This window comes from Amblyomma maculatum, chromosome 1, assembly GCF_055883805.1.
Source record: "Amblyomma maculatum isolate TAMU_Amacu chromosome 1, ASM5588380v1, whole genome shotgun sequence".
NCBI lineage: Eukaryota > Metazoa > Arthropoda > Arachnida > Ixodida > Ixodidae > Amblyomma > Amblyomma maculatum.
Genome location: NC_139344.1, coordinates 219345508 through 219417596, shown reverse-complemented (window position 1 = coordinate 219417596; position 72089 = coordinate 219345508). Strand labels below are relative to the sequence as shown.

Here is a 72089-nt window from a genome sequence, read left to right as displayed (position 1 = left end):
CAATACTAAAAAAATAGAGGCAAATTATTATGGCTACAATTTTTTGTCACCCCCCACCCCCCCTTCTCCCAATTTTCCTCTACTTGCACAATTTTCCTCTACTTCCACTAAAATGGACGCCATCTCGTTCAAAAACTTATTCAAATGGTCGCTTTTCGCCCTTCCCCTTTCAGTTCTGCCCATTCAAAGCCGTTCTCCTGGCTAAACTTCCTTATTCCTCCACTGAGAATCGATACGGCCCCCGCAACCTCTCGGTTTCGTTTTCGCACCTCTGGTACTGTGCCCAGCTGACGGTACTATTACCCGCATATCGTACAAGTCTCAAGCTAATCCTTAAACTGCGTCGGCTGCGTGATCGTTCAGAGTGTCGTTTTATCACATGCACTACTGCCATTACCATTCTACGCCCTACGTCTTCTCCGACAAGTATTAACTTTTTGTTTCTTTTAGTACGGCGTTCGTTGCCCTCTTGGTGAAAACTATTATTGTCAGCCGTCTGTCCCATTTTAACCGAATCCGTATAGTTATGGCGCATCATCTCACAGTATCTTGACATGGAGCTAGCAGCGATAAGCGCCCCCTTTTGACTTCCTCTGTCTGCATGTTGTCTTCTCTCACAGGGTTTTGTCCTATCCGTTGCTTCCGACAGTGAACTCCTCTGTAGACCTTACGTTCTCTCCTTCCTCATTACCGCTTCCAAAAATTTTGATACGACCAGCAAATAGCAGTCCTGCTCGAAGCGCCCTGATTAACATCCCTTTCTCACTGGCTGCGCCAGTGCACGCCCCATCTACGTGACCTGCGCTGTCACGCTCGGAATTATTGTTTTCAGTGGCGGTTCTGGCCATTTTTTCTGCATTCGAGCAAGCCATTGCAAGTGGTTTCTTCTTTATGAAGTCTGTCTGCTCGGTCAGAGGCGCAATTTAGCAAGTCTACGATGAAAGCTCACCGGAGCAGGCCCGACATGGCTTCATGAGTCGCATCCCGGGTGTCGTGATCGTCGACGCTCGTCAATGGATTGCTCCAAAGCGATCCCGATCACATTCAGGATAATTCCAAAGCGTATCAATATGGCTCTTATTGCCGCGAACTGTTTAACTGTTTATTTGTTCCTATTCGATAGCCGCTGGCATGCGGCCTTATCATTGCGATTCTGGCGCGTTTATCAATTCTGCACCCGTGTCTGTTCATGCTCATTGTAGCGACGACGCGTCATCCATTTCCTTGTCGCGAACGATGCGCCGAGATTTGTCTCGAAGATTCCGATCAGTCGCGTATGTTTCTACAATGTTCCAGGTTGTGCTAGTAGCAGTTTGCAACGTTATCTAGATTGTTCTGAGCAGCCTTTAAATTGAGCGTTGACGAGTGCGACAGGCATTCTTAGTTCAACGATCGACGAGCGCGTTTGTTGCTATCGCAACCACCAAGTTGCTTAGATATTTTGCGGGTGCAAGTCAGCCCAATAAAGAGTTTCTTCCCTGCACCCCAAGACTATTCATTTTTGCCATCGTCCTTGTCACCACCACGTGACATCTGGTGGAGGTGCTGCCCTTGATCTTTCAAGCGAGGATGCCAGCCTTATTCCTGTCGCCCTGGGGGACCAGCCAACAGGTCACTGAGCCAGCCGCCGACTTCAAGGGCTACAACCCGAACACGGTCTGCTGCCTAACACCGTTCGACACCGGAAGGCATCAACTTTGAAAATGATCCAGTCAACAGCAACGGTTGTCTTCGTGCAGCCCCGGGAGCCTGACATCTTTCAAGGACTTCCCACTGAAGATGCGGAGGGAGGACTGGATGCACCTATTCGACCGTGTGGAAGAATTCAACGGCTGGAACGACGGATCGAAGGTAAGGCAAGTCTATTTTGCTCTTCAAGGATCTGCCCGTATATGGTTCGAAAATCACGAGGCTGCTTTGAAGGATTGGGAGATGTTCAAGAAAGACTTTTTGACTGCCTTTGCAAGTGTCGATCGGAAGGAAAGAGCCAAGGCTATCCTTCAATCAAGATTTCAACTCCCAAATGAGCCGGTCCTGGTTTACGCTGAGGATATGAAGCGCCTGTTTCGCCGCGCGGACCCTAACATGACCGAAGGTGAGAGAGTGAAATTTTTAATTCGAGGCGTTAAGGAGTCGTTTTTTGAAGGACTTGTCCCGAACACGCCGAAAACTGTGGATGAATTTGAAAGTGAAGCGTCGACAATCGAGAGGACGATGGACAGCCGGATGCGCCACTATGATCGACCACAGCAACCGGTCAGCGCAAGCCACTACAGCAGCGCATCTACGAGCGGAGAAAGCCTTCGGGACCTCAAACGGGAGATCGTGCGAGAAGAGCTCCGCCGATTGCTGCCATCATCCCCACAACCCCATGTGGCGACGCTCCACAACGCCGTCCGTGAAGAAGTACAGAAGGCGCTGGGCGTTCCTCAAGCCACAGCTCCGACGGCTCCAGCGCAAGAAACGATACCGATGAACTACGCTGCTGCACTACGTCGTCCTGCGCTCAGACGTGACTTTCCAAGCCCTCGCAGCTACCGTTTTGTTCCTGAAAGCCGGCCCTTGGCCCCCGCCCGCCAAGCCTACCAACAATCCCCAAGCCCCAGGAAATGCGACGCCTGGAGGGCTGCGAACGACAGGCCATTATGCTTCCACTGCGGTGAGGCTGGGAACATTCTACGCCACTGCCCGTACCGACGAATCGGCCTCTGCGGATTTGCAGTCGACGCCCCACGACCCCACCCCGGTGAACGACCTCAAGAAATCGAAAACTACCTGCGTAGCGGTGAGTTGGCGCCTCCAACTCGTCGGTAAAGGTCCCCATCGCCGTACAGAGCCCGCGTTTCGTCGCCAGGCCTCAGCTACGATGACAGTGTGCGAGGAAGGTATCCAAGTCTCCGTAGGGGAAACCAAAGTAGCAACCTTTGGAGGTGAGGTTGCTATACGGACGGCGAACTAACGAATATCCTCCGCTGCCGCCGACGAGTAACAACGATGCCGCTATGACGCCAACATTACTTGCGAAGACGCCCTCGACACGCCCCGACTTCAAGGTGGCACCGCCACTACGCCCGACGTCAACATCGAAAACGACATGACCAAACTTCAAGCTACCACTGCCACCTAGCGAAGTGACGATGGTGTGCCCCGGCCGCGACCTCAGCACGAAACGAAGCAGAGATCGAACACCGAAGCCAACGTGCAATACAAGGACGCGAACAAGCGACCTTGAGGTTGCTGTCGACGGACGCATGGTTACCGTCCTAGTGGACACCGGAGCCGACTACTCTGTCATCAGCGGAGCTTTCGCCACCCAGGTCAAGAAAGTGACGACCACTTGGGAAGGCCCGCTAATGGTGGTAACCTTATTACGCCGTAGGGGCGATGCACAACAAGGGTTATGATAAATGGACGTACCTACCCTACCAGCTTCATCGACCTACAGCAGTGTTCCCGCGACGTGATTCTGGGCATGCACTTCCTAAATGATCATAGAGCAATCATCGACTTCCGATCCAAGCTCATCAAGATCTCGACGGAGAAAGCCATACCTGCTACGAGAATTTCGACGCATCACGTTGCTCTCAACGTCCTCGACGGTCAATTGACCACACCGCTCCGATCAAGCGTCATTGTCCCTGTGGGTACAAAAGAAGTAGAACACGCGGAAGGGGTTGTCGAAGGAAACACTTAGCTGTAACTGGATAGAGGACTTGGAGTCGCAAGAGGCGTCGCCCTTTTCACTCATGGGCATGCTGAAGTGCTCGTCATGAACTTCACCGAAGAATACCGGCACCTGAACAAGGGCATGAAGATTGCTTTCCGAGACGAGCTAGCGGACACCAGAAATATCTTCGCCCTCCCAAGCCAAACTGGAGACAATGCACCCAACCGAGCAAAGCAGCCCACGATCGACATCAACGCAGCTTTACCCCAAGACAGAAAAGACCGGATTCGAACTCTGCTTGAAAGCTACAGCGAGTGTTTTTCTTCAGCGTCGAAGTTACGGCAAACTCCGTTAGCAAAGCACCGCATCATCACAGAAGAACACGCTCGACCGCTACGTCAAAGCCCCTACCATGTATCGCCCCAAGATCACCAGGCCATACGTGATCAAGTTGAAGAAATGCTTCGTGATGACGTGATCCAGCCATCGATGAGCCCCTGGGTGCCACTAGTCGTTCTGGTGAAGAAGAAAGACGGAACACTCCGCTTCTGCGTCGATTACCGCAGTCTAAACAGCATAACGAAGAAAGATGTTTACCCTCTTCCACGCATCGACGACACTCTCGACCGGCTCTGCAATGCAAGGTACTTCTCATCGATGGACCTGAAGAGCGGATATTGGCAAATTCAGGTCGATGAAAAAGATCGCGAGAAGACCGCATTCATTACACCGGACGGCCTTTTCGAGTTCGAGGTGATGCCATTTGGCCTCTGCTCTGCACCAGCGATGTCTCAACGAGTAATGGACACTGTGCTGGCGGGCTTGAAGTGGCAGATTTGTCTGGTATACATACATGATTTGGTTGTCTTCTCCTCTAGCTTTGATGAGCACTTAAAAAGGCTTCGGACAGTGCTAGAAGCTATCAGGTCACCAGGGCTTCCTTTGAAAGCAGAGAAATGCCACTTTGCCTTTCCTGGGTCATATCGTTAGCAAGGATGGTATTCGCCCTGACCTTGAGAAAACGGCTGCGATTGCGCACTTTCCACCGCCCGCCGACAAGAAAGCCGTGCGCAGGTTCCTTGGGCTGTGCGCCTATTATCGACGATTTGTCAGGACTTTTAGCGCATCATCGAACCGTTGACGCAGCTCACAAAGGCTGACGTACCTTTTAAATGGGAAGCGCCACAAGAAGAAGCTTTCGACGAACTTAGGCGCCGCCTGCAGTGCCCTCCGGTACTTGGCCACTTTGATGAAAACGCCGAGACCGAAATTCATACTGACGCAAGCATTGTGGGCCTAGGGGCCGTTCTCGTCCAGAAGAGTACCGGGCAGGAGAAAATAATCGCCTACGCTAGCAGGTCCCTCACAAAAGCCGAAGTAAATTACTCAATGACCGAGAAGGAGTGCCTCGCGATCATCTGGGCCACTTCTAAGGCTCGTCCATACCTATACGGTCGACAATTCAAGGTGGTAAGCGACCACCACGCGCTCTGCTGGCCGGCTAATTTGGAAGACCCCTCCGGCCGCCTTGCCCGATGGAGCCTAAGACTTCAAGAATTTGACGTGAATGTAGTCTATATGTCGGGACGCAAGCATTCCGACGCAGACTGCTTATCCCGAGCTCCCATAGATGCTCCCCCGAAGGGCGATGACGACCACGTCTTTCTGGGGCCAGTAAGCGCCAGCAGTTTTGCACAACAACAGTGATCAGATCCTCAGCTTAAAGACCTAGCTGATTACTTGGAAGGCAAGACCGCTTCCCCTCCTGCTGTGTTTAGGCGTCAGTTGTCGTCGTTGTGCTAGGAGCAATTTGCAACGTTATCTAGATTGTTCTGAGCAGCCTTTAACTTGAGCGTTGACGAGTGCGACGGGCATTCGTAGTTCGACGATCAACGAGCATGTTTTTTGCTATCGCAGCCGCCGAGCTGCTTAGGTCGTTTGTGGGCTCATCATCATCATCATCATCATCATCATCATCATCATCATCATCATCATCATCATCATCATCATCATCAGCCTGATTATACCCGCTGCAGGGCGAAGGCCTCTCCCATATTTCTCCACTTAACCCGGTTCTGTGCTAGCTGCATCCACTTGACCCCTGCGAACTTCTTAATCTCATCCGCCCACCTAACTTTCTGCCGCCCCCTGCTACGCTTTCCTTCCCTTGGAATCCAGTTTGTTACCCTCAGCGACCATTGGTTATCCTCTCTTCGTACTACATGTCCTGCCCATGTCCATTTCTTCTTAATTTCTACTAGAATGTCGGTAACTTGAGTTATTTCTCTGACCCACTCTGCACGCTTTCTATCTCTTAATGTTACCCCTACCATTTTTCGTTCCATAGCCCTCTGGGTTGTCCTCAACTTAAGTAGAACTCTCTTGGTTAGCCTCCAAGTTTCAGCCCATAGGTGAGTACAGGCAAGATGCAACTGTTGTATACTTTCCTCTTGAGCGATACCGGTAAGCTGCTAGTCATAATCTGCGAGTGCTTGCCAAATGCGCTCCATCCCAATCGTATTCTTCTTGTTATTTCCTTTTCGTGGTCCGGATCTGCGGTTACTACCTGTCCTAAGTAGACATATTCGCCTACTACTTCCAGTATTTCGCTACCTAATGTAAACTGCTGTTCCTTCCCGAGGCTGTTGAACATTACCTTAGTCTTCTGCATATTGATTTTCAAGCCTACCTTTCTACTTTTCCTGTCTAGGTCATCAATCATTATTTGCAGTTCATCCCCCGAGTTGCTTAGCAAGGCAATGTCATCAGCAAATCACAGATTACTGAGGTATTCTCCGTCTACCTTTATCCCTAACTGCTCCCATTCCAAGTCTCTGAATACTTCCTCTAAACAAACTGTGAATAGTACTGGGGAGATTGTGTCTCCTTGCCTAACACCTTTCTTTATGGGAATTTTGTTACTTTCTTTATGCAGAACTATGGTTGCTGTGCAGCCGCTATATATATCTTCCAGCACTTTCACGTATGGCTCGTCTACCCCCTGATTTCGCAATGCCTGCATCACCGCCGAGGTTTCAACTGAGTCAAATGCTTTTTCGTAATCAATGAATGCTATGTATAAGGGCTGGTTATATTCCGAGCATTTTTCTATCACCTGATTGATGGTATGGATATGATCGATGGTAGAGTACCGTTTCCGAAACCCTGCTTGATCCTTTGCTTGATTGCAGTCTAAGGTTGTCCTGATTCTATTAGCGATTACCTTAGTAAATACCTTATACGTAACAGATAGTAAGCTGATTGGTCTGTAATTTTTAAGGTCCTTGTGGGCTCAAGTCAGGCCAATAAAGAGTTTCTTCAGGGCAATCACTGACCTTTCATTAGTGCCATCAACCTTGTCATCACCACGTGACATCTGGTAGAGGTGCTGCCTTTGATCTTTCAAACGAAGACCTCAGCCTTGTTCCTGTCGCCTTGGAAGACCAGCCTACAGGTCACCGAGCCAGCCGCCGACTCCGAGGCCTACAATCCGAACACGGTCTGCTGCCTGATCCCGTTCGACTCCAGAAGGCATGAATTTTGGAAATGGCCTAGTCAACAGCACCAGTCGTCTTCGTGCCCAGGGAGCCCCCCATCTTCCAAGGATTGCCCAGTGAAGATGCGGAAGACTGGATGGACCTTTTCGACCGTGTTGCATAATTCAACGGCTGGAACGACGCCGCGAAATTAAGGCAAGTCTACTTTGTTCTTCAAGGACATGCCCGAGTTTGGTTCGAAAATCATGAGGCAACTATGAAGGATTGGGAAACTTTCAAGAAAGCGTTTTTGACTGCCTTTTCTAGCGTCGTCCGAAAGGAAAGAGCGCAGGCCCTCCTTCAGTCAAGACTTCAACTCTCTAACGAGCCTCTCCTGGCGTTCGTTAAGGAGATGAAGCGCCTCTTTCGCCGCGCCGACTCTAACATGACCTTAGGTGAGAGAGTCAAATTTTTAATGCGAGGCGTTAAAGGATCGCTTTTTGCAGGTCTTGTCCGAAATCAGCCATAAACCATGGCAGACTTTGAAACGGAAGCGTCTACCATCGAGAAGACGTTGGACACCCGGATACGCCACTACGAGCGACCACTTCAACCGGACTACTCAAGCCACTACCCCTGCGCATCTGCAGGCGGAGGGAATCTGCGGGATCTCATCCGGGAGATCATGCGAGAGGAACTCTACCGATTGCTGCCATCATCACAACAACCCCAGTTGGCGACGCTCGCGGACGTCGTACGTCAAGAAGTTCAACAGGCACTGGGCGTTCCTCAAGCGACGACTCCAACGGCTTCAATGCATGAATCAGCAGCGATGAACTATGCTGCTGCATTACGTCGTCCTGCATCCCGACGCGACCTCCCAAGCCCTCGTCGCTACCATCCTGCCCTCGAAAGCCACCCCTTGGCCCCCGCCCGCCAAGTCTATCAACGATCTCCAAGCCCCAGGAAATGCGACGCCTGGAGGACATCTAACAGCCGACCGCTCTGCTTCCATTGTGGTGAGGCAGGACACATCCTCCGTCCCTGCCCGTACATGCGGATTGGTCTCCGTGGGTTCGCTGTCGACACCCCACGACCCCGTCCTGGCGAACGACCACAGGAAATCAACTACTTCCTTCGCAGCGGAGAGCACTCATCGCCAAGGCGTCTGCCCGATCCCTATCGCCGTACAGTGCCCGATTTGCGTCGCCGGGCCGTGCACGGTTACGTGCAAAGACGGTCTACTAGCCCCCGTAGGGGAAACTAAAGGCAGCAACCTTTGGAGGTGAGGTTGCTCAAGGGTGAAAAGACGAACATCCTTCGCCGCTGACGACCACTAACAACGACGCAGCCATTTCACCGCCGCTCCACACGAAGACATCGACAACACGACCAGAGTGCAAGCCGACACCGCCGCCCAGCGAAGTAACAACGGTATGCCCCGGCCATGACCTGAAGAAACGACGGAGCCGAGATCGGACATCAAAGCCCAAGTGCAATGCGAGGACGCGAACAAGTGACCTTGAAGTTGATATCGACGGTCGCAGAGTCACTGCCCTAGTAGACACCGGAGCTGACTATTCATTGATCAGTGGACCGCTAGCCTCCCAGCACTGGAAAGTTACGACCGCTTGGGATGGCCCGCTGATTCGCACAGCAGGTGGCAACCTGATTACTTAATCAGGACGATGTACTGCAAGAATAACCGTAAATGGGCGTACTTACACCACCAGCTTAGTGCTCCCGCGACGTGATTTTAGGCATGGACTTCTTAAATGAACATATATATATATAGGGCTATTATCGACCTGCGATCCAAGCTCATCAAGCTCTCTGCAGACAAAGCCATGCCTACTACGACGACTTCGACGCAGCACGCCGCTCTAAGCGTCCTCGATGGAGAATGGACCGTGCCGCCCCGATCAAGCGTCGCAGTCTGCGTAGGTAGCACAAACATCGAAATCGCTGAAGGCATCGTCGAAGGAAATATCCAATTGCTCTTGGAACGAGGTGTCGGCATCGCAAGAGGCATTGCTAAATTCCGGACAGGTCAAGCTCAGGTGCTGGTAACAAACTTCACCGAGGAATACCGGCATATCAACAAGGGCACGACGATCGCTTTTAGCGGACCTCAAAGATGTATTCGCCCTCCACGACGAACCCCTAGAAGACTCGCCGGACCGATTCCGTCAGCACACAGTTGACATCAACCCGGCATTGACCCACAGCAAGAAAGACCAGATTCTGTCTTCTTCGAAGCTACAGGGAGTGCTTCTCGTCCTCATCGAAGGTACGGCAAACACCACTGGCCAAGCACCGCATTATAACGAACGAACACGCCCGACCTCTGCGCCAAAGCCCCTATCGTGTATCGCTGCTAGAACGCCAGGCAATACGCGATCAAGTTGAGGAAATGCTGCGTGATGACGTAATCCAACCATCGAAGAGCCCCTGGGCGGCACCAGTCGTTTTGGTGAAGAAGAAAGACGACACACTTCGCTTCTGCGTTGATTATCGCCTCTTGAATAGCATAACTAAGAAGGATGTCTACCCGCTTCCTCGCATCGACGACACTCTCGACCGGCTCTGCAATGCAAGGTACTTCTCATCGATGGACCTGAAGAGCGGATATTGGCAAATTGAAGTCGACGAAAGAGATCGCGAGAAGACCGCATTCATCACACCGGACTGCCTTTTTGAGTTCCGAGAAGTTGACAGCAAGATTTCAACGCTTCTCGGTGCCTTTCTCTGAGAGGGCCTACATTCTAAGTCCAAATCCCTCGCGCTAGTCACTGAAAACAATGTACTAACCGTTGCGACATCACTACAGGTTGCACATCTCACAAAGGATAGAAACATTATTGGTCGAGCCACTCTATTGAATATCTATTGGTCGGGATGCGTACAAACTGGTCGATAGATGCTCTTCTGAAGAAACGAATCTCGGTTCTGTAGCTTCTCGACACATCATTGATCACTACTTCATTTAGACGGCCCACATCTCGGATCTAGACTACCTCTAAGCTGCCTAGTCACCTGAAAGCTGCTTACCAATGACATTGCCTAAACAGTGCGCCTATTAACGATCCAAGGTGCCGTTAAAGATACGCCAACAGTCAGCACTGAAGCAACTGTAGTAGCTCCATCGAAATAGTGTCGCATATTGTTGGCTTGCCTGGCATACACCTACGAAAGTGCGTACCGTGAATATTGTATGGAGTTGTCAACCCAAATTTTGGACGATAGACTGTGTATTAGGCCTAGTAGCCTACATTACACAGCAGAGACGTGGAATGGCCTTTTAGGTGATGTCGGCTCATTACGCACTTTAGACTTCTTGTCTCCCATTACACATTCCTGTTGCAGTGACTTTTGTCAACCCAATTAAATAACGTAGCACTTCATTATCTTCTAGCGTTAGTCGTACACAACAGGGTATACAGCGCTACATAAACAAACACAACAAAGAGGACACCACGGGCGCTTACTCCATCCAGCTGTTTAATCACGTAAAAGCAGCTCACATACATAGCCTTCTCGGCTGGTGCTTGCGCGTACAAGACATCAGGAGAACAGCACCACTCTATCAAAGCAGGCGTGAGAAAGGTTTGTTCAGCCCCATAAAGAAAGACTGACATGTCACTGACGCGTGATTCCGTTCTCTCAACTGTAGGGTCCTCTGAGCAGCGTCACCTGGCGACAGATAGCAGAAATATTGTAAAAATGAATAAGAGCGCATTTCAAAACCAGTTGCACTCGTGGCCTCAGTGGCGCAAAGGAGACAGTCTGTTGTCCAGGGAACGAATAAGCCTCTTTCATGTAACCAGGTTTTAACAGGTAATGTGTTGGAATGTAGCTTAAAGAAGAACGTTTTAACTGAAGGCCTAACTGGAATCTTTTTCACACGCTTTAAGACATCCTGTCCGGGGCCTCCACGGTGTGGTGCACGGTAAATCGGCAACGGTATCATCACATCCAGAAGATCTTTGTACAGCTTCTTCCTACAAACTTTGCTCAAGTATTCCATTGAAAAACGCGCATGCAACATTCTGAAAGACAAGACAACTTCGCGCATGTACCCTTTTAAAGCGCCAATCATATTCTCACCAGAACAGACAACGTATTCTGGAAGCATTTTACACAGTCGTACTTGCATGACCGTCCTCAAGAATTTGTCGTTTTGATCACGAAGGAAAAAAAAAAAAAAACGCGAGACAACCTGTCGCAAAAAGAGATGCACAAGGCCCAAGCCCCCCGCCTTAACAGGAAGAAAGAAATTGGTTCTGCTGCACTTTTCCCATGTTGATGCCCACATGAAAACGGCAAAGACACGATGAATTTTTTGAATGCTAACACGCGTCGCCGAAAGCACATTCATTACGTACCATATATTTGCCACAAGGAAAACATTGCACACATAAGCGCGTGAGAATATTGACAACGGCTTACCCTGCCATGAATCAGCTTTCTCTCTCGCCCTCTCTGCTTGGCCAGCCCAGAAAGGGGTGGCATCTTGGTACGATTCAAGCGGAACGCCTAAATACTGGGTCGGCAATTTTGACCATTGCAAACAAGAAAAGTATTCAGGCGTAACATCCCAGTCTCCATGCCAGAAACCGGCACTTTTTTCCCAATTTACTTAGCATCCTGTCTGTCGGCAGACTTTTTCAACAAGGACAGTAACTTCTTGAATGCTTTCTCTGCTTGAACAGAATACAGCGATGTCATCTGCATATGCCAGCATTTTGACCTGTGTTGACTGTAGCATAAAACCAGTTATACGTTCATTGTTTATGATAGACGGGCAGAGAGGCTCGAGGTAGGCCGCAAACAGCAGGGGTGACAGGGGGCAGCCTTGCCTCACTGACGACAGCACACGAATGCTGTCAGTGAGCTCTCCATTCACAATTATCCGTGTCGTGCAGTTTGCATACACCATTCGAATACCTTCCTCAATCACTCGCCCTATGTTTGAGTGTGCCAATACTTCGAACAAGGCATCGTGGGAAACGCGATCGAATGCTTTGGCGAGATCCAGCTGTATCATTGCCACTCGAGATCCAATCGCGTCACAACACTCCAAAACAGTTCGTACCACGTGCACATTAGTTGCGATGCTTCGACCTTTAATGCCGCACGTCTGGTGTGGCCCAACAAGACTCGGTACTACACTTTGAAGCCTTTTCGCCAGCACTTTCATGTATATTTTGTAATCCACGTTGGCGTGGCTTATCGGCCGATAAGAACCCACCAACAGGCGTTTTCCTGGCTCATCATACTTCGGAATCAAAACAATGTGCGAGGTAGAAAACGAAGGTGGAACCTGCTTACGCTCGTATGACTCGTCTAGCACTTTAAGCAAAAGCTGGGCTTTGTAATCTTTAAATGCTTTGTAGAAAGCAGCGCCAAGCCCGTCAGGCCCTGGCGACTTTCCCATTGGAAGCTCGTCTATCGCACTTTCTATTTCTGTCAAACTTATGGGTCGTTCTAGACGCGTTTTAACATCATCATCGAGTTTTGGTATTTGGCGCAAAAATTCTGCCTGAAAGCCATTTTTGACTTCGCGTTTACGGTCAAGCAATTCATTGTAGTGTTCTATAAAGGCATTTTTGATTGTAGCAGGGTAACTAGTTACCGCACCTCGGTTTTCAATTTGCCGTATTTCCTTTTGATACGCGTGCCGTTTCTCATCTGACAGCGCTCGTTTAGTTGGCGTCTCCCCCGCCCAAAATTTTTCAGACCTTGCTCTTATCACTGCTGCCTTATACTTTTCAGTGTCAATGTTTTCAAGTTGTCGTTTCAAGGCTTTTATTTTTTTTAAGTCGATATTTATTGCCTCAGGGCATCAGTAGGTTATGAGATGAAGGATGAATAAATGATTAAATGAATGGAAAAAGGTTGGCTGATTTTATGAAGCCCAGAAGTGAGCGATGATGAGGTCCCTGCGTCTAAGTGACGTATGAGGCAGGATTGGTTGCTGAAAGGCCAGCTATGCTCAGGTGCCGGATTCGTGTTGGCTTGAGTGCTGGGCAGTCCCACAGCAAGTGGTGGATGTCGGCCTCGACATCTTCGTTGTTACAGATCGGGCATCCTGGGCGAGGATATAAGTGTTGGAAGTATGACCACGTCCTAGTTACAGCTGGTGTAAGGGCAACACCGACCCGGATCCTCCTAAGCGCAACCTCCTCTGCACGGGTGAGACCGCGGGGAAGGGATATCGCACACGGAGGGATAAGTGCACGTGTGCGGCGCCGGAGGTGCTCCTTTCTTGACAAAAGGAGGGTAGCGTCGTCGACTTCGAGAAGCCGGGGGATTGATGCGTCTTGGTTGACGAGGCGGGTTGCAAAATCAGCTTGACTTTGGGAAGGCAGCAGATCCCGTGGGACCCACTCAATGCGTATTGATTGTGGGATGCGCGCCGCAAGCTGGTGGATGTCCTGGCAAATTTTAGGGCAGCGGCTGACACGTCGGAGCAGACGTACTGCTTGAAGTGCGTCAGTGCGGATGACAATGTGGGCTGTAGGGAGCATGGTTATAGAAGTCACGGAGCAGAGTGCCTCCTGAACTGCCACAAGCTCAGCGCAGAAAGATGTAAGTGGTTCCGAAAGCTGAAACGTAGTTGTCTGATTCAGGCTAGGTCTCCGTGGACAGTAGATTGCCGTTTTGGCTTCACAGCCTTGCAGGCTTCCATCTACGTACACTACTATGGAATCTTGAGGCAGGTTAGTATCTTGCTCTTCAAATCTTTGGCGTAGCAACGATGCAGAGTTGGCAGACGTCGATCTGCGGATGTCGGTTGGCTTGTTGTCTCCTAACTGTATAAATTTCCAGGGAGGGAGAACTGGCGCAGGTGGCTGAAGAATAATGTGGGACGTTGCATACGCCCTCAGTGCTTGCGTGGAATGTGACAAAGTGGCCTTGAGTCTGCGAGCATCACGGCGCTGCTGCACCTATTCATCGATGGTGTTGAGCTGCGCATTCTCCTGTAACGCTACGACCGGTGTGATTCGTGGAAGGCATGTTATGGTCCTCATAGCCTCTCGATTTACGGCTTCAAGGCGATCCCATTGTGCACTTGTAAGATGCTGGAACTGTGCCTGGTAAACAATACGGGGCTGCAGAACCGCCCTCACTAACTGGCGTGCAACAGACGAGCCAGCGCCACCCGTTTTAGGTGCAATTCTTCTTATTAAACTTATAGTTTGAAGTGCTTGCTTTTTTGCATGAGAGAGCCAAGCAGTCGCTGATCCTGATTGGTGAATTGTTAAACCCAGAATTTTCAGGCTCGAACTTTCTTGTATTGGCGTGCCTGATAGAGAGAGACGAATTGGATTTGAGGCAAGTTTACGGCGTCCCCAGCGGTTGGCGACTGACGTGTATGAAGTTTTACACACAGAAAGTTGAAGGCCAATGGAGGATGCATAATCAGAGGTTACGTCTAATGCTGACTGAAGGGCGGCCTCTTGAGTGAGAAGATCATGGTGAGTGCTCCATACCGTGATATCATCTGCGTACTGCAAAAACTTGATTTCAGGGATATCATGTAAGCGCCACGCCAATGGGATGAAAGTAATATTGAATAACGTCGGAGACAATACTGATCCCTGGGGCACGCCACGTAGTGAAACGAATGAACCAACAGTGTCACCGCTGAGGCGTATTGCAAATTTTCTTCCGTCCAAAAATGATGCGACAAAAGTGCGTACTCTCGGAGGGAGATGAAGCATGTCAATGGCATTCAGTATTGCAGCATGACTGATGTTGTCATATGCCTTTGCAACATCCATTGCTAATATGGTACGTACATTGCGACTGTGGGTAGATGACAGAACTGCTGATGCCAAGACAGCCAACCCGTCCTCTGTACCTATGTATGGACGAAATCCAATTTGAGCAGGGTGATAAAAACCGTGCTGTTCAAGCCACCAAGAAAGTCGTGTGGCTAGAATTTTCTCTGCGAGCTTGCAAAGCGTTGATGTTAAGGAGATTGGTCGTAAGTTGGCGAGGTCCGTTGGAGGCTTCCCAGGTTTGGGAATAGGGATCACGACAGCGGTTTTGCAGCTCTCGGGTACGACACCATCAAGCCACACTTTGTTTATGGTGTCTAGTAGTTGAGGAAGTGCAGCAATACTGAGGTTCTTGTAAACCTCATACTGAATTTTGTCCAGGCCGGGCGCTGTTTTCCGTTTCGCATCGTCAATTGCAGCCAGCAGCTCGCACATCGAAAAGGGGCTCGCAATTCCATCTGCGTCGGCAGCAGATGGTAGTTTCCATGCGTCTGCAGGGATACCTGCCAAATTAAGGTTTACAGCTGAAGGAGGCAGTATATCGTATTTTGGGAAAAATTTTCGAGCAGCTTCTTTGGCCAAATCACCCGGCGACAGATTAGCCGCAAAGCATGCTGTTGCTGCTGCGTCAGTAGAACGACGACCATGCTCCATTGCACGAAACGTTCGCCATAGTGAGGCATTCGATGATTTATCAGAAAATTGCTCACACCATGCATGCCACTGGCGTCGCGAGAGATCGCGTTCATATCTCCGAGCCTTCGCGGTAAGATAATTCAGTTGTGTACGTGCCTGCCCCGAAGTAGGGTCTCGCGTAGCAGCCAGCTCAGCTTGACGGCGGGCTGCCCACAAGTTAAGCAGGCCGAGATCTGGTGCCGGTCGACCTACATCAATCCAGGTAGTAGTCGTAGCGCTGTTTAGTGCTGTCTGTATACGGTCAACAAGGAGTGACGGCGAATCTGAAGACATACTGTCGAGAGATGAGCGAAAGCTGTCCCAGTTTATCACAGAACATTTGCGGCGTAAAGGGCGGAGACGGGAGGGATGGAGACCGATGAGGATAGGGTGGTGATCACTTCCTCAGCAGTCCGGCTCCATGTGCCATGAGGGAGTTCCTGCGCCCAACCACCACGTCAAGTCTGGAGCATAGGCAGCACTACGTATGTGACGCACAGGCCGTGTTGCTGTCCCAGGGTGATTAAGCAAAACAGGGCATCAGTGAAGGCGTCCCGCACACGCCTACCACGAGGGCTTGCAGTCGGATAACCCCAATCTGGGTGAGGGGCGTTAAAGTCGCCTCCGACTAAAATTGGACACCCGGGATATTGCCGACGAACACTTAATAACCAGCCAAGATTAATACGGGAAGAGGCGCCTCCAGCTGGTCGAACGTATTAAGAAACAAGAACAACGGTTCCTTTCAGAAATTTCGCAGCAACTGCTACTACCTCTTGGTATGATGTGCACCAGTTTTCGAGAGAAAGGCGTACATGAGGAATACGCGTTTCAACATATATCGCCGCCTTTCCCGGGGGAGAAGCAGTCTGCACGCGACGGTCGGTCATTGAAGGAGACACGTAGCCGCTGAAGCCAGGAATAGATGGTAAGGCGTTCGTTTCCTGAAGTAACATAGCCCACACCCGAAGCTTGTTAAATCGCAGTCGGGTCTTGAGCTCGGCCACCTTCGTGGAAATACCTCTACAGTTACACTGTAGTACACCAGGACGACCGGATTTCGCCATTTTTGTGCTAGTCCAAGCGCTGTAGTATCACAGATGTCAGGTTGGACAACTGGTTGACCATATAGCGGAGCAGCGATGTTGCAGAGTTATCATTGGGCGTTGTGGTACTCTGGGAAGAGGCAGCAAATGGCCCTGTTGCGCGGGATGAAGGCGGCGGTGCTGGGCAATTACTAGATTTGGCGGTTACTTCTGCAGCTCGCCGACGTCGAGCAAGCATTTCGCGGTGTTGTCGGAGCTTAGAGACCTCTGCTAAGAGACGATTGATTTGCTCATCCACTACAGCCATATCGCCGTCTGGTAGATCAGTACGCTGCTGTATTGGCTGTTGTCGACGGCGTTTCTTGAGCCCCGTATCATTAGACTTTGTCTTAGCTGGAGGTGCATTCGAAGCGGGCTCAGGAAGCTCTGGCCACTCGTCATCATCCCACTGAAGAGCTGCAAAGCGATTGGATGTCTGCACCGGTGTCATGGCCTCTATTGGCCAACGCTTAGTGTTCCGAAGACGAGCCTTCTGCGCTGCCTTTTGCTTTGTCGGACAACTTGGAGATGTTATCTCGTGGTCATCCGATTTGCAGAGGCCGCATCGGTACGTAACTTTTCCTTCAGACGCACCTTCATCGGCAGTAGCAAAGGGGCAAGATTTGCGCATGTGCCCTGCCCGAAAACAGTTATAACAGTAAACGACACTCGGTTTATACGGCCGTGGCCTTAATATGCAGCCGTAGTAGTACAGACAGGCTGGGAGTGTCGGAGGGCCTTGCAAGGTGATCATGCGGGAACGCCCCTTTCCTATGTGTCGGGCCTGTATGACTCGGTGCGTTGGGCAGTACAGCTCACGTTGAAGGGTGGTTTGATCTTCGTTTATGTCGACGTTGTAAACGACACAACGCTGCAAGTCGGAGCCTTCAACTAGATACACTTGCACAGGCACTGAGATCTCACTTGTGACTGAAATATAACTAAGCGTTTGGACACGTTCCACCGCAGTAAGTGTCGGGAGCCACACAGCTATAGTGTTTGACTTCTTCCTTGCCGTGAAGCCCCGAAAACCTCTGGTTCCGAGACACGCGTCCAAGTTGGCCTGGATGATCCTGTTTGGTATATCGGTCAGGCTTTTGTTGGCTAGAGATTTAATCGCCACTTTATAAGATGCCGATCCCGGTGTAGATGCAACCTGGTTTTCGATAGTTAAACAGGAGCGCTTTCCTTGATAGCCACCACTTGCCGAGGACGAATTCGGTTGATTATCTTCCGAAGGACGCTTGTGAGGGGCACGGGTACTCGTTGATACGGATGGTGGAGCCGATAGGTTCATTGGAGAGCTTGTCTCCTCAGGTCGCACTGTTGGATGTGCATCTCGTCGTGTTAGCTGAGTGGCCATAGCCGTGCTCTGCCCAGAGAACAGTTCACTTACGGGCTGTTGTCCATTTTGGGAAGGCTGAATGGGCGCTGGTGCTGAAGAACCGGGCGCACCAAGCTGGACCTGAGGCCGATGGTCAGGTCGAGGTGTCGACGGCAGGGCAGGAGTTGCAGCGAGCAACACCGGCGAAGCTACCTCTGCCAGCGTGGCAGCGGCAGCACTAGGCCTAGCCTCCGTGCCGACCTGAGCTGCAATCACGCATGAGTAGCATGCGCCGGAGGTCTCGCAACCTGACGCGTAGAGGACGTCTGGAGCTTCCTCGGAAATAGAAGGTCCACTTCTCTGGAGACAGGGCAGGTGCTTACAAGGACGGCAAGAATTTTCAGAGGAGCGATGGAGCCACCTTAGCATTATTTCTTGTGCATATCTTCCCGGCTGGATGCTATCCATGCTAAGCAAAAACTCAAGCTCCTCGTGCATTTCTTTCTCTTTTCTTTTTTCGTCATATCGAATTGCGCTTGCAGTTTTGATAGCTAAAAGCTTTACTCTCTGCTTTAGCTCCTCCCACTCAACTATATAGCTTTCGGCCTGCGTCGAAAGTAATTTATTGAGTTATTTCGTTGTCTCTCTTACAAAACTGTCGTCCTCTAAAAGCTTCACGTTAAATTTCCACAGGTGCCAGTTAAACCGTGACCTCCGCTGTTTCCTGCCAAATATTCCAATTACTAAGCAATGGTCACTGAAGTTTACGGGCTTAACGTCATACTCTGTGCACAATGAAGCCAGTTCAACAGAGACATAAATTCGATCTAGTCTGGCGTGGCTATCCCTTTGAAAATGCGTGTATTTAGGGTGTGCGTCGTAAGAGAACAAATAGCCAACATCTTCGAGATTACATTCATTAATTAAAGAGTGAAGCAGCTGAGCACTCTTATCCCTCATTGGCAAATTTTTTGCGCGGTCGTGAGCGAAACAAACACCGTTGAAGTCTCCTATCAATATTACTACCTTGTCGCACCTAACATGCATTTCGAGACTTTCGAAAAATGTTTTGCGCTCGCTCACCGCGTTCGGAGCATAAACACAGACAACACGATAACTATAATTCGAAAACGAAAAGTCAACAACAAGAAGGCGACCGCATTAGGAAGCCACAACGGAAGCAGACTGTCTCCTTTGCAAAAAACCAGAGACAATCGAGCACGTCTTTCTGGATTGCTGGAACCCAGTCTTTCACTGGGATGTTCTCCAAAGAACACTAAAGAAAGACCTTCCGTTAGATCCGTATGGCATACGGTTCCTTCCAGTCGAGAGTGAGGGTATTCCTTTGGATTTAGTCATGGTCTTGGGCCTCCACAGCCTGTGGAAAACAAGGATGCAAGTGCAACATGCAGATATCAACACGCGTTCTGTACGCGAGAACTTTATCGAGAGTGTGCTGCTCTTTAGAGAAACGTACCGGGTGCTTTCTGATCCACCTGACTGGATCAGTGTGCTCGATGAACTGGCTGTCCTCAAGAAATTTTAAACCTTTCGTGACAGCCGAAGTCTGGTTGTTGCGAGTTTTACCATTATTGTGGATCCTTTTTGAATGGATGTGAACTCAAAACAGGCAAAAAAGAAAAAAAAAGCCTCAGTGGCGCAATGGATTAACATTACTTACCTGAGCATTTAGCGAATGAAATATATGTTCGAATCCTGTGGTTGTAACTTTTTTCTGAATTTGTTTTTTGAATTGCAACATTAAAATAAGCTACCAATATCTTTCCTAAGGAGTGTTCCCCTATAGGTTGCGTCATGTCATGTTTGTAATTCTTAATAGCCACAAAACCAGCCGCGAACTCAGCCACTAAACAACACCATGACAACGCTAACACAGTTTAATTATTTTCAACCTAACCATTTCCTGCCTTTAGTGCGTGTATGTTACCTTTAGGTTGCGTTCAGACACACCTCTCGGTAAATATCGCCGTTTAACCCGCTGAGAGGCAACTAGTGACGAGATAGAAGTTGCGGGACACTACCGTTGAGGAGACGGAATTACGCGTCACTGACACAGTTCGAACCTGTTTTGATATATAATGCTTCTAGAGTTTCATGAGCCGTCCGATGTCTGCCGCGGAACCGTGGTGCACAGCTGGTGCAAGCCCTAGAGTGCAAAACAAGTCGCTCGCCCTTACTGTATTTTTCACTGTATTTTGCATCATCATCATCGTCAGCCTTAGTATACCCACTGCAGGGCGAAGGCCTCTCCCACATTTCTCCACTTAACCCGGTTCTGTGCTAGCTGCATCCACTTGACCCCTGCGAACTTCTTAATCTCATCCGCCCACCTAACTTTCTGCCGTCCCCTGCTACGCTTTCCTTCCCTTGGAATCCAGTTTGTTACCCTCAGCGACCATCGGTTATCCTCTCTTCGCACATGTCCTGCCCATGTCCATTTCTTCTTAATTTCTACCAGTTATCTGACCAACTCTGCACGCTTTCTATCTCTTAGTGTTACCCCTACCATTTTTCGTTCCATTTTTCGTATTTTGCATATTACCTAATTAAGTCATTCACGCAACGTCCCGACTGTCCAGCATATATGATTTTCATCGAGACAATGGAATTTCATAGACGACGCTGGTGGCGCACTTAGCGAACCGCTGTCAATGCCGCTTGTGACAGCCGACCTTTTGGTTTTGCACGTTATCCGAAGGCTTAGCTGGACCAGCTTGCAGGGAAGGGGAGAGGGGGGGGGGAGACAGAAAATACCAGCGGTACATTAATCCGGTTTGCCACGTTTCTCAGGCCGGGAGTAACGTTGGCGTATGAAACTCCAAAAGGCCTTTCTTTTTTCGCCATTTCATTCCTGCTCATTTCATCTTCAGAAGTGCTACCGCCACTGGCATTAAGACCGACTCACGGAAGCCAGCTTCAGTTAGCCGCACGTTAGTCGTATATGCATATCTGCCTGGATTGGTTGGCTTTTCGCTTTATACGTCTATTTTACCACTCCGTGCACGTCTGTATGATCTCTGCAAATGTTTTTCTCCACGCAGAGCAGCACAACAATATTGTTAAATTCCGCTTAAGTTCTCTGGTTTTCATTAAATGCTCCATGCGCTGGGAGTGCGCATACTGCAACCTGTACCCGCGCCACACTTCTTTATGTTGTGTACTGCATAATGTGGCCCTTATAGGATGGTCCCTGCAGAAAGTACAGTAGCATGAAAGCTCCACATAGGTCCCATGTAAAAAAAAAATTGCTCTTGTGATTGGTCAAAATTCGAGTGCTCACGGATAGTGGCGGCACCCGCAATCATTCAACTAAACTATTTCTAAGTTGCAGACGCAGTTTGTTGACAAATCCAAACCTACATGACGAATAAGACTAGTTAAAAAGCAGTAGCAATATATATATATATATATATATATATATATATATATATATATATATATATATATATATATATATATATATATATATATATATATATATATTAGCCTTTACAGCCATAAGATCAGAGGGAAAAGAAAGCTTGGAAGCGATTTTCTGAATTCAATTACGGCAATACTAGATAGCTTTTCCTGCCCGCTTCTAGTAGTGCCACAACCCATAAGCACCCGAAAAATGCTTCCGAGGTTTCGAACTGCTGTGATCGAAAAACTCTGGGTATGCCATCACTCGCACCCATATCCACTCTGGAGGGCATTGTGGATAAGCGCAAAAGCACAATAGAAACACTATAGACCAGTTTGGAGAGAAGAGCGCTGTTTTCGTAGTAAGCTACAGCTCTTCGTTGAACAGCGCATCAACGTCGGGCCCCCAGAGCTCGACTAGCTCCTTCCGCAGTGCGGCGGCGCGCTCCCGGGTGCGTGTCGCGAGGTCCGGCAGGCTGTCCAGGATCTCCAAGCGGAGCACCGCGGCCAGGACACGAAACCGGTCTCCCTGGTGCAGCGATGTGCAGGACGTCTGCAGTGGCGGGTGCAGTGACAGCCTACAACAGATAAAAGTCGGTGGCAGGCTAGTCCCTGCCGCAAGCGGCGGTAACCTACGTGTTCTAGCCCCACCAGGGCCAGGATCAACCACCCTTCACCCCATCCTCCCCACAGACGGTTCTTCCATCGTGTGAACTGGCCTAACGCGCTTCTAATTGAAATTTAAAATTAGTTGACAGAAAAGGAAAGGCGTTGTATCTGTCGCACCTCCGTGCACTCCGGTACCGTGCCGTAGGAAAAAGGAGGAAAGTGAGAGTAAAAGTGGGACGAGAGCAAAAGGTGCCATAGCGGCAGGCTACGGAGTAATTTCGACCACCAGGGGGATTTTTGACGTCCATCGCAGGCCACAGGGGCGCCTTTCCTTTTCGCCTACATGGAAACGCAGCAGCCGCCGTGGCGGGTTAAAAATGGGCCCTTCGGTTCGGTAGCCGGGCAGCTCAGCCGTTGAGCCACTGCGGCAAGGTCGCTGCTTCTGATATAGGCTCTTCTCAGCAAGCGTCTCTTTGTTGCCGCGTATGCATCTGCGACGATCTGCATTTCACTGCTGACCTCGTCAGAGCTGCTTAAACCCAGCAGTGCGCCTGATGAGAGGAGAGGTAGGAAGCATCTTGCGGAAAGCGATCACAATTCTGCAAAAGACTGCTCACCCCTGAAGACAACGTCATGACATGACTGATGAAGGTGACAAGAGAGTCACGGACCGAAACTGCCTTCCCAAGGCCACACAATTGGATGCGATGGCTTCAAGAAAAACTTACGATAACGACTGAGAGCGCTGCCTTGTTGGCAGAGTCGAGGTTTATTTTGCCAGTTTGGTTTAGACGAAATCTATTACGCGATGGATCCGCTCTAGCTTATACTACTGCATCATATTACGGGGCAGCACATGCAAGGGTAATGTAGAAAAAATGCCGGTATAATCGTGGTACACCTAGATTATTCACCTGGAGGAACGCATGCGTGCTGGCCCATGTTCTGTTCGCATGAACAAGGTACCGATTGTGAGGAAGCTTAGTTTTGCTCAAGCAAAAGTCATGCGAAAAAGACGTAACACGCATAGTTTATACTGGTTACTTCGACTTGTTGTGCAAAGTTTTAATCAATAATATATACACTAACGATTGCGGTTGAGGTGGGTTATTAATAATAACCATAGCTCATAGCGTCTTAGCAACACACGTGTCAGTTGACAAGCGGGATATGCAAAAGAGAGAAAAAAAAAATGGTCGTTCAAACATGAGGGCTTGATTGGCGCAGTATACGGCTACATTCTGGACATAAGGCGCATAGTGGTACTTGGTTTGGTTTGTGGGGTTTAACGTCCCAAAGCAACTTAAGCTATGAGAGACGCCGTAGTGGAGGACTCCGGAAATTTCGACCACCTGGGGTTCTTTACGAGCACTGACACCGCACAGCAGACGGGCGCCTTGCTTTTCGCCTCCATCGAAAAGCGGCCGCCGATGCCGGAGTTCGATCCTGCGCCCTTGGGAACAGTAGTCGAGCGCCGTAACTACTGCGCCACCCCGGCGGGATCCTGGTGGTAATATTAAGACAATTCAAACAAAATGACGGACGCATTGGCTGCGCCAGATGGCGCTACTATTCCCATAGGTCATTAAGACTTCTTTTTGGGCGAGTTGGTACATTTTTGTAAAACTTTGAAAGAGCGCAAACACACACGACCACTAAAGACAAGAGACGAGACACAAGCGCCATAGGTGACCGCTTGTAGCAATTCATGGCGCCGGGCTGGAAGGTTTCCTAGACTAACAATCTTGTACCTTCGCAATGTCGTTATTGGAAGGAGTTAATTAAAAAGCTTATTCAAGGATAAGCACTTTTTCAACACGGATTATTCTGAAGTACTGCTTCCTACAACACACGAAAATTGCTTAAATCCCCTGATAGCAACTGTGCGTGACCTCGGGAGGGCCAACTGAGGTGCACGAATCCGTGATGGTTAGTAGGAGGTGAAATGTAGCCGTTTAAGGTATTCTTGCAATAAAACTACATGTTCTGCAAAATAAATGTATTCGACTGATAGCAAGCGAGTCTAAATATAAATATGGACTCCCTTTTTACAAACTTTAAAGGTGTTGCCAACTACGAACATATTTCAGCAGGCCTGAAGAATCACCTGCATTTAAAAATAAAATGGCATGGCACAAACGTTGTTACCAGATAGAGACGACCAGACAGCCGGTATGCGTTATGACATAAAAATATGTGGAACAGTAGGCTAGAACACCGTACGCGTAGAAGTAATTTGTTCATTATCAACTATGGTTGGTCGTAAACATCACTCTAGAAAGTTTTAATTCTAGTATAATCTGAAATATGTAACTCCTTTAAAAGGCAAATGACGGGATATACTTTGAAAGGCAGCAAATTGGTATCAAAATGTCTTCTAAACTATGCCGCGACAGCGTTGTGCATTTTGTCGACACTTGGAAGGAAACCTGAAAGAAAGAAAGAAAGAAAGAAAGAAAGAAAGAAAGAAAGAAAGAAAGAAAGAAAGAAAGAAAGAAAGAAAGAAAGAAAGGAAGAAAGAAAGAAAGAAAGGAAGAAAGAAAGAAAGAAAGAAAGAAAGAAAGAAAGAAAGAAAGAAAGAAAGAAAGAAAGAAAGAAAGAAAGAAAGAAAGAAAGAAAGAAAGAAAGAAAGAAAGAGGAAAGGCCACAAAAATGGCTGAGGTTTATCCCAGTTAAACCCATAGTTAGATGAAGCGAACGCGTCATCTTGCTTGGTTTTGCTTTGTTAGGCTTAGTTTACGCATGGGTAGACTTGACATTGCAACGATTAAATTGCCAAGGCTATGGACTCGAGGACACCTCAACTACAGGAGGGAACACGTGATGCTCTACTTGCCGTAAAAGGTGAAGGCGAAGTGGTGTTACGCCAGAGGTGGTACGCCAGAGGTGGCAACAGGTTCAAGCTACTTTGCCACACTGCGACCTCAGACTTGAAGGTCAAGCAGCCTGCCAGGATAACATTGGCTGGTACACGAGGTAGCGAAGATTTTGCTTCAAAACGAGTTGGCTGAGATTGCATATAACTGGCGTTCATTTGCAGTTGTGTTGCAGAGTCATAACATGATTACTTGTAGAGCTCCCTGATGTTCCCGCGGGCGTTTTGCAATATGTAAGAACGTGCGTAATTGCATCCTTGATTGTAGATGATTTGTTGTAGATGTCCCGATTTGCTTATATTACTTCTGTTTCTTTGGTATTATTCGAGATTGCCCCGTGTTTGGCTTTCCATTGTTATGGTGTAATTCTCTGACAAAAGTATATCAAAACATTTTCATCCTAATTCTAACTTCCTAAATTTTGGGTGGTTTTTCCAAAGTTCTCTGAAACACCAAGTATAAAAAAATTAAGAGGACGCCTAAGCTTCGCTTTAACAGTAGATCCAAAAGATCTTTTATCAACTGCTCTATCGTTCTGCAAATTTAGACTTGCTTTAATTCTTGTTTAATGTATTTACAATCTTAAAATTATTACTGGAACATAAGTACATATTCTAAACGTATGTCAGTAAGTCATATACACTCGAACGCCTTTATAGGCGCCCCTCTATCATACTTAGTACCAATGACCGTATGTGTAATATCTGTTGCATGCCCGGGTGACATGCTGAGCGCTTCGATTCGAGAAAATGGCGGCAAGTTTATAATAATATATTTCTTATATTTTATGTAATTAAACATTATAGGAATCTCCTCGTACATTTCAGCTAATTCGTTTCGGCCCTCCCTAATTCGTTGACTTCATTTTAGTGTCGCGGATGAGCAAAGAGGAAAAATAAACACAAAGGAAGAACACCTGAATACAACGAAAGACGAACGCGGCTACAGTCAATCATAGCTAACTATGGAGATAAAGGAATTATTAAATTATATGAGAACCGTAGAAGGATGCAATGATCGTGGCGCCAATTTATGAGAGCCAGGTGGTGTGCTTAAAATCCGGTACGCAACAGGGACTTGAAATTAACCATGGAACGATGAGAAGATTAGGTCACACATCAAGTGAAACAGTGTAGGGGTATCCGCTAGTCGCCGTTTGAGGCATGAGGAGCACACAGGAGGATAACTTGTGAGGAAGGACTGAAAAAGTGATGCGGCAGGCAGCCATAGTCTTCAGGCATTTAGCGCAGAAATGCAGACACACGATAGAAGAAAATCGCTACAAACCTGTCTACGGCAGGTAACGCAAGCAGCAACCGGGAAAGAGCTCTCGCAAACATAAAGTACAGCCCGCAAAAAAAAAAACAAACAACAACAACAACAACAACAACAACAAAACGGCTAAGTTCAGGCAAAAGATGGGAACGAATCGCTGCATGACTACATTGCTCGAAAGAACGATAGCCGCTCGGAAACTGTTGATTCATGTGGCTGAAATAGGCAATATGGAAGCCGGTGGAAGTTCATATTTGCTTAGCATAAACCAACGCTGTAAAAACATCAAATATATTCTGGTAGACTGTACGACTACATATCAAAGAATATATAGCTATTGTTCCAGTACCTTGGGTCTTTGGAATAGTGAAAGAAAAATTACCACACAAGCAGTAGCACGAAACAGAGGACTTCTGTGAGTGTAAAAGAGGAGGAAAGTGCAGGAAGGGTCACGAAATAAAAGTAACCTAGATTGAAAAAAAAAAAAAAAAAATCTCGAACGAGAAAAAGCCAACCGGCTTCAGATGAAAATATTAAATATAGATAAAACGGTCTAGTCAATTTACGAGTATATAGCGCTGGTGACCTTAATTCGAAGGGTGTTCCGATGTTTATCTAACCGGTTCTCGAACTATCTGAACAAGTGTGACCAGAAAATGACACATTAGGCGCGTCTTCACCGCACAAGTTCGCGTACCCGGCTGAATGAGGGGTGTGGCTGGGCCGTCGGTGGTGGCGGAGATGGCGAGGTAGGCACGCTGGGAAACACGGTTTCGAATATGCCGGTCCTGGACGTGGCAGCCATGGCTCGCGGCGTGTCTCGGAGCGCCTCGAACAGCGTGTCCCTCACGCGGGCTAGCGCCTCATGAACTCTGCGCTTCCTCTCGGCTCGCGACAACCGCGGGTTTTCGTAGGAACTGGTTACGAGTTGCGATGGGCTCCTCTGAGACCTGCGCACAGTACGATAAGTGTTGCAGGATGATGGCGCTACATTACGTACGTACGTACGTACGTACGTACGTGCGTACGTGCGTGCGTACATACATACATACATACATACATACATACATACATACATACATACATACATACATACATACATACATACATACATACATACATACACACACACACACACACACACACACACACACACACACACACACACACACACACACACACACACACACACATACATACATACATACATACATACATACATACATACATACATACATACATACATACATACATACATACATACATACATACATACATACATACATACATACATACATACATACATACATACATACATACATACATACATACATACATACATACATACATACACAGATGAATGGACATACAGCCGCTGCAATTTTTGCGTTTCTAACCCGGCATCGAGTTATGAAACGTCGACAGCAGCAAGCGCCGAAAATAGAAAAATACCGCTAGCGACCATAGGGTTACAATGTTACAATGCGTGCCCTTGACGGATCTATGCATATCAGACATTACAAACGAACATAGTACCTCATGACCCTAGCTGCCTGTATGGCCAACTATTGATGGGGACCATCGGTCGTACGATATCTGTAGGATTAAATGTTTATAAGGCGACAACATTAGAAGCCTCTCAGCCACACAAACTAAGCGTCCATTGTATGCGGTGGGTGGGTGTGTAATGTTGTGGCTCTGCATTCATGACCTAAACAAATAACGTCATGCTTATAGCAACGGCCACGCAGACGGCAGGAATTTTTAGTTGCGCTGTGGAACTATTTCAGTGCCTGCAGAAACAGGTTGCATGTTGTCGTGACGCTGGGGCTACGTCGACCCGGCCTTCACTTGGTAGCGTGCAGAGACTCGGGTTGAAGAAGGACTGAATCTTCGAAGTTGGTAAAATATATACAAGCAGGTTTAATGGCACTTTGAGAAAACTTATTTACAATATTATTTACACGAAAAAGAAGGGTACATCAGCAAAATGACAAGCGTTAAGAGTTCATAGCGAGAAGCGACTGGATGAGCCGTTTACCCAGGGCCCAGAGCGACATTTCGTGCTCTGCAGCGTCCTTAAAACCCCCCTATGTCCAGCCCCTCTCTGAAGATGTTGACCAACCAAATCCAGGGCACGCCCCTCAGGTATCGGCATCCAATCGAACACATCACTGCACTGATGGTCTGAAGCACTGACTGGTCCGGCATTCATTCGTTGGGCGTGATCACTTGTTGGCGGGAAAAGCTTGGGAACGGCGAGGAGAGGAGGTACATTTCTATTCTTCAGCAAAGAAACCACAGGCTGGTTCTGACAAGGGGTTTTACTTCTCAGAAACCCGAGTGCACGTGGCGCCGCATAGGGCTCCCAACATGGTCCCTTTTCGACAATTGCAAATCTTTCCTGCATTCCCGGGAAATCACTTAATGGCCGTATGAGTCATGCTCCTTTCTTGTCCTGCACGTCAGCGGACATGTCACTCTGTCGTCTCCTTTGGATAGGAGGCATTCATCACTGGAGGATAGCACTTCTCGACTGGAAGGGTGAACAAAAGAAAGAAAGCACTTCCTGCTATTTCCCGCAGGGGGACGTTTCTTTGTGTTTTTCCAGACGTTCTCTTGACAGGGTCAATTTGGCATTTGCAGGTTGTCCACAAAGCAAAACATGCTTACAAAACAGGATTCCTGGAACAGGCTCACTTAGAGCCATTGGACCATCACCACATATTCACAAAACTTATCCATGCCCACAGGCGAACAATAGAGCGCGCAAATGCGGATGCTTGGTCGTAACAGCCTCCTCCCCCGCCAGAAGAGACTCGGAGGGCAGCAGTCCCAGCTGCTGCATGAAGAGACGACTTAATGGCCTGCACGTGAACGCTTGAAGCTCGCTGTTGCTTGTCGCGTTGTCTTGATTGTTGTAGGCCAAATTGCTCGAGCTGTCTGAAACTCAACCACATGTCGAAGCAAGCACTCGGCTCCCGTCTGAAGAGACCAGGTTAAAAGAAAACTGCCATTGTTGTTCGAGAAAAGCCCACTCTCAAGACGTTCAGGACCCACGTATTCCTAGAAAACCAAACGTGCTGCTTTACATAGTCACACATATACAAGCGCACGAAAAAAAAAAAAACCTGATTATCAATTTGGATACATGGTGAGGAACATCTCGGACCGCTTAGAAAGAGCGGCTAAGCGCGTCCGCATTCCCATTTAACTTCCCCTTTTTGTATCTTATTTCAAAATTGTACTGCTGTAAAATCAAGCTCCACCTAAGAAGGCGACTGTTCTTCGATGTCGCAGTTTGCAGCCAAGCTAGGGGACAATGGTCCGTCTCTACGGTGAATTTGGCCCCTCCAAGATAGCACTGCAATTTTTGAATGGCCCATACAATGCAAGCGCACTCTTTCTCTGACGCGCAATAAGCCCTCTCTCTAGAACTCAGTTTTCTGCTCAAGTAGAGCACGGGGTGCTCATTACCGTCGTCATCTCTCTGGCAGAGAACAGCACCTAACCCTCGATCACTGGCATCACACTGGACCGTGAATTCTCGGCCATAGTCTGGAGCTCGCAATACCGGACGGCTAATCAGCACAGCCTTCAGGTTTACGAAGGAGGCTTCCTTTTGTTCGTCCCAGACTACATTTGTCGGTTCTGTCTTGCGGAGAGCGTCGGTCAGAGGGCTAGCCAAAGCTGAATAGTTAGGGATGTAGTGATTGTAGTACCCAGTCAGACCCAGGAATGCTCGAATTTCCGTCTTCGTGCTCGGCCGCGGGTAGTCTGCTACCGCAGAAATCTTAATCTCGCTGGGTTTCCTGAAACCTTGACCTACATTGTGACCCAAGTAGTCCACGGTCGCCCTTGCCAGGCAACATTTCTCGGCCTTTACGGTTAGTCCAGCTTGACGCAAAAGGCTCAGTACAGCTCTTAGATGTACCATATGGTCCGCCCATGAGTCGGAAAAAACCGCAATGTCGTCTAAATAAGGCACCGCGAATGTTTCACACCCCTTTAAAACCCTATCCATGAGTCGGGAAAAACAAAATGGAGCATTTTTGAGCCCGAAACTCATCATTGTTGGCTGGTAGCTGCCCGTCGGAGTGACGAAAGCCGCGTATCTGCTGGCGCGTTCAGTGAGCGGTACTTGCCAGTAACCTCGAGTAAGGTCCAGCGTAGTCACATATGCCGCTCTACTGACCTGTTCTACTCTCTCCTCAATATTCGAAATAGGATACACTTGATCCCTGGTGAGAGAATTTAGCTTTCGGTAGTCTACCACAGGCCTAGGGTCTTTACCTGGAGCTTCTACTAAGATCATAGGCGAAGCATAATCGCTTTCCGAGGGTTTTATTACTCCCAATTCCAGCATGCGAGTTACTTCCCTATCCAGAATTTCTCTTTGCCTTGGAGAAAATCGGTAGCACCTTGATCGCACTGGCACGTCTGAAGTCAGCTCAATATCGTGCTCAGTCAAATCAGTTCTGCCTGGCCTGTCCACGAAGCAGGCCTCAAACTCTGTTATTATCTCGCCCAGATCGGACAGCTGGGATTTCTTTAGTTCTCCTCTCTGCTCCGTCTTTTTGAGAAGCTCCTGAGCGTTGCTTCCTTTTCCGCTGAGGCAAATCAAGTTGTCCCCCATCTCCTCAGGAAGGTTTAACGTTAGATTTACCATGGTTTCCCTCTGCTCATAAGGCTTCATAAGATTGCAATGATAAATGCGCACTGCTTTACGCCTATCGGGGATTTTCACTGCGTAGTTAGTGTCAGAAAGCTCTGCAACGACTTTAGCAGGTCCTTCCCACTGTACTTCGAGCTTATTCTTGGGATCATTGGCTTTCTCTATAGCTAAGTCCTCTCGGGTTCCACTTAAAAGTCTCGTGAGATTACTAGAGACTGGCGGCAAGAGGTTACTCTCAAGAACGTCCTCATTCCGCGTCTCATCAAGCTCACTTTCAAGTTGACTTATCTGAGATGCCTCGCTCTCAAAGTTTTCTGACCCGCTATCTTCCGCATCGACCACTGTCTTAACTGCCGTTTCCTCCGCTGTGGAATTTTCTGGTATGAGCAGTGTAGCTAGTTCTCGCGCCTTTGAACGTGTTAAGGCCTGCACATCTCTGTCTCCGAAAATCAGAAGGCAAGCTTTGACCTTCTCGTAGTTGTCCGCGTCCTCCTTGTTTAGCCGCGCGACAACCTCCGCTGCCTCGCAGGGCAGAACCGTCAATAATCTCTGAGACCACGTGTCTCGCTGGAAGGACAGTTCTTCGCAAGTTCGCTCAAAGTTACCCAGATACAGACCGATATCCCCTGATATCACATATGGCTGCATGTACTTTGACATCTTGAAATCTGCCTCCTTGTTGAGACGAGGTACCGCTAGCTGGGGACAATCGCCCGACCTCTTGCTCAACTCTAGTTCTAATTTCCGGAGCTCAATTTCTAGCTCCAGCTTTTTTGCTTCTCTTTCAATTTCACGCTCTTTCTGCTGTCTGAGCTGTTCCTTTTTTTGACCGATGAGGTTCCATGCTTCACTGAGCTCCTCATCATCGGTTCCTAGATCAGTGATTGCCTTTATAATCAAGGGTTTTCGTGCCAAACCACTTGTATCAATTCCCAATTCCTCACACAATAGCAACAGGTCCGGTTTCTGCAGCTTTTGTAGGTCCATGATCGCTCCGAGTGTCGGCTACTTCCAAAACAACAGTGCAAACTACCAAACCTAAAGGCGTTTCAACACTTTTTACCAGTTCTAAAATCTAACCCTGTTCTAGAACCTGGTCCACATCAGAAGAAAAGCCAAGCACTCACCCACACATGCGATCGATGTTCCGAGCTGCTTTCTTGTTGGCCGATTGTTGCTCCTGCTTGTTGCTTGAGATGCCACCTCCGATCACTAGATGTTGTGGCTTGCAGATTCTGATCCACCTCCAATCACCAGATGTTGTGGCTTGTAGATTCATATCCCACCGCTGCCACCAGTTGTCGTGACGCTGGGGCTACGTCGACCCGGCCTTCACTTGGTAGCGTGCAGAGACTCGGGTTGAAGAAGGACTGAATCTTCGAAGTTGGTAAAATATATACAAGCAGGTTTAATGGCACTTTGAGAAAACTTATTTACAATATTATTTACACGAAAAAGAAGGGTACATCAGCAAAATGACAAGCGTTAAGAGTTCATAGCGAGAAGCGACTGGATGAGCCGTTTACCCAGGGCCCAGAGCGACATTTCGTGCTCTGCAGCGTCCTTAAAACCCCCCTATGTCCAGCCCCTCTCTGAAGATGTTGACCAACCAAATCCAGGGCACGCCCCTCAGGTATCGGCATCCAATCGAACACATCACTGCACTGATGGTCTGAAGCACTGACTGGTCCGGCATTCATTCGTTGGGCGTGATCACTTGTTGGCGGGAAAAGCTTGGGAACGGCGAGGAGAGGAGGTACATTTCTATTCTTCAGCAAAGAAACCACAGGCTGGTTCTGACAAGGGGTTTTACTTCTCAGAAACCCGAGTGCACGTGGCGCCGCATAGGGCTCCCAACATGGTCCCTTTTCGACAATTGCAAATCTTTCCTGCATTCCCGGGAAATCACTTAATGGCCGTATGAGTCATGCTCCTTTCTTGTCCTGCACGTCAGCGGACATGTCACTCTGTCGTCTCCTTTGGATAGGAGGCATTCATCACTGGAGGATAGCACTTCTCGACTGGAAGGGTGAACAAAAGAAAGAAAGCACTTCCTGCTATTTCCCGCAGGGGGACGTTTCTTTGTGTTTTTCCAGACGTTCTCTTGACAGGGTCAATTTGGCATTTGCAGGTTGTCCACAAAGCAAAACATGCTTACAAAACAGGATTCCTGGAACAGGCTCACTTAGAGCCATTGGACCATCACCACATATTCACAAAACTTATCCATGCCCACAGGCGAACAATAGAGCGCGCAAATGCGGATGCTTGGTCGTAACAATGTACACTGATGCATACCCAAGACCAGGCACGACATCAACACGCCACTAACACCGTGTTTGACTGTCAATACGTGAAGTTTCTACATGTAACTATATTGCCTCTAACTGTTTAAGCCTTTGTTCCTGTTCGACAGCCGCTGGCATGCGGCGCGGCCTTATCGTTGTTATTCTGGCGCACTTATCAATTCTGTATCCCGTGTTTGTTCATACTCGTTGTCGCGATACGACGCGTTATCATTTTCTTTGTCGCGAATGATGCGCCGAGATCTGTCTCAAAGATTCCGATCACTCGCGTATGTTTCTACAATGTTCCAAGTTGTGCGACTAGCAGTTTGCGACGTTATCTAGATTGTTCTGAGCAGCCTTTAAATAGAGCGTTGACGAGTGCGACGGGCATTCTTTGTTCGACGATCGACGAGCACGATTCTTGCTATCGCCGCCGCCGAGCTGCTTAGTTCTTTTGCGGGCGCAAGTCAGCCCAATAAAGAGTTAATTTCAGTACCATCAAGCCTGTGTCTTCGTTTGGTGTCTACGGCCTTGTTACCACTACGTGACAATATTAAGGCGAAATCCTTACTTTGCTCATGACGAAAAGATCGTTTGGGCGAGCTCTGTCTGCAACATCTGTCCACAAGATTCCGTGGGCTATCAGCGGTGTTCTGTCTAACATTTAGGGGGCAAACAAACAAACAAAAAAAACTCACCGCCGGCAATCGAACTCCTAGCCCTCCGACCACCAGCCAAGTGCGTTAACTGACTACGCCACGCCTTACTGTCACACACATCTCAGTTCTCTCTGTAGTTCCTGCCGTATAAATGGCAACGCAGTGGCGCAACGACGACCACTTCAACCCAGTCTCCAGGATGAAGCGTGGCGCACGCCCTCTGCCATAAAGACGAGAAAGCGCCATCGCCGCCAAGTGGAGCTACTCCCTTCGAATCCAGCACGGGCGAAGTCGCTGTACTGCACTACGTGGTCGGCGGGGCTCTGTCAGCACTACAGTATAGAACCAGCCTTAAAGGCTTGCTTCCCCTTGTCACTCTTAAGGGGCCTTAAGTGTCTCAAGAAATGCTTTCGTCCTTGCAGTAAGCACATAGATGTTAAACGCAATAAGAACAGTTCTGCCCTTACAAAAATGCATGTTGGGTGTTCTGTGGAATACTGCGCTACTTGATAGACAGAGACTAATGGAAGACGACACACGAATGAAGCGCTCCATTCGCTTCATTCGTGTGTCGTCTTCCATTTGTCTCTGTCTATCAAGTAGAGCAGTATTCCACAGAATGATCAACCAACTGGCCCCCGTGTTTGCATTGTTGGATGTTGGGTGTCTATAGAAATTCGGATCAGATGTGTCAATATACGCTGTTGAAACTCTATCGATAATCATCGACATTTTTGAAGGTGCCGTGTTGACCCCATGTTGAGCTCTTTTGGAATAGTGGCCCATGTGTTTCTTAAAGAGCGCTTTTCGAATTCGCACCACTGAAATTCTGTTGATTTTAGGCTCAAATGCTTCACAAATTCTGCAAGTGACGCTTTTTGATTTTCTGCTACCTTTCCACTACTGAACAACAGAAAATAGTACACGACCATCGGTTTGCCAGGAGCAGACACGAGGTGATTTTCATTAATGCAAAAGTAGTACAGTACATCTCCTAGCTGTGATAAGTCACCACATTCTATGTTCTGCCCGACCAATCAACAATCCTGTCTGATCAGTGCTGGTTAATGATAAGCATAGTGAGGCTTAAAAGAACAAAACAGATCTTGATTTTTTAAGCCCCGTTATACTTACTCACTCATTAACCTACACTGGACTAAATTGTTGATTGGTCGCGCAGGACATAGAATGTGTTGACTGACCGCAGCAAGGATATGTGCTGTGCTACTTTTGCATTAATGTAAAGCACCCCGTGCCTGCTCCTGGCTAACCGTTGATCACGCAGCATTTTCTGTTAATCCGCAGCGGAAAGGGAACACAGAATAAAAAATGCGCGTTAATGAGAAAGAAAAAATATGCGTCTTTGGTGAACCCATAACATGAGCTGGGTTGTTTATTTGCTTTATTTCAATTCATGTGCAAGGTATGACGCCAGGCTGTTCTTTGCATAAAACGCTGATACGTCAGGGAACTCCTCGCATGTGATGCTGAAATAAACAATATAAATCATAATTAAGTTGCGGTATATACTAACCTAAAAATCTAGCAAAGGCATTTGTGCGCTGCTCCACGTCATAGCTCAAGACATTTCTTGTCTAAAATGAGTTGTCACTGTCTTTCACTGCTTAGACGGCATCGACCGCTACCTCCACAGCTCGGCAGCACTACCACATCGTTCATTTCTCCCTGATAAACAATATATGCTGCCGTCAAAGATCCCATTGTGAATATAAATAGCAAAGCGCAGGTCACAAGCATTACTATCCAGAAACCTTGAAGCAAAATTACCAACTATAGGCACTAAAATGAGTGGAAACAAAAACAAACACTGCAAAAATGGTGGAGCTGCACAGATTCAATAATCCACAATGTGTGACAGAGGCATATTATGATCTCGATAATGTGTCCTTCTCAGGGCGAGTAGCGTATCGAAAGAGTACAGCACTGTGCCGAACATTCTGTCAAAAACGGTCACCGGTTAAAAAAAAAAGAAAGAAAATGTCGCCACCCCAACTGGCGTTCCATCGGCCCCAGCGTCCGCGTAGAGACAAGCCTCGTTCGCTCTCTCTCTCCCCCTCTTTTTTTTTCCGACGAGGCCGGTTTTCCTGCTAGAAATATTTACATGCGTGCTTCACCTTGTAGCACACACTGTACAAGACGGGCACAAACACGAATAGGAAAAAGTAAAACACTCACCAAAGTGCAGACGCTCCCTCCGCCCGCGCCGGCTTTTCGCCTAGAATCCAAAACGCCTGCGACTGTTGAACTTCTTAAACACGTCCTCCTTGCGCAGAAGCTGCCGCCCAAGAGCGGATTCCTCCGAAGACTTAAATGCGTACGTTCGCGCTCCAATTTGAACAAAACGATCTTCGTGATAATAATCACCAGCGAAAAACCTACATACGGTGCTTCGCTCAGAGTGCAAGATGCGACCACGGTGGCGGGAAAACGCCAACTGAACTGGCACATCGCCGCACTCAGCGTACCCGCGTCTGCGTGCAAAGAAAACGGGGCGCAGAAGAACAGCTTCGGTGAGAAGGGGGAGCCGCCGCCTCCGCTGCGCGACTCCAGCTATGCTGCAGCCAAGGTCATCTCCGTGAAGACAAATCACGGAGAAGGCAGAGAGCAGAGACCCAGCGGGAGCAACCCCTCCCCCCTCCCCTTTTCCCCTCCAGCCGACAGGAAGTAACTCTCGACCCCTCCGGACATGCTGGCGCCGTTCGCGGGCACGGGGGGAGCAAGGCAGTGGCCGAATGCTTCTTTGAAAAGAAGAGTCGCCGATAGAAGACGCGTGCAATCCTGTTTTTTTTTTCTTTTTTTTCATACGCGAATGTTTTTGAGATGCGTGTTAACTCTATAGTATGCGTGGGATCAATCCGTGATTATTAGAACCCCTGAATGATTAAAGTGACTTCATTTGAGCATGGTGTCCACTTTAAGAAAGGAAGGAAAAGAAAAAAATAACAGTAAAATTCTCCAAAGACATACAGTGGTGGAGGATTCCAGTACACTCTGCACCTCATTTTGCGGCAAAAGCTACGGGCAAAAATACCTAGGCTTGGGCAGAATGTCAGACCCTGAAGCATATATATAGTGAACTTTGCAACTGGTTTAAAAAAGCTCTGTCCTGCCCTACATGGTAGGTTCAATCTAGGATCCTATTTGTTAGTATGATGACTCACTGAACTTGTTTTATGATAAATATAAAATATGTCCTACCACTAAAGTTACCTTCTGCGACATACAGAAGCTGATCCATTACGGATTCTGATTGACATTCAACGATGTATTTGTATTATTAGTGGAGGCTTTGCCATCGTGAAGTTTTTAGGGCATATTTTCACTGTGTTGCGAAGCTTGAGCTAAGTGTGCACCGTTAATATGTACTTTTATATAACATGAACGAGCACGCAACTGCATGCTGCTCTTATATTTCCCTTTGCAGAATGTGGCCAATAGTTGATTACAAGTGAGACCAAAAATTCAGAACGAAATTGTCACATCATGTTCTTATCATTGGTGCCTAAAACTACTTAAAAACATGGGTCAGCATGAACAGTACACGCTAATTGTCCGTGAACGTTGAAAACTGACAACAAAAAGCACATAGAAAAAATAGCACAAAAAGTCTATTGGGTAGAACACAATGAAAATTCTGTTGGCCCTGTAAAGATTGCACTCAGCTGGGGTTGAATGTCTATCGAAATTCAGTAAATTCAAAAGGCTGTCAATAGTCCAACAATAGAGTTTCAAAACTCATTTTTGTAAGGGATGTTGCCTTGATTCGTAAACGAACACATACAAAATAGTGAACACAGCGGTCTTCCATGCGGTACCTGTTTCCCCTTTTGAGTGTGAATTTTTCTGATATTATGTATAAAGTATGTCACAAATTTTGCCGAAATTTTACTCAAGTACAGTTATGTCGACGTAGCGCCAGTCTTCCTACTCCGGTGATCAGGTACCGTCCTGAGTGTACGCGGTGGAATTTCAATCGCTGAATGCTTTTTCTCACTGTTTCTTCAATTCAGACTGCGTCCGTTGTTATCAACACACTGTGGCGTATCTGTACGGTTCCATCTGTATCCTTTAAGTATGCAGAAACGTGACAAAGAAACCACTCTGGATGCTAGAGCTCCAGCCATTCAACCTCAGCCCTGATATTAAAGCATCCCAGATCGGCTAACCTAGCTGACTGCTGTGAGCTCGATCCTTCACGGAACGCCATGTACGAGCCAATTTTAAAAATTCGGATTGTAATCTATGAGTCCTGTTGGCAGCCCCTACTTACGTAGCTGTAAGGCAGAGGTTAAGTTCTACTTTCCGCATCCAATTCAACACGGAGAAATTTCGGATCGGGGTAATTCTTAACTCGATTAAATTAAAGCTCCCGCTCTTAAGAGAATTCGGCGTTGACTTGTCAGCTTTGTGAAAAAAATATATCACAGACATGGCTTTAGCGCATGGTAGCTAGCTGTCAGAGCATACAGTCGCACAGTGGCTGGTCGCAGAGTCGTGTGAGGTCAAAAGATCACATGATGTGGTCTAACTGGCAGGCGGGACTAACCCGGCTTCGTCTTTGAGATGGGAGGGTTAGCTTAAAATACAGCCCTCCAAAGCCCTTGGATCCAAAGTTATAAACGCTGCCTTTAGGCCTTGCTGGGCTGCTTCGTTAAAATGGTGCTTTATATTTGTGCCGGGTGATCTTTCATCTTTCATATAATGTGGTAGTACCTTACAACTCTATGCTAATGACTGTGTGTGGGATACTAGTGGCACAAATTAAGCGAGTAAACCAGTGTATGTACCGGAACGAGAAACCGCAAGATAAGCCGGAAAATAGGAGCCGTTTAACGCGCTCGCGTCACGCACTTAATGACGAAACTTAACTGTCCCCCCCCCCCCCCCCCCAATGTTTTTCCATAGTAATCATTTTCTCCGGAGCTCTCGGAATAAGATAAGCCAAACATGTCGGAAATTACCGGAATGCTAGTCAGTGTCTTCGTCGCAATTAAAGTCGTCTCCTTTTGTGGATAAGACAACTTTCTAGATTCCTTCTTCAGAAGTCAGAGAACGAGGGATAATCTCCCTTGGCCTTATGACCTAAAGTGAGTCTGTGCGCTAACAAATACAAGCCTTATAAAGTAGCTTTAGCGAGTGGAAGTTGCTTCCTTATCTATGATGACTACAAATATATGAACGATGTTTTCTCTGCAATGTAGCGTGGAAAAATGTCGTAGGGAGTCATGCCAGGGTTTTATTCTAACAAATGGTTTCGTTTGGTTTGTGTGGTTTAACGTCCCAAACCGACTCAGGCTACGAGAGATGCCGTAGTGGCGGACTCCGGAAATTTTACCGCCTGGGGTTCTTTAATGTGCACTGACAATGCACAGCACACGGGAGCCTTGTTTTTCGCCTCCATCGAAAAGGGGGCGCCGAGGCCGGGATTCGATCCCGCATCCTTGGGAACAGTAGTCGAGCGCCTTACCCACAGTGCGACCACGGCGGAATTTTCTCTAACAAATGCTCTTAAACATAAGCCATGTTAAATCTGAACTTATGTGCAGTCCGATGCACAAGAAATTTCAGCTTTCAACGTTCATAGTGTGCGCCCTACAATCCGGAAAATATGGCACTCAGTTTGAGGGCAGCATAGACATTAAATGAAGATTTTCACTTGTGTGGCAACGCTACCGTCTGCTGCATTCTCCGATTTGTGGGTGCCAGTGTAGGCCGCAGCCTAATAAGAAAATATTAAATCACCTCCAGAAGATCCATAGCGACTCGGCCAGAATCGCTATGGATCTTCTGGAGGTCAGGGGACACGGGTCTTTAGTTCGGCAAACTGGCACCACGCGGCGTACCACCGTGAACTCCTCCTTTCCCTTTTCTTCTGCTCTTCCCTCTCTCGCCTAAGGGAGGGCACGAGTACCGGCCAGAGCTGCGGGGCTCAGCGGTGGGGCTTTTTTACGTCGCTTTGCAAACGGGATTGTGGGAGACTGCACCACGCACTTATTTTTTTTTTTCGCGCCCCCCCCCCCCCCTTTTTTTTTTGGCGCTCGACCACCGACCACCACCACCACAGGGGGTGGGGATGTGTGGGCACGGGGAGACGAAGCTCACGCGCGGGCACCAGTCCCTCGCTTTCTCGCCACTAGCAACGTCGCGTGGTTGCTCGCCGCAGTAGCCTCCACTGTCCGAGCGGAGCAGCGAGGAGTCGAGTCGGCAAGAAAGCTGGCACAACGACAATCGCGTCAGCGCTGCACTGGCGCGTTGTGTGTACAGTCCCAGCCATAATAATATGGAGCATGCCTCGGCGATAAAAACTCTCGCCACGCGTAATCTAGTGAATATTCGGAGGTATACAATTGCATATATTAGTACATGCCGCCGATGCATACACGGGAAAATTGCGTTTCAAAAGGAATAAAAAAATCATACCAATTACGGCTCCGAAAAGTATTCACATTAAATTACAATTACTTTCGATATGTAATTCATTTAGTCTCAGATTACTTTACCAGTTATACATAAAAAACCAAAACGAAAACTAAGTGAACGAAACTGCAACCGCTCTCCAGATCGCATTTATTACCACTTTATTTAAGAAAAGACCAGTAGAGGCTTTTAAAACGTGCGTGAGGTGTGGAAAACCGCAGTAAGGTATTTTCTGTAACGGCAACAAGCCGCCGAATCCATACTGCGCCGCAGTATTAAATATGCAATGCCAATTCAATAATGACGCTCGATGTCCCAAGAATTCGTCTAATTTCTACTTCTAGCTTGAAATTTAGAGCTCACTGTTTCGAATTCCACAGCTTGCATACGTTTTTCTTCTTCTTTATAATACGTTTTCCAATGACGATGCATTATTTATTTCGAATTGATGAACTTACCCCCCACCCACACACACACACACACACACACACACACACACACACACACACACACACACACACACACACACACACACACACACACACACACACACACACACACACACACACACACACACACACACACACACACACACACACACACACACACACACACACACACACACACACACACACACACACACACACACACACACACACACACACACACACACACACACGCACACACACACACACACACACACACACACACACACACACACACACACACACACACACACACACTTGCGATGCCGAAATCTAAATATCTAAAGTCAGTGAGACTGCGGAGACGTCTCCGGCGAGGGAAAATACACCAATCAGGTACAGCAGGACTGAAGATAGAAGAAAGCACTCCTGTCAGGCAAAAAAGGCGCCAAAACTACGCCCGAGGTTATTTAAGAGGGCCTGACTCCTTTGTCCGCTTATTCCTGCATGTGATAGTCTGCCGTTCTGTGCCGTTGTTTCTGCACCATATGGGGAGCTCGAGCCACAACATTTGAAACTCTCAAGGATATTGCTACATTGTCCGACATAAGCTGCATCTGTATAAACCGTGAGCATATTTATATTCAAATTACGTCAACTTTTACTGACTGATATTCCTTGCTAACCGACGAGAAGTTTGCCTTCCTTTTTTTTCTTAAAGCATTACTTCTTTTATGTGTCCTGTCTGTTGTGAAATGTTTATAGCTACATTCATATTATAGCGACATCTGTAGTGGACTGTTTAGGTTCTATATGTAACAGCAATACATTGTAATGACGCGGTGATTCTGACACAAATTTTGTTTCCAATTGTTGCGTAGGACAGTGTGTATTAAAATATTTTATGTTCGCACTATATTGCCCTTTTCAAAACGAACTGCGTTTTTTTTAGTAGAGCTAGCTGCTAGCGTAACAGGGGCGACGCGGTTGACTGCGACGGCATGGACAGAGACCTATTCCACTGCTTCGAGTGCCTCCTCTAAAGGGTATACAGAACAAAATGTAACTTTCAGAGCTTGAAATGTTTGTAAATCATAATTATGCGCGTTTTATTTACAATAAATAATCTATATGTGCACTCATTTTAAACATGTTTGTTTTATTTGCATGAAAAAGTTTAAAAGTTGAGCGTCAAGAACTTTAATTTTTACAAATTTGATTGTGCGCTAGGTTTCGCTCCGTTTGCAAACGGCGGCCACGTCGGAAAATGTTTTTCCGCTAAAACAAGGCCAGGATAATATTCATCACAGTAATACAACAGACCATAATTTTTTAAAAAGAAATCGAAGATGGTCGAGTGCAATGTCTGGATGCGTTGCCTTGGAATGACCCCGTAGACTCTACAATCCGCATTGCGCGCTGAGCCTTGCGGAGGGACCTCATTAAAGACGCCGTAACTATTAGTGCAATGAAATTACGCAATAAGTTTTTAGTGATTATGAAAGTTAATGTAGAGGATAATATGTGGACTAATTTTAAGAAATACAAAGTATTTTCATTGTCCGAATTTTCCATTGCGCAGCGTTTGTTGAAGTTAGCCCGATCATAACGCTTAATCGGAAACGTAGATAGGAGCACTGGCAGTTTGATAGATCAGTTAACATGAAACATAATGCGCATTTCTGTTGCTTTGTAGTAACCTTTTTTTTTTAGGTACGCAAAATAGCAAAAAAAAAAGTCGTTTCCTTGGGTTGACGTTTCGTTAAACATTTCGCTATAAAAAACAAAAATAAAAACAATTGAGCGGAAATAAAAACATTTTTATATGTAGTCAAACGATTTTATTTACATAACTCAAACGATTTTATTTACATAACTTTAACATTTTATGTCATTCATGAAAACTTAGCCAAACAGCAGAGCTAGACCTCGTGGCCATTAATTATACCCGGTACTTATAGAAAACAAAAATGGATTAAAACTAGTTGCAGATATTTTGTTATTTAAACATCAGGAAACATCACAAAATTTCGACAAGCCACGCTTTGATCCATCTGATGTGGAATCACCCAACCATCTCTTCTGCGTAACTGCCCACTGCAGGCGCCGTGTTTCATATGCGAGGCGACATCAGGTTGCACATAAAACGGCCCCAGGAAGCTGCATGATTAAATCTATGCCAGATCGACGCAAACCATTTTAATCAGCATATGTTAGGGTACCTATAACCGGGAGTCATTTTCGATATCTATCCGCGTTACAACGCTATACAGTTTCAAAGTCTGAAATAGAGAGAAATTTTGGTGCCTTGCCATAGGAAGGAAGCAATGCATAATATTCAGACGCGCTGCGAAGCTCGTGTAATAAGAGCACAGAGCTGAAACTTCGGCACAATCTTCGGTTAACTCTATATTATATAAATCCCGGAATCATTTTGCGTACGTGCTTTTGTTTCCGTTTTACGTATTTTTTGTACCCGTTCCCATTAAGTAACGCGCTCTGTCGCCGCCACCTGCCGGTAGATGGCGTGAGCAGTACATGTCCCAAAAAGCGGGGCATGAAAGAAACTGCTTTGCGCACAGCGAATGGTTGGGAGGGTGCAAACAACGCTGGGAGCAGAACTAAGAATACGCTCAGAAGCAGAACATCACGCAGCATCATCGGTCGCCGGATGCGTTCACTTTTACCCTCGAATATGGTGAGGTTAAAGCTATCCCTGATTGCAGAGTACCCATTTTTTATAGTAATTTTGAACATACTATTCCAACTTAAGAGGCGGAAGTTGAAGAAAAAAAACGCATTCATGAGAGATATTACATCAAAACCTGTTTTCCAAAAAAAAAAAAAAATGTTACCATTTTTCCTATGCCTTAGAGTTTGGAATGTATAAATGCTGGGCAATATTGAACATTAAGAAACTTACTCGCTGATGTCCTCCGTGCTGCTCTCCGCTTCAGCTTTGCAGGCCTTAGCTGTGAACAGTAAATGAATAGCAATTACATTGAGGCAATGAAAAAAATGAATGAATGAATGAATGAATGAATTGATTGCTCAGAGAATAGAAAAATCAAAGCATGAAAGATTAAAGATGTGCATCAGTAAAATTAACATTAATACTATGCGTACGGTCCTTAAAAAAATGGATCATAAGTCGTTTCCTCAATAAAGCCCGAACATTGCCGATACCAATTACTCTAATCAAATTAACTATGTTCAAGAGAGGAATTCAATCGCCTGAAAGCTTGTTAGTGAACAGATTTGAAGGTGGATTCAACGTTCAAACCCCTTCAGGGATCACTGCCTTGTCGGGGCGGCAGGGCTTGCGAAACTCGATGAAGTCGTGATCTCTGTTATGTGGGGCCACCCTAGGTAGACAGATCACGGCAGAGAGGTCTGACAAAATGTGATTTACTCTAGAAGGTAATGGCTACCAACTCCAGTATTTCCTGCCAAGAAAACCCTATGGCCAGTCAAAATATCATTAATGACATGGCACTGGAAGATGTGCCCCCCAGGTTGGAAGGCATCCCACATGTTATTGGGGATGAACAAAGGACGATTCCTAGTAGCTCCAGGACGAATGAAGCGGCTGGGCTAAAGCCAAAAGGACGCTCAGTTGTGGATGGGTCGGGAAGTGACCGGATAGTCCGATGTTGCAAGGAGATATATAACATAGCAACATGGAATGTACGATCTATGACGCAAGGTAAACTGGATGTCGTCAAGCGAGAAATGGACAGATTGAACATTGATATCTTGGGTATCAGCGAGCTCAAGTGGACCGGAATGGGAGAATTTAATTCCGGTGACCATTATGTATTTTATTGTGGGCACGAATCCAAGAGAAGGAATGGGGTCGCTCTCATAGTAAACGGAACAATGGGCAAAGCAGTGCTAGGGTACAACCAATGAAACGACCGAATGATTTCACTTCGGATCCAAGGTCACCCTTTCAACATAACAGTTATCCAAGTCTATGCACCAACCACTACTGCTTAAGAAACTGACGTTGCAAGATTTTATGCGGACCTGCAATGCCTTTTAGACCGCACTCCATCATCAGACGTCCTTTTTCTCATAGGAGACTGGAATGCTAAGGTGGGGAGTGAAGAAATATCCAGAATTACAGGCAAGTTCGGCCTTGGTGAGCCAAATAAAGCTGGGCAGAGGCTAGTAGAGTTTTGTCAAGAAAACAACCTAGCCATAGCGAATACTCATTTTCAAAAGCACAAGAGGCGCCTGTACACATGGACTTCACCGGACGGTGTGTACAGGAATCAGATCGATTATATTCTTTGCCAGCAGAGATGGAGATCTAGCGCTATACAAGCAGTAAAAACAAGGCCTGGGGCCGGTTGTGGCATTGATCATCAGCTTCTTGTTGCCAAATTTAAGCTTCGATTGAGGAAAACACAGAAAACTAGACGGCCTTTCAGGTATGATCTGGATCAAATTCCATCAGAATATGCTGTGGAAGTGAGGAATCGATTTCAAGAATTAGATCTAGAAGACAGAGAGCCTGAAGAAATGTGGACTGATGTTCGTGATATAATACAAGAAGTTGCTACTAAGGTAGTTCCAAAGCAAAAGAAATGCAAGAAAGCAAATTGGTTATCTGAAGAGGCTTTGCAAATAGCTGAGGAAAGGAGGATGGCAAAAGTTATGGGGGAACGAGAATAATACAAGGTTCTCAATGGGGATTTTCAGAAAATAGCAAGGAGACATAAGAATGCCTTCCTGAACATACAGTGCCAAGCAGTTGAGGACAACAGCTAATTAAATAACACAAGAGCTCTGTATAAGATAATCAAAGATATCAAAAGAAGCTTCTGTGCTAAGCTGGGCATGATAAAGGACAAACGAGGCAAGGACCTCACTGAAGCCTCAGAGATAAAGAAGAGGTGGCAGGAATACACAGAAGAACTGTACAAGAAGGACCCGGACATGCAAACCCAACATAAGACGGTTGTGATTACTGATTTCGAGCCGGGCATCCAGAACAGTGAAGTTGAATGGGCCTTAGCCAGCCTTGCTAAGAACAAAGCTGCGGAATTGATGGCATTCTAGCTGAGTTGCTTCAAAACCTCAACCATGACGCTGTTAACATTCTGCATACATTATGTCAGAAGATTTGGACAACCCTGCAGTTGCAGCAGGATTGGAGGAGGTCAGTTTAAATCCCCATTCCAAAGAAAGGCAGTGCCAAATATTGTTCCAACTACCGCACGATCGCGCTTATTTCACATGCTAGCAAGGTGATGTTGAGAATCCTCCAAGGAAGGCTGCAGCAGTATGTGGATCGGGAGCTTCCGGACGTGCAAGCTGGGTTTCGCAAGGTCAGAGGAACAAGAGACCAGATTGCCAACCTTCGCTGGATCATGGAAAAGCAAGAGAGTTCCAAAAACCTATCTACTTCTGCTTTATTGATTATGCGAAAGCGTTTGACTGCGTAGATCACAACAGATTGTGGCAAGCTGTCCAAGAGATGGGAGTTACAATTCACCTCATCTCTCCTCAGGAACATGTTTGAAGGGCAAGAGGCCACAGTCAGAACTGGGCATGGTCTTACTGATTGGTTTCCGATCGAAAAAGGAGTGAGACAAGGCTGCATACTGTCGCCCTGCCAATTTAACCTATATGCAGAGTGCATCATGAGGAAGGCCGGTCTGGACGAGTCTTCAGCTGGAGTGAAGATTGCTGAAAAACGTATCAACAACCTTAGATATGCAGATGATACCACTTTAATGGCAGAAAGTGAAGTGGAACTCAACAGACTTCTGATGCGCGTACAAGAAGAGAGTGAGAGGTTTGGGCTTAAACTGAATATTAAAAAGACAAAGATCATGGCGTCTTGCCCTATCAAGTCCTGGAGCATCAAGGAACAAGAAGTGGAAGCTGTGACAGATTTTATCTTCTTGGGCTCCAAGATTACCCCGGAAGGAGACTGCAGCCATGAAATTAGGAGACGCCTATTTCTGGAAAGAGAGCCATGGTTAGCCTTGACCGCCTAGTACATAGCAGTGACATTAGTCTGCCAACCAAGATCCGTATAACTCGTGCTATGGTCTTTCCAGTTGTGATGCATGGATGCGAGAGTTGGACTGTGAAGAAGGCTAACCGCCGAAGAATTGACGCGTTTGAATTGTGGTGCTGGCGGAGATCAAATCAGTCGATATTGTCGACCATAAACCCTGACTGCTCATTGGAGAGTCAAATTCTAAAGTTAAAGTTCAGCTACTCTGGTCATCTGATGAGAAGAGAGGAGTCGCTGGAGTAAGATTTGATGTTGGGAAAGGTTGAGGGTCACCGGAGAAGGGGTAGGCAGCGAACGCAGTGGTTACATGGCATCCTCGAAGCGCTGCATATGAAGTTATGTGATGTTAGGAAGACAGTGAGAGACCGGAAAGCGTGGCGTAACATGGTTCATAAGGTCACGAAGAGTCGAACACGACTGAACGACTGAACTGATCAACGTACAAAAACGAACTCATGGTATGAGGGACTTCATAGACGAATACATCAGAAACTTTTCGGCGCTTCAGTTTCTTTAAAGTGCAATGATATAGCACAGTACATGGCCGCCTTGCATTTCTGCTACCTCAAAATGCGGCCGTCGCGGCCGGGATCGAACCTGGGTCGCCCGGTTCAGTAGTCGAGGGCCACAACCATGGATCCCCCGCTACATAGTGAAGCAAGTTTATGAAGGAGGAAGTAACATGGCACGATCAGGAAATTTGCTCCTGGGGGAACCAACTCCAAGAATGTCTCATGTAAAGGTACCGAGAAGTAAATGACTGATCGAAAGACAAAAGAAAAAGCAAAGTCGTCGCAATAATATTTCTGTTGCGCCTCACCATACCAAAAACTTTGAGTTGAGGATTCAGTCAGGGTGATTATCTAATTCCTAGTATCCGTTACCAGAAGTGATATTGTGTGAAAATTGTTCTGTCTTCAGTGGAGTCTCCAGGAGGTTTTTTCACAGTGATATGATTGAATCTTTGTAATGCTATGCACCAAATCAGATTACGTATAGATGAAATTTGATGCCCAACTTGAAGCGTTAATTCAGGTCAGCGGATGTAACAGAGCTATAAGAAGATGAGAAATGTGACCCAGATTTAAAATAAAGACATTCAAGGCACTACGTTCGAGGTCACCTTAGCCACCTGTTCGCTCTACTAGATTTCGTGACTTGGCCACGAGAGTGCCCCACATGAAACGATTGCAGACTGATGTGAAACTACTAGAAGCAGCTACTTAAGAGGGCCATCACAACCTATACAGTCTACGGATAATGCCTTTCCGGAATCTGTACTGTACGCCGACTAGCTCCATCACTGTGAGCGATTAAGTTACGTTCTGTGATGGTGTCATAGCGATTTTTTTTTAATACTGAGATAAGAATTCGCCAGTGCAAGAAAACGTGGCCATGAGCAACAAGTCTGTACCATGGAGTCACGTGCCGACGATCGCTTGGTCCATTGAATGCGTACCCGAATAGTCTCAGATCATTGAAAATTAGCGCTAGGCTTGAGCTTTATATATATATATATATATATATATATATATATATATATATATATATATATATATATATATATATTGTAGTGTGGTAATCTTCATCGATATAACCACTGACATGCGTCGCGTGATGCCGCTCTCAAGGACGAAGAAGTTGTTCGCTGCCTTGCTCTTTCGCCACGCCTGACGCTTCGCTGCGAGTCTCCCCTGAGCGGCTGGAATCACCTGGGTTCACCGAATAAACACACCCCTACAATTGGTGCAGGTGCTGCTGGGTACGTTCCCATCCACCCTGGAACTTAGAAGCCGCACGTTGACCACTGCTTCCACCATGCCAGACGAGACCACCTCGACATCGGCGCCCCTACCAACCACGGTACTGTGTTCTGGCGTTCTACGGCAGCGTGATCCATGCCTCTTCAGTGGCACGGCTGAACAAGACGTCGACGACTGGTTGTCGGCGTATGAACGTGTCAGCAGTTATAACAGATGGGACGACACTATTAAGCTAGGTAACGTAATCTTTTACCTGACCGACGTGGCGAACCTCTGGTTTCGCAACCATGAGGCAGACCTGCCATCTTGGTCTGCATTTAAGAAGAATTTTTCGGAAGTGTTTGGCCGTCCTGCAGTTCGCAAACTCCGAGCAGAACAACGCTTGCGTGAGCGCACACAGCATGCCGACGAGTCATTCACAAGTTATATAGAGGACATCGTTGACCTGTGCAAACGTGTCGACCCAGTAATGTCCGAAGCGGCTAAGATCGGACACATCTTGAAAGGTATCTCCGAGGACGCGTGTCAGATGCTCTGGCTGAAAAATCCTGCCTCCGTCAGTGAAGTGATTAAACTTTGCCAGAGCTACGACGAGCTTCGAAAGCAGCGCGCTTCTACCCGGCGGTCCGGTTTTAGAGACGACACCATTTCTACACTAGCACTGGGTGGTTCTACTTCATCTGAGGACAGCCCTTTGATTCAACAGATAAAAGCCTTCGTTCGCGAAGAGGTCGCCCGCCAGCTATCCCTGGTCCCTCAATTACAAGACACTGGTCGCCTTGTTCCTGACATGGCTCCGTCTTTGGCCCCTACCATACGGCGTGCCGTGCAAGACCATATCGCTGATGTCCTTTCGCCCAGTTCCGTGCTCTCGCCCAGCCCAGTGCTTCCGACCAGCCCCGTGCCACCGCAAGTAACGGCACCACTAACGTACGCCCAAGTTGCGGCCAGACCGCTAATGCCAACCGCACCTGTTTCCTACCAGGCCGCCCCTTCCAACCATCCTTCACCATCGCCTGGGTCGGCGTTCCATGTCCGTATTCCAAGGGTACGCCAACGCCCTACGAACCCTTGGCGCACCGCAGACAACCGGCCAATTTGCTACTCTTGTGGGCTGCCGGGCCATGTAGCCCGTCTTTGCCGCCAACGCCTTCCACCTTCTTGCCCTGACCCCTGGAACTACACGTACGACGCCGACCAGCCCTCGCCGAGAACTCAACCCGGTTCCGAGTTCGTTCCTCGGGACAATCAAACGTATACCTCTCGCCGATCATCTTCCCCTCGTCGCCGTTCACCATCACCGCTTCCCCGACGTTCTACCGGCGCTGTTGAGGGAAACTAACAGTCGCAGTTCCCGGGGCAAGAACTGCGCTTGGTTCGAACTCTTCAAGTCCTCCGTCTTCTCCCGCAAACGTAATACAAGTGTTCGTCGACGGTGTCGCAATACTCGCTCTTGTTGACACGGGCGCTGCCGTATCCGTCATCAGTGAATCTCTTTGCCGTCGTCTTCGCAAGGTGACCACCGCACTACCCGACTTTTCGCTTCGCACCGCTTCATCCCAGCGCATTCATCCCTCAGCAGCGTGCACGGCCCGTGTTCTCATCGAAGACGTCTTATACACCATCGAGTTTATTGTACTGGCTCACTGCTCACACGACATCATCCTGGGCTACGATTTCCTTTCCGCTCATCATGCCGTTATTGACTGCGCCCGCGCGGAAGTTTCCTTTTTACCTCTTTGTGATACCGTCTTGTGTGACGTCCCTACCCGGCCTGCAAAACTCCTCGTCGCCAGTGACACAGACATTCCTCCATTTTCTGCTGCCCTCATTCCACTCTCCTGTGAAAGCGTTATTAGTTCGACTGTCTTCTTCACACCTTCCGACGCCGCTTCACGCCATCCCTGCCTCCTGCTTCCATTTGCTGTCCTCAAGTTCGAAGATGGCCTTAGTGCAATGTACGTCTCAAATCCATTTTCGTGCCCGTCCGTCCTGCTACGCGGCGAGTGTCTCGGTCGTATTGAAGAACTTGATCCCGAGCTTGTAAATACTCTTCCTGCAACGCCTACTCCATTAGACGTTAATGTGCTCAGCTCTTGCGATACAGTGACCGCTTCGACACCACCCGATGTTCTTCAACAAGCTATTGACGCAGATCTCCCACCCGCACAACGCGATCAACTCGCTGCTCTTCTACAGAACTTCACTTCTGCCTTCGACCTTCCTCACACTGCTCTGGGTCGCACGTCTGTCGTTACGCACGCAATCGACACTGGTACAAACGCACCTTTACGACAGCGTCCTTATCGCGTGTCGGCCTCTGAGCGCCAAGTCATTGCTGACAACGTGGACGACATGCTTCGCCGGGGCATCATACAGCCATCTAACAGTCCATGGGCTTCTCCGGTTGTTTTGGTCACCAAGAAAGATGGTTCCATCCGGTTTTGCGTCGATTACCGTAGGCTTAACAAAATCACGCGCAAAGATGTCTATCCTTTGCCGCGAATCGACGACGCCTTGGACTGTTTACAGAGAGCCGAGTATTTCTCCTCTTCGGATTTGCGCTCCGGCTACTGGCAAGTACCGATGGCTGATAATGACCGCTCGAAAACTGCCTTTATAACACCGGATGGATTATACGAGTTCAACGTTATGCCCTTTGGCCTCTGCAATGCCCCGGCTACTTTCGAGCGCCTGATGGACACTGTTCTTCGTGGACTCAAGTGGCAGACCTGTCTTTGTTATCTGGACGACATCGTAGTTTTTTCTGCCGACTTTTCTTCTCACCTTCTCCGCCTAAAGGATGTCCTCACGTGTCTCGCCGGCGCTGGGCTTCAGTTGAATTTGAAGAAGTGCCACTTTGCCGCCCGAAAACTCGCAATTTTAGGCCACGTAGTTTCTAAGGACGGCATTCTTCCCGACCCCACCAAACTTCGCGCAGTTGCAGAGTTCCCGAAGCCAACCTCCCTGAAGCAGCTTCGGAGCTTTATCGGCCTCTGCTCCTACTTTCGACGTTTCATCTTGAACTTCGCCTCTATCATCGCTCCTCTCACCCAGCTCCTTGCCGGCAGCTCCGACCTTTCCGCCTGGACTCCAGCCTGCGATAAAGCCTTCGACACTTTACGCCGCCTTTTGGTTTCGCCGCCCATTCTACGCCACTTTGATCCGGCTGCGCCTACGGAGATCCACACTGATGCCAGCGGTATTGGGCTTGGTGCCGTCCTTACCCAACGTAAGCCTGGTTACAGCGAGTATGTTGTGGCATACGCCAGCCGAACATTGACAAAGGCAGAATCTAATTATTCAGTCACAGAAAGGGAATGTTTGGCCATTATTTGGGCTATCGGAAAATTTCGTCCTTATGTGTATGGTCGACCGTTTTACGTTGTGACCGATCACCACGCTTTGTGCTGGCTTGCCTCTCTGAAAGACCCATCCGGTCGCCTTGCTCGCTGGGCTCTTCGTCTCCAGGAGTTTGACATTCATGTCATTTATCGATCAGGCCTAAAGCATACGGACGCGGATGCTCTTTCCCGCTCGCCATTGCCTAGAGATAATTCGTCTGACCACGTCTGTGCCTACGATTTGTCGACTCTTACAACTATCGACATGGCTACCGAGCAGCGGAATGACCCCTGGATCAATGCACTTTTGGATTTTCTCTCAAGTCCTACTCCCGGTCATTCATCCAAAGCGCTCGTCCGCCAAGCCCACCACTTCTCCATTCGTGACGGTCTTCTCTATCGCCGCAATTATTTGCTTGATGGACGGAAGTGGCTTCTAGTCATCCCGCGTCATCTCCGTGCCGACATTTGTGCTGCGTACCATGGTGACCCACAATGTGCTCACGGTGGCGTATTGAAAACCTACACGCGCCTACGTCTGCGATTTTACTGGCGTGGAATGTACCGCTTCATAAGACATTTCGTGCGCGCTTGCGAATCTTGTCAACGCCGAAAAACGCCTCAGAAGTCCTCTGTTTCGTTGCAGCCGTTACCCTGCCCTGCTCGTCCGTTTGACCGCGTTGGCATAGATCTCTATGGCCCTCTTCCGACTACTCCTGCTGGAAACCGGTGGATTATTGTGGCAGTAGACCATCTGACTCGCTACACTGAAACATCACCGTTACCCTCTGCCTCTGCAAGAGACGTTGCTTTGTTCATTCTCAACAACTTGATTCTTCGCCACGGGACTCCGAAGGAACTGCTCAGTGACCGCGGACGCGTTTTCTTGTGCGACGCTCTCGAGGCCCTACTGAAAGAATGTCGCATCATTCATCGCACCGCTACTTCTTACCACCCTCAGACGAATGGCCTGACAGAACGCTTCAACCGTACTCTGAGTGACATGCTGGCCATGTACGTCAACGACGCTCATTCCAACTGGGACCACGTTCTTCCCTTCGTAACCTACGCGTACAACACTGCGATACAGACCACCACCGGATTTTCTCCCTTTTTTCTTCTTTACGGGCGCGAGCCAACCTGCACAATGGACGCGCTTTTTCCCTACCGCCCTGATGTTTCTGAATCGACGCCACTCTCGGACGCCGCCCAGTACGCAGAAGAATGCCGTCAGCTCGCTCGTTCGCTTACAAAGGAAAATCAGTGGCAACAAAAACACCATCGTGACACTGGTGAGGCGCCTTCATATGCGCCCAACTCCCTGGTGTGGCTCTGGGTTCCTGCCACAACCGCCGGCCTGTCAAAGAAGCTTCTTGCTTGGTATCACGGTCCATACCGAGTCCTTCAAAAAACATCTCCTGTGAACTACGTAGTTGAGCCGGTTACGCCATCTGCGGACTTGCGTCGCCGTGGACGCGAAATAGTTCATGTGGACCGAATCAAGCCCTACTACGATCCGTCTGTCCTTTCGGCACCATGAGTCGCCAGGATGGCTCCTTCTCTGCCCGGGGGGAAACTGTAGTGTGGTAATCTTCATCGATATAACCACTGACATGCGTCGCGTGATGCCGCTCTCAAGGACGAAGAAGTTGTTCGCTGCCTTGCTCTTTCGCCACGCCTGACGCTTCGCTGCGAGTCTCCCCTGAGCGGCTGGAATCACCTGGGTTCACCGAATAAACACACCCCTACAATATATATATATATATATATATATATATATATATATATATATATATATATATATATATATATATATATATATAGATAGATAGATAGATAGATAGATAGATAGATAGATAGATAGATAGATAGATAGATAGATAGATAGATAGATAGATAGATATTGTAGTGTGGTAGTCTTCATCGTTATTGCCACTGACATGCATGGTGTGCTGGCGCTCTCGAGGACGAAGAAGTTGGTCGTTGTCTTCGTGATTCGGTATGCCTGACGCTCCGCTGCGAATTCATCCTGAGCAGCTGAATCCCTCTGCGTGGACTGAATAAACAAACCCCCTACAATTGGTGGAGGTGCTGGGTACGTTCCCGTCCACCCTGGAACTAAGAAGCCGCACATTGCTATCTGCGTCCACCATGCCGGATGATACCGCCTCGACATCGCCACCCCTCCCAACCACGGTCCTCTGTTCTAGAGCTCTACGGCAGCGTGACCCATGCCCCTTCAGTGGCACGGCCGATCAAGACGACGATTGGTTGTCGACGTACGAGCGTGTCAGTAGCTACAACAGATGGGACGACATTACCAAACTAAGTAACGTAATCTTTTATCTGACTGACGTGGCGAATCTCTGGTTTCGCAACCACGAGCTAGACCTGCCATCTTGGTCTGCATTTAAGAAGAATTTTTCGGAAGTGTTCGGCCGCCCTGCAGTTCGCAAGCTTCGAGCAGAACAACGCTTGCGCGAGCGCACTCAGCAGGCCGAAGAGTCGTTCACCAGTTATATAGAAGACATTGTTGACCTCTGCAAGCGTGTCGACCCCCTAATGTCCGAAGCGGATAGGATCAAAAACATCCTAAAGGGCATCTCTCAGGACGCGTGCGAGATGCTGTGGGTGAAAAGTCCTGCCAAGGTCAGTGACGTGATCAAACGTCGCCAGAGCTATGACGAGCTTCGTAAAAAGCGCGCTTCTACCCGACGGTCCAGTGGTAGAGACGATGCCATCTCTGCACTAGCGCTGGGCGGTTCTACTCCATCAGAGGACAGCCCTTTGCTTCAACAAATCAAAGCGTTCGTTCGAGAAGAGGTCGCCCGCCAGCTATCACTGATCCCTCAGTTACAGGATACTGGCCGCCTTGTTCCTGACATGGCTCCGTCTTTGGCCGCTACCATACGGCGTGCCGTGCAAGATCAGATCGCTGATGTTCTTCAGCCCAGCTCCATGCTCCCGCCCAGCCCTGTGCTGCCGCCCAGCCCCGTGCCGGCGCAAGTAACGGCACCACTGACTTACGCCCAAGTTGTGGCCAGGCCGCTAATGCCATCAGATTCTCTTTTCTACCAGGCCACTCCTTCCAACCTTCTATCGCCTTTGCATGGGTCTGCATTCCATGTCCCTATTCCAAGGGTACGCCAACGCCCTACGAACCCTTGGCGAACCGCCGACAACCGGCCAATTTGCTACTCTTGCGGGCTGCCGGGCCATGTCGCACGCCTCTGCCGCCGACCCCTTCCACCTTCTCGAGCTGACCTCTGGAAGTACTCCTACGATACGGACCAGCCCTCGCCGAGAACTCCGCCCGGTTCCGACTTTGTATCTCGCGGCAATCAAACGTATACCACTCGCCGATCACCTTCCCCTCGTCGCCGTTCCCTGTCCCCACTTCGACGTTCTACCGGCACTGTTGAGGGAAACTAACAGTCGCAGATCCCGGGGCAAGAACTGCGCTTGGTTCGAACTCTTCAAGTCCTCGGTGTTCTCCCACTAACGTAATACAAGTGTTTGTCGACGGCGTCACAATACTCGCTCTTGTCGACACGGGCGCTGCCGTATCCGTCATCATTGAAGCTCTTTGCCATCGTCTTCGTAAGGTGACCACCGCGCTTTCCGACTTTTCGCTTCGATCCGCCTCCTCACAGCGCATTCATCCATCAGCGGCGTGCACGGCCCGTGTTCTCATCGAAGACGTCTTATACACCACCGAGTTTATTGTACTGTCTCGCTGCTCACACGACTGGCTGCTCTTCCTGGGCTACGATTTCCTTTCCACTCATGCCGTTATTGACAGCGCCCGCGCGGAAGTTTCCTTTTTACCTCTTTGCGATACCGTCTTGTGTGACGTCCCTACCCGGCCTGCAAAACTCCTCGTCGCCAATGACACAGACATTCCTCCATTTTCTGCTGCCCTCGTTCCACTCTCCTTTGAAAGCGCTATTAGTTCGACTGTCTTATTCACACCTTCCGACGCAGCTTCACGCCATCCTTGACTCCTGCTTCTATTTGCTGTCCTCAAGTTCGAAGAAGGCCTTAGTGCAATGTACGTCTCAAATCCATTTTCGTGCCCGTCCGTCCTGCTACGCGGCGAGTGTCTCGGGCGTATTGAAGAACTTGATCCCGCGCTTGTAAATACTCTTCCTGCCGCGCCTACTTCATTACCTCTTGCGATATAGCGACTTCTTCAACAAGCTATTGACGCAGATCTTCCACCCGCACAACGCGATCAGCTCGCTGCCCTTCTGCAGAACTTCTCTTCTACCTTCGACCTTCCTCACACTGCTCTGGGTCGCACGTCTGTCGTTACGCACACAATCGACACTGGTACAAACGCACCTTTACGACAGCGTCCTTATCGCGTGTTAGCCTCTGAGCGCCAAGTCATTGCTGATAACGTGGACGACATGCTTCACCGGGGCGTCATACAGCCATCTAACAGTCCATGGGTTTCACCGGTTGTTTTGGTCACAAAGAAAGATGGTTCCCTCCGGTTTTGCGTCTATTACCGTAGACTAAACAAGATCACGCGCAAAGATGTCTATCCTCTGCCGCGAATCGACGACGCCTTGGACTGTTTACAGGGAGCCGAGTATTTCTCCTCATTGGATTTGCGATCTGGCTACTGGCAGGTACCGATGGCTGATGATGACTGCTCGAAAACTGCCTTTAAAACACCGGATGGCTTATACGAGTCCAACGTTATGCCCTTTGGCCTTTGCGATGCCCCAGCTACTTTCGAGCGCCTGATGGACACTGTTCTTCGTGGACTCAAGTGGCAGACCTGTCTTTGTTATCTGGATGACATCGTAGTTTTTTCTACCGACTTTTCTTCACACCTTCTCCGTCTAAAGCATGTTCTCACGTGTCTCGCCAACGCTGGGCTTGAGTTGAATTTGAAGAAGTGCCATTTTGCCGCTCGAAAACTCACAATTCTAGGCCACGTAGTCTCTAAGGACGGCATTATTCCTGATCCCACCAACCTCCCTGAAGCAGCTCCGGAGCTTTATCGGCCTCTGCTCCTACTTTCGACGCTTCATCTCGAACTTCGCCTCTATCATCGCTCCTCTGATCCAGCTCCTTACCGGCAGCTCCGACCTTTCCTCCTGGACTCCAGCCTGCGACAAAGCCTTTAACACTTTACGCCGCCTTTTGGTTTCGCCTCCCATTCTACGCCACTTTGATCTGACTGCGCCTACGGAGATCCACACTGACGCCAGCGGTATTGGACTTGGTGCCGTCCTTACCCAACGTAAGCCTGGTTTCAACGAGTATGTTGTGGCATACCCCAGCCGAACATTGACGAAAGCAGTTTCTAATTATTCAGTCACAGAAAGGGAATATTTGGCCATTATTTGGGCCATCGGGAAATTTCATCCCTATGTGTATGGCCGACCGTTTTATGTTGTGAGCGATCACCATGCTTTGTGCTGGCTCGCCTCTCTGAAAGACCCATGTGGTCGCCTTGCTCGCTGGGCTCTCCGTCTCCAGGAGTATAACATGTCATTTATCGGTCAGGTCTGAAGCATACGGACGCGGATGCTCTTTCCCGCTCGCCATTGCCAAGTGATACCTCGTCTGACCACGTCTGTGCTTACGATTTGTCTACTCTTGCCACTATCGACATGGCTACCGAACAGCGGAATGACTCCTGGATCAGGGCACTTTTGGATTTTCTCTCATGTCCTACTCTCGGTCATTCATCCAAAGCGTTCGTCCGGCAAGCCCACCACTTCTCCATTCGTGACGGTCTTCTCTATCGCCGCAATGATTTGCTTGATGGACGGAAGTGGCTTCTAGTCATCCCGCGTCATCTCCGCGCCGAAATTTGCGCTGCGTACCATGAAGACCCACAGTGTGCTCACGGTGGCGTATTGAAAACCTACACGCACCTACATCTGCTATTTTACTGGCATGAAATGTACCGCTTTGTACGACATTTCGTGCGCGCTTTCGAATCTTGTCAACGCCGAAAAACTCCTCAGAAGTCCCCTGTTTTGTTGCAGCCGTTACGCTGTCCTGCTCGTCCGTTTGACCGCGTTGGTATAGATCTCTATGGCCCTCTTCCTACTACTGCCACTGGAAACCGGTGGATTATCGTGGCAGTAGACCATCTTACTCGCTACACTGGAACATCACCGTTACCCTCTGCCTCAGCAAGAGATCTTGTTTTGTTCCTTCTCCACAACTTGATTCTTCGCCACAGGACTCCGAACAAGCTGCTCAGTAACCGCGGACGCGTGTTCTTGTCCGACGCTCTTGAGGCCCTACTGAAAGAATGCCGCATCATTCATCGCACCGCTACTTCTTACCACCCTCAGATGAATGGTGTGACAGAACGTTTAAACCGTACTCTGAGTGACATGCTGGCCATGTACGTTAACGACGCTCATTCCAACTGGGACCAGGTTCTTCCTTTCGTAACCTACACGTATAACACTGCGATACAGACTACCACTGGATTCTCTCCCTTCTTTCTTCTTTACGGGCGCGAGCCAACCTACACAATGGACGCGCTTTTGCCCTACCGCCCTTATGTTTCTGAGTCAACGCCACTCTCGGACGCCGCCCAGTACGCAGAAGAATTCCGCCAGCTAGCTCGCTCGCTTACAAAGGAAAACCAGTGGCAACAAAAACACCATCGTGACAATGGCGAGGTTCCTTCTTGTACACCCAAATCCTTGGTGTGGCTCTGGGTTCCTGCCACAACCACCGGCCTTTCAAAGAAGCTTCTTGCTCGGTATAACGGTTCATACCGAGTCCTTCAAAAAACATCTCCTGTCAACTACGTAGTGGAGCCCGTTACGACCTCTGCGGACTTGCGTCGCCGTGGACACGAAATAGTTCATGTGGACCGAATCAAGCCATACTACGATACGTCTGTCCTATCGGCTCCATGAGTCGCCAGGATGGCTCCTCCTCTGCCCGGGGGGAAACTGTAGTGTGGTAATCTTCATCGTTATTGCCACTGACATGCATCGCGTGCTGGCGCTCTCGAGGACGAAGAAGTTGGTCGTTGTCTTCGTGATTCGGTACGCCTGACGCTCCACTGCGAATTGTAGAGGGATTTATTTTATTTAAGAGTGATTTATTGGCAGTTATTCAGAGGACTGGAGACTGCGACCGGTGACACAAGGCAATCCTAGAGCGAGGCACAATATCGTCCGAACAAGACGGTCCGAGCGCTCAGTGCGCGCGCCAGCTGATCGGCGTCTTCATCGTCGTTAGCTTCGGCGCTGTATCATCTTCTTCCTTACAATTGCCCCGGCGGAAAGAGGGAGCCATCCTGGCGACTTAGGGCGAGGGTATGACAAGGGGGTTGTAGTATGGCTTAAGTCGACTGACATGAACAACTTCTCGCCCGCGGCTACGGTGGTCTGAAGAAGGCTTTGCCGGCTCCACGACGTAGTTAACTGGTGATGTACGCTCTAATACACGATAAGGGCCATTATACTTTGCAGAGAATTTGGATCAGCCGGAACACAGAGCCAATACGAGGGTGTAGGTAGGAAAGTCAGCAGCGGGCTTGCCGTGACCGCACTCATGTCGGCGAAGGTCTTGAATGTCCGACATGATTGAGCGCGCCAGCTGACGGCACTGCTCAGCATTACGGGCAACAGCGGAAAGAGAAGTGTACTCTGAACTGTCGGGGTGGTAAGGAATTATGGTGTCCAGTAGACAGGAAGGCTTACGACCGTATAGGAGAAAGGATGGGGAAAATCCAGCCGTTGCCTGAGACGCTGTGTTATAGGTATAGGTGATGTATGGAGGCACCTGATCCCAATTAGACGCGTCAGAAGAAACGTACAAGGCGAGCATGTCACCAAGCGTTCGGTTAAACCTTTATGTGAGGCCGTTGGTTTGAGGATGGTAAGCTGTGGTGGTTCGATGTATTGTTTGGCAAGCTTCCAACAGCTCGCTGACCCCTTGAGATAGGAAGACGCGGCCAAGGTCACTGAGAAGTTCACGAGGAGCCCCGTGACGTAGATCGAAGTGACGCAGGATGAAGGAGGCGACCTCACAAGTACTAGTCGTAGGCAGGGCTGCAGTCTCCGCGTAGCGAGTGAGGTGATCCATGGCGACTATTATCCACCGGTTGCCTGATGTCGAAGATGGAAGGGGATCATAGAGGTCGATGCCGACACGATCAAAGGGTCGCGCTGGACAATGCAATAGCTGTAACGGGCCGGCGGAGGGGCGCGGAGACGACTTCCGCTGCTGACAAGCAGTACAGGACCGAATATAGCGGCGGACAAAGTTGTACATCCCCCGTCAGTAGTACCGCTGGCGAAGACGCTCGTATGTCTTCAACAGGCCAGCATGTGCGCTTTGCGGGTCGGCGTGATGATGGGCACAAATTTCTGTGCGAAGATGGCGGGGAATGACCGAGAGCCATTTGCGACCATCCGGGCGAAAGCTTTTGCGATACAGCAGACCACCCCGGATCGTAAAATGGGAAGCTTGGCGAAGAAGGGCTCGCGGGAATGAACACGTTGAGGACGCGGTGAGGACGTCTAGGAGCGAAGATACTCAGGGATCCCGGCGTTGTTCAAAAGGCAGGTCGTCGAACGGCGCTGTATCATCTTCTTCCTTACAATATATATATATGTATGTAAAAAAAGATTTCTGCGCTTTGTTCGACGTCTGTTAACTAGTGAATGGGTTCCTTATTAGGCGCTCAGCAGAATGGGACCTCTAAATCGCAGCAGAAATACAGTATGCTTTTTTTAACTAATATAAATCCAGCAGTAGTGCATTCCATATAACTGGACACTCAATATATCAGGTGATGTCTACCATTAACCGGCGCCAGCTGAAAAGTGGGTAAATAACCAAGACTGAATGCTGTCGACCGCAATTTCTTGATTTTGCTCGTTACAACCGGGTGCGGAACCTAATATTATTGTTCAATAATACATAATGCACTCTATTTAATAGACATGCGTTGCACAAGTTTAATATTGATCTTCTTGGAGAGCTTTTGGTGAGGTATGGGTAAACTTTGTGAAAAATTGCGTGCGCTGATGAAAGTTCAGCAGTGAAGGTTCCAGATTATTTCTGACCACCTGGAGTTTTTACCACAATGCGTTTCCAGCCCGGTTAATGAAAAGCCATCCCCAGCTCGCATATATGAAAACTAATAAGGTAGCTGCAAAAAAGGCAGATCGGAGTTTTTACACCGCAAAAAGGTGAGCATTTCTCTGGACTGGATTTAATCTGGATTGGATGTGGATTTAATCAGCCATAACTGACTACAGTAAGGACAACATTTTTGCAGCTTGCATTGCTTGCATTAGAATTGACTGGAACCATCACAGGAAGTTTGAAAAGATGAAATGCAAACCGACTACTTAGAGATTAGGGGAGAATTGAAAAATATTCTTGCACTGGTCGATAAGATGCCTACGTCGTACCACCAAATTCAATAGCTGAATTACAGACACACACCCAAACAGGCAGAATTACACGCACACCCTCGCAGACATACGCACAGACATACGCACGCACGGTACTACTTGACTCACTGCAGACGTTGTGACACTAACGCTGTTTGAGATAATTTGGCATCGCACCGCAAGCGACGGTGTTAATAGAGAGCGATATCTCGCCAGTGGTACAACGTTTGAAATCCCAACCGCCTTCGATGTGGAGGCCCGACAAGGCCATTGATGCAGGCAGAATAAGAAATAGCCAAAAGGGCATAGTACAAGGGTACGTTAAGCTCGCTAAGGCAAATTAATCATGGTGCTTGCCTTACGCGACTTATTCTGCAGCATGAGTTGCTTAATTATTAGAACAACACTTTCCAACAGGCATTAAATATTGTACGAAGGAAGTCTGACATAACGGTCCCCCCCCCCCCCCCCCAGCCCCCAAGCTACCCTCTCACGAAATACATTCCTTAACGAAATATTTCCAGTGGCAGTTTCCAGTTATGCATGGTGTGCGCGTGGTAATTCAAGTGAACAATAAAGCTCCGGCTACACGGAGAGACCACCGGCTGCAGCCGAGACCCGGAAAATACCTGACGGCTCCACGCGTTGTTACGGCGATGCCGCCGGAATTTGTCATCGTTCTATTATTTGGCACTTGAAGAATTTGGCGCAGTTCCACATTTGGACCGACATTTCGCAACTATTGTTTTATTTCTAACTGATTCTTACATAAGTACTAACACTAGTGCTCTTATTATTCATTCTCTATACTGACCTCTTTACGAGCAGTGAATATCCCGTAATGGGAAGCACATGTTGAAGCGATGTTTCTACCGGCCACAGAAACTAAGCTCTAAGGAGGCCGTGAGACATGGTAATTTCACACTCGCATTGGAGGTAATTCCGGCCAGCAAAATGCGGATGCTGAGGTTTTAATCGATGTCCTCCGAAGTGTCCCCTTGATAGGTACTAACGTTCGCGCAGTTCGTGGGCATCATTACAGAAGTATAGGATATCTAAATTTGCAATATTATATAACTCGGCGTAAAAGGCACGCTTCTTCTTGTCTTCTATATGCACACTAATGTGCTACTCACCATGTCGATGAGTAACGGTGAATGCTACTCACCACCATTTCCCGTCCCAGATTGTTGAAGAGGATTCATGAAGGTGCCATTGGGAACGCTCGCTGCAAGCTCGTTCATGCGTGTTCGGCTGAACAACCACTGGTTGGACGCCTGAGGCTGGTCTGCGACTGTCCCAACAGCCCGCAAGCTGCACCTCTGGTTGTCATCTCTGGGCATGCAATCAGTCTGCGCAGAGAAAAAATGGCAGACAGGCAGGCGATAAAAGAACAAATATTGAGATGTACAGAAGAAACGGTAAGTACAGCTGCTCCATTCGTGAACAAAAGTCACAGAAACAAATTTATGGACCACTGGAGTAGCACGTTTGTGTATACCTGCGTCGCTCTGTCGGTAGTGGTCGCCCGAGCACACGGGCACAGGACGGTGACGTGCAGGTGTATATCATCGAACCTGTGGCAGCTGCACGAGGTGGCAGACACGACTGGTAGGGGCTGCTTCCAGCCTAGCTCACCGGACGCTCTAGGGCAGCAATCCTGAGCAGCCTGAGGGCTCTCTACAGTTGGTGGTTCCCTTTTGATCGCCGCAACTGCGGCCAGTAACTCCTGCTTGAACTCTTCACTGAACTGGATGGGGCCAGCAGCGGCCTTCCGAGCTCGGTTCATGGCGCGATGACTCTGGGGCGATTGAGTATTTGCGAGTTGACCTCGGTGGAGATGGCCGAGCTACGTACTGCAGCTTTATCCGAGGTTGGACAGCATAACCGTTTCTTCTCCGGACACTAGAACAGTGGGAAGTAGTATTGTCAGCGCCATTGCTTAAAACACTGGGAACGATACCGTCGAAGTAATCGTGTTACCGCTAACTGGCGACGGCACGCCTGTCAGAGACCTAGTCGGCGACAGGTTTAATGCGCAAATAATTGCCTCAGCAAGACCTAACATCGACCGCAGTGAACATTTAATATGACCACCACAAATCACAATTGCGAGGACAATCAAGCTGCGTCTTTAAGGGTATGAAGCGATAGCGTAGGCTACCACCCGACATAAAAAAGCCTCGTTACAACTAAGCCGTATGAATGCGCACGCGTGGCCTAAAACTAATGTGACCGATGCGGGGTGCAAGCCTCCAGGCAAGTTGATTTTGATATCACACTTCCATACGAAAATAGGGGCCCGAAATGGCAGCTGCTACATCAAGTGTAACGCCAAGCAACCCGACGTCCAGTCAGTGCGCGACCATCAGTTAGATGGCAGGCCATATCAGCTGCCATCTACCACTTGGCAGCTAGCGCCATGCTTGTGATTTCTCCCTCGCGATGTCGACGCCGACAACGACCGATTTTCTTGTGAACGGTACCTTTTGATGCTACCGCGTTAATGCGCGCTGATTATGATCGCATAAGTATATGAAGGCGAAAGCTGGCTCGCGCAGTGACTCCCAATTCCTTGACTTCGTCCTGTGGTGCGCCCCCCCCCCCCGCAATCTTTAGCTGGATTCTCTGTGCTCTTTCTGCTCTTGTGACAGCACCTTCCCTCTCCTGCTCCTCCTCTGACGGAACCCAAACCAGCGTGAGAAAGCTGCGTCCGCTAGGTCACACGTTGTCGTGAGATCATTACGGCTTACAAATGGCGGTAAATATGTTGGTTCCAATCCTTATCGTATAACTAAACTAGCTGATTCATACCACTTGAGCAGCGAAATGGTATCACATCACCGGGAATCTGCACGAAGAACAATTGCGTTGCAACTCTAATACGCAAGAAATCAAATATGGCGCCACCAGGTGGTCAGTTAGCGATTCTTTGCGAAGAAAAGTCGCATATGAGGCGACAAGGAAAATGAGGTTTGGTCTGGTATGTGCGGTTTAACGTCCCAAAGCGACTCAGGCTATGAGAGACGCGGTAGTGGAGGGCTCCGAAAGTTTCGACCACCTGGGGTTCTTTAACGTGCACTCACATCGGACAGTACACGGGTGCCTTGCTTTTCGCCTCCATCGAAAAGCGGCCGCCGGGGCCAGGATTCGATCCTGCATCCTTGGGAGAGGGAAGGAGGACCTGCAGCTGGATATGGCGTTGTCCCACTCGTTGTTTCAGTGGCTCGTAAAACTTCTGACATCAAGTTGCATTGTCAACTGTGACGCGAGCTAGCCACGACGGATGTGGCGCGAGCAATTAGGCACGACGGGATATCCGGTATTTTTTGCTCACATTACGACGTACTATATCCTCAACCACTTTATAGCTAGCCTTCACAACTAATTTTTCGCTTTTGACGCCCCGTCTCGTCGCGATAGTTTTGGTACCGCATCCTCTGGTGACATGTTGTGCGTTGCATGTGACATAAGCGTTTGCTTTGATAAGGAACCAGGACGCCTCCAAATAACCTGGGAGTTTCGGAGATATTAGGTGGACACCTCGCTCATGCCGTGGATAACCGGAGTCACTGGCAGACCTGCGCCATGGAACGGCTTAACGGGGGATATATCAGCGGACGTTATGGTTGCTTCGGCCTTTTTTGAAGTGGTCTCTGCCCATTTATTAACAGAGGACAGCGCACCTCCGTTTGGCAGCCATAACGATACCAAGGCATTCATGGTGGCGATGGTCAGGAGATCACGTGAGCTGTGGGGATGCTTTATGATAAATCTAGCATTGTTATGCAACTGGGTTTAATATACGTGTGCGGGAGGAACGTGGTAATACATACCTATATATATGGGCTCGAACCAATGACCGAGTGAGAGTGGAGCGAGCATCTTGCTCTCTAAACGCTCTCAGGTGGCGCCCACACACGCTGTTAACTGTGTGCAAGACGCTGTGGTAAGCCTATGACTATCGAAAACAAATTCAAGCCTAAGCGGTGCTAGAATGGAGGAGTATCACTAAAGTTTACCTTCAGCTTGAAACACAGCCGAAAAGCAAAATGATGAAAAGTAGATTGTTTTAGTTCGGTTTTGCTTTATGAGATTTTACTTTCTAAAACGACACAGGCTATGAGAGACGCCGTATTGGAGGGCGCTGTGGAAAATTCGACCTGCGATTACTGGTTGTACACGCGTTCCATGGCACGAGTGCTGAGTTAGTTAATGCGAGAAGCCTTAAACTGTCCCTTGGCAGCTACGAACTACCTCCGCTTGCTAACTAGTGCAGATTCCGATCTGCAGTCTACTCGAATCAAATCGCGCTGTGGCGAGCATCTATTCGACCTCGGTAGTTAAGAAAGAACAGCTGTCTCAAAGCTTCCTGCGACTAGATTTCGCAGCGGTGAATGCACGCACATCCGTGACCTGCCCGCTTACTGACCCAGAATGTACAGCCTGCAGGGAGTTCTCGTTGTTGACCTGCAACAGATCAACGCTCTACTTGGCCCTCCGAAAACGCCACAAATGGCTTCGGAAGACAACAAACGAGAATTGTGAACTTACATTCTTGCGTTGAGCGCCCGCCACAAAGAACAAGCGAACAGGGGCGACAAGTCGCTGTGTGCGGGTCGGCAGCTGCGCTCGGCCCTTGTGTGCTCGTGCCGCACGAGCTCGGCATTAAAGAAAGAAGGCGCAAACGTTTCAAGGGAACGTGCGACCGTTCTACCCATATTTCGCGTTTATTAATTTTTCAAGTAGTTTGAGAAGAAAGGCAAGATACTCAAGCAAAACGACAAATAACATCGAGCCGATATTTATAGCTACGTCTCAATCACAATTCTTTCTGATGTGATTTGCGCAAGTGCTATATACTTGTTATCATTATCATTGAAGAAATTGTATAAGGATGTGTTAAATTTAAACGCGAGTCAGCGCTCGTGTGTACGTCTTCTTCCTTTGTCCCGTGTTTTTCTGCGCTTCGCCCTTCCAATATGAATCAATACCAACTCGTCCAATTGTCTATCCTTCTTCAATGCAGATCTACGCCTGGAACGAACCGTAACAACGTCGGTATGATATTTCTCGTCCAGGAAGCGGGTGTGTAAAGCATATGTCGTCATTTATGTTGCTTACGCCTTTTACTGCAAATTTCATTCTTCCTAAGTTCCGGCAACCAATCCACTTTTCTATATTTGCGGTCTGCGCGGCGTGAAAACAAGTTCAAATAGAAAGGGGCGATCACGATGACGGTAAAACGTTTATTTTTAGAAGACAGGCAATTTATTATAGATCCAAGAAGAGTAACCAATGGCAGCATTTCTTCCAGATGGTGGAATATAGACTGTACAGTACTTACAAACTCGATTAACATAGTTATAAGCCTGTGAGAGGAATACAGAACAATGTTTTTGGTTAAATTTGCTTGCAGAGTATCGTTTGTTGCAGGCTCTATTATTAAAATGATCAGGCCCATGGAATTGTGATTGGGGCATAGCTATGAATATCGGCTCGATGTTATTTGCCGTTTTGCTTGAGTATCTTGCCTTTCTTCTGAAACTGCTGGAAAAATTAATAAATGTGAAATATGGGCCAAATGGTCGCACGTTCCCTTGAAACGTTTGCGCCTTCTTTCTTTAATGCCGAGCTCGTGCGGCACGAGCACACAAGGGCCGCGCGCAGCTGCCGACCTGCACACTGCGACTTGTCGCCTCTGTTCCCTTGTTCTTTATGGCTGGTGCTCAACGCAAGAATGTAAGTTCACAATTCTCGTTTGTTGTCTTCCGAAGCCATTTCTGGCGTTTTCGGAGGGCGATGTAGAGCGTTGATCTGTTGCAGGTCAACAACGCGCACTCCCTGCAGGCTGTACATTCTGGGTCAGTAAGCGGGCAGGTCACGGATGTGCGTGCATTTACCGCTGCGAAATCTAGTCGCAGGAAGCTTTGAGACAGCTGTTCTTTCATAACTACCGAGGACGAATAGATGCTCGTCACAGCGCGATTTGATTCGAGTAGACTGCAGATCGGAATCTGCACTAGTTAGCAAGCGGAGGTAGTTCGAAGCTGCCAAGAGACAGTTCAAGGCTTCTCGCATTAACTAATTCAGCACTCGTGCCATGGAACGCGTGTACAACCAGTAATCGCAGGTCGAATTCTCCAGAGCGCCCTCCACTGCGGCGTCTCTCATAGCCTATGTCGTTTTAGAAAGTAAAATCTCATAAACCAAAACCAAACTAAAACAATCCATTTTTCATCATTTTGCTGTTCGACTGTGGTTCAAGCTGAAGGTAAACTTTAGTGATACTCCTCCGTTCTAGCACCGCTTAGGCTTGAATTTGTTTTCGATGGTCATAAGCTTACCACAGCGTCTTGAACACAGTTAACAGCGCGTGCGGGCGCAACCTGAGAGCGTTTAGAGAGCAAGATGCTCGCTCCACTCTCACTCGGTCATTGGTTCGAGTCCATATATATAGGTATGTATTACCACGTTCCTCCCCGCACATGTATGTTAAGCCCAGTTGTATAACAATTTCCAGATTTATCATAAAGCATCCCCAAAGCTCACGCGATCCCCCGACCATCGCCACCATGAATGTCTTGGTATCGTTATGACTGCCATATACGGAGGTGCGCTGTCCTCAGTTAATAAATGGGCAGAGACCACTTAAAAAAAAAAAAAGGCCGAAGCAAGGATAACGTCCGTTGATATATCCCCCGTTAAACCGTTCCATGGCGCAGGTCTGCCAGTGACTCCAGTTGTCCACGGCATAAGTGAGGTTGTTCACCTAATATCTCCGAAACTCGCCGGTTATTTGGTGGCGTCCTGGTTTCTTTTCAAAGCAAACGCTTATGTCAAATGCAACGCACAACATGTCACCAGAAGATGCGGTATCAAAACTAGCGTGACGGGACGGGGCGTAATAAGTGAAAAATTAGTTGTGGAGGTTAGCTATAAAGTGGGTGAGGGTATAGTACGTCGTAATGTGAGTAAAAATAAATACCGGATATCCCGTCGTGCCTAATTGCTCGCGCCACATCCGTCTTGGCTAGCTCGCGTCACTGTTGATAATGCAACTTGACGTCAGAAGTTTTACGAGCCACTGAAGCAACGAGTGGGACAACGCCATATCCAGCTGCAGGTCCTCCTTCCCTCTCCCAAGGATGCAGGATCAAATCCTGGCCCCGGCGGCCGCTTTTAGATGGAGCCGAAAAGCAAGGCGCCCGTGTACTGTGCGATGTCAGTGCACGTTAAAGAACCCCAGGTGGTCGAAACTTCCGTAGCCCTCGACTACCGCGTCTCTCATAGCCTGAGTCGCTTTGGGACGTTAAACCGCACAAACCAGACCAAACCTCATTTTCCTTGTCGCCTCGGATGCGACTTTTCTTCGCAAAGAATCGCTAACTGGCCACCTTGTGGCGCCATATTTGATCTCTTGCGTATCGGAGTTGCAACGCAATTGTTCTTCGTGCAGATTCCCGGTGATGTTATACCATTTCTCTGCGCAAGTGGTATTAATCAGCTAGTTTAGTTAAACGATAAGGATTAGAACCAACATATTTACAGCCATATGTAAGCCGTAATGATCTCACTACAACGTGTGACCTAGCGGACGCAGCTTTCTCACTCTGGTCTGGGTTCCGTCAGAGGAGAAGCAGGAGAGGGATGGTGCTGTCACAAGAGCAGAAAGAGCACATAGAGCTTCCAGCTAAAGGTTGCGTGGTGGCGCGCACCACAGGACGAAGTCAAGGAGTTGGGAGTCGCTGCGCGAGCGAGCTTTCGCCTTCATATACTTATGCGATCATAAACAACGCGGTAGCATCAAAAGGTACCGTTCACAATAAAATCTGTCGTTGTCGGCGTCGACATCGCGAGGGAGAAATCACAAGCATGGCGCTAGCTGCCAAGTGGTAGATGGCAGCTGATATGGCCTGCCATCTAACTGATGGTCGCGCACTGACTGGACGTCGGGTTGCTTGGCGTTACACTTGATGTAGGAGCTGCCATTTCGGGCCCCTATTTTCGTATGGAAGTGTGATATCAAAATCAACCTGCCAGGCCCCTTGCATTCCGCGTCAGTCACGTTAGTTTTAGGCCACGCATGCGCATTCATACGGCTTAGTTGTAGCGAGGCTTTTTTATGTCGGGTTGTAGCCTACGCTATCGGTTCATACCCTTAAAGACTCAGCTTGATTGTCCTTGCAATTGTGATCTGTGCTGGTCATATTAAATGTTCACTGCGGTCGATGTTAGGTCTTGTTGAGGCATTTATTTGCGCATTAAACTTGTCGCCGACTAGGTCTGCGACAGGAGTGCTGTCGCCAGTTAGCGGTAACACGATTACTACGACGGCATCGTGCCCAGTGTTTTAAGCAATAGCGCTGACTCCACTACTTCCTACTGTTCTAGTGTCCAGAGAAGAAACGGTTCGGCTGTCCAACCTCGGCTAAAGCTGCAGTACCTAGCTCGGCCATCTCCGCCGAGGTCCACTCGCAAGTACTCAATCGCGCCAGAGTGATCGCGCCTTGAGCCGGCCTCCGAAGGCCGCTGCTGGCCCCACCCAGTTAAGGGAAGAGTTCAAGCAGGAGTTACTGACCGCACTTGCGGCGATCAAAAGGGAACCAGCAACTGAAGACAGCCCTCAGGCTGCGCAGGATTGCTGCCCTGGAGCGTCCGGTGAGCTAGGCCGCAGGCAGCCCCTATCGGTCGTGTCTGCCACCTCCTGTCGATGCCACAAGTTCGATGATATACACCTGCACGTCACCGTCCTGTTCCCGTGCTCTTGGGCGACCACCACCGACAGAGCGACTCAGGAACACAAACGTGCTTCTCCAGTGGCGCATAAATTTGTTTCGGTGACGTTTGAGCACGAGTGGAGCAGCGCTCTTACCGTTTCTTCTGTACATCTCAATTTTTGTTCTGAATCGCCTCCTTGTCTGTCGTTTTTTCCCTGCGCAGACTGATGACATACCCAGAGATGACAACCAGAGGTGCAGCTCGCGGGTTGTTAGGACAGTCCAACTTCCAATGGCACCTCCACCATCCTCTTCAACAATCCGGGACTAAAAACGGTGGTAAGTAGCATTCACCGTTACTCATCGACATGGTGACTAGCACATAAGGGTGCATAGAAGAAGATATGAAGAGTGCCTTTTACACTGAGTTAGAAAATATAGCAAGTTTAGATATCGTATACTTCTTTAATGATGCCCGCGAATAGCGCGCACGTTAGCACCTATCAAAGGGACACTTCGGAGTACATCGACTAAAACCGCAGCATCCGCAATTTGCTGGACGGAATTGCCTCCAATTGGAGTGGGAAATTGCCATATCTCACGGCCTCCTTGGAGGTTAGTTTCTGTGGCCGGTAGAAACGTCGCTACAACATCTGCTTCCCATTACGGGATACCTATACCACCCGTAAAGAAGTCAGTATAAAGCAACAATAATAATAGCACTAGTGTCAGTATATATGTAAGAATCGGCTAGAAATAAAACACACACACACACACACATATATATATATATATATATATATATATATATATATATATATATATATATATATATATATATATATATATATATATATATATATATATATATATGAAGTTATGTGATGTTAGGAAGATAGTGAGAGACCGGAAAGAGTGGCGTGGTATGATGGTCCATAGGGTCACGAAGAGTCGGACATAGCTTAGCGCTAATTTTCAATGATCTGAGACTATTCGGGTACGCATGTAATGGACTAAGCTATCGTCGGCACGTGACTCCATTGTTCAGACTTATTGCTCATGGCCACGTTTTCTTGCACTGGCGAATTCTTATCTCAGTATTAAAAAAAAATCGCTATGACACCATCACAGAACGTAACTTAATCGCTCACAGTGATGGAGCTAGTCGGCGTACAGTACAGATTCCGGAAAGGCATTATCCGTAGACTGTATAGGTTGTGATGGCCCTCTTAAGTAGCTGCTTCTAGTAGTTTCACATCAGTCTGCAATCGTTTCATGTGGGGCACTCTCGTGGCCAAGTCACGAAATCTAGTAGAGCGAACAGGTGGCTAAGGTGACCTCGAACGTAGTTCCTTGAATGTCTTTGTTTTAAATCTGGGTCACATTTCTCATCTTCTTATAGCTCTGTTACATCCGCTGACCTGAATTAACGCTTCAAGTTGGGCATCAAATTTCATCTATACGTAATCTGATTTGGTGCATAGCATTACAAAGATTCAATCATATCACTGTGAAAAAACCTCCTGGAGACTCCACTGAAGACAGAACAATTTTCACACAATATCACTTCTGGTAACGGATACTAGGAATTAGATAATCACCCTGACTGAATCCTCAACTCAAAGTTTTTGGTATGGTGAGGCGCAATATTGATATTATTGCGACGACTTTGCTTTTCTTTTTGTCTTTCGATCAGTCATTTACTTCTCGGTACCTTTAAATTAGACATTCTTGGAGGTGGTTCCCGCAGGGGCAAATATCCTGATCGTGCCATGTTACTTCCTGCTACATAAACTTCTTTCGCTACGTAACGGGGGATCCATGGTTGTGGCTCTCGACTACTGAACCGGGGGACCCGGGGTCGATCCCAGCCTCTACGGCCGCTTTTTGAGGCAGCAGAAATGCACGGCGGCCATGTACTGTGCGATATCATTGCACTTTAAAGAAACTGAAGCGCCGAAAAGTTTCTGATGTATTCGTGTATAAAGTACCTCATACCCTGAGTTTGTTTTTGTACGTTGAATCCATCTTCAAATCTGTTTACTAACAGGCTTTGAGGCGATTGAATTCCTCTCTGGAACACAGATTTTATTGATTCGAATAACTGGTATCCGCAATGTTCGGGCGTTTTTGAGAAAACGCCTT

General features: G+C 48.2%; 1 protein-coding gene across 1 annotated transcript; it reads right to left on the bottom strand.

Annotated features, from left to right (window-relative positions):
* Positions 1–21804: 21804 nt before the first annotated feature.
* Positions 21805–63013, bottom strand: LOC146205642 (uncharacterized). The gene is made up of 5 exons (XM_084607566.1): positions 62726–63013; positions 62393–62576; positions 43606–43654; positions 26878–27147; positions 21805–22015 (listed from the first exon to the last, which is right to left on the bottom strand). Exons 1-5 carry the CDS (start codon positions 63011–63013, stop codon positions 21805–21807), a joined length of 1002 nt encoding a protein of 333 aa, XP_084463692.1.
* Between the last annotated feature and the right edge of the window lie 9076 nt (positions 63014–72089).

What these genes read in the sequence shown, in the direction of transcription:
- LOC146205642 (XM_084607566.1), bottom strand. Translation starts at nt 63,013, where the DNA reads ATGAACCGAGCTCGGAAGGCCGCTGCTGGCCCCATCCAGTTCAGTGAA. An exon ending in ATCTGGGACGGGAAATGGTG is followed by an intron (nt 43,655 to 62,392) that starts GTGAGTAGCATT and finishes TACTGTTCACAG; the next exon opens with CTAAGGCCTGCAAAGCTGAA. An exon ending in AGCACGGAGGACATCAGCGA is followed by an intron (nt 27,148 to 43,605) that starts GTAAGTTTCTTA and finishes TACTGTGCGCAG; the next exon opens with GTCTCAGAGGAGCCCATCGC.